General features: G+C 43.1%; 2 protein-coding genes and 1 pseudogene across 4 annotated transcripts in view; 2 read left to right on the top strand and 1 right to left on the bottom strand.

Annotated features, from left to right (window-relative positions):
* LOC147634359 (Aldolase-type TIM barrel family protein) overlaps nucleotides 1-8,415 on the top strand; it is a 39,633-nt gene extending 31,218 nt beyond the window's left edge. The window contains exon 6 of the mRNA XM_086805501.1: nucleotides 7,919-8,415. Within this exon, the coding sequence (XP_086661627.1) occupies nucleotides 7,919-8,149 (231 nt within the window). The 3' untranslated portion in view covers nucleotides 8,150-8,415. The remainder of the gene's footprint in view (nucleotides 1-7,918) is intronic.
* A 26,778-nt stretch (nucleotides 8,416-35,193) lies between these two features.
* Nucleotides 35,194-57,289, top strand: LOC147634358 (uncharacterized). Its single transcript, XM_086805500.1, has 4 exons — nucleotides 35,194-35,385; nucleotides 56,150-56,272; nucleotides 56,473-56,592; nucleotides 56,714-57,289. Exons 1-4 carry the CDS (start codon nucleotides 35,349-35,351, stop codon nucleotides 56,776-56,778), a joined length of 345 nt encoding a protein of 114 aa, XP_086661626.1. The 5' UTR covers nucleotides 35,194-35,348; the 3' UTR covers nucleotides 56,779-57,289.
* A 12,195-nt stretch (nucleotides 57,290-69,484) lies between these two features.
* On the bottom strand, nucleotides 69,485-72,025 carry LOC147634357 (putative clathrin assembly protein At2g25430 pseudogene; annotated as a pseudogene). 2 transcript variants are annotated; one of them, XR_015267005.1, is made up of 2 exons: nucleotides 71,616-72,025; nucleotides 69,485-71,516 (listed from the first exon to the last, which is right to left on the bottom strand). The product of XR_015267005.1 is annotated as a putative clathrin assembly protein At2g25430 pseudogene, transcript variant X1 (transcript). The 2 variants fall into 2 exon arrangements; XR_015267006.1 differs by having other exon boundaries at nucleotides 69,485-71,493.
* Between the last annotated feature and the right edge of the window lie 64 nt (nucleotides 72,026-72,089).

Raw genomic sequence — 72,089 nt, 5'->3', positions numbered from 1 at the left:
CAGAACAAAAAGGAAAACGACACGTGTTGGCCCAAAAGCTTGGTGCCCCTTTCGGTATTTCTTTATTCACATTCAATGGAAAGTTTAACTGAGTACAACAAAGCCAGTCAAGGAAAGTAAACCTGTATGTCCAATCTGGCAGCCCTCAAGACCTCTTAGCATAGAGGATTCACATACAGATTTGTTTCCCACAAAAGCAACACACTGTGGTCTCCTCTAATCAACCAAGACAATACAACAGGGCAGCCTTGAGCACACATCTGGCTGTTCCATGTTCATGGCTTCAAACTCAGCCCTCTCTGAAATTTCAGAATTTCACAATGAATTTGGTGCAAAAATTAATAGAGAGAGAGAGAGAGAGAAAGAAAGAAAGCTGTATTAACGTCTACTAGAGGCCGAACTCGACCAATGAGACAAATCAATGTACAACTGTCAATGTCTTCCGGATGTCTAGAAAAAAAAAAGAGACAAAATGAACATGAAATAAACTATGAAAGTACTGAGCTAGTGGGGGGGTGTAATGGATGGAGCACTACAGCTAGAGGCTCAGTATGCAACCTATATGCGTAGGGTATACAAGAATGCAATGCAGATCTGTCTAGCTCAACCAGTACCATAATGGGGGTGTAATATGTGATACATAGGCGATTGCGAGGCAAAAATACCTCGGAGCATGATCTTTGGGTGTGCGTGTAAGTGAGCTAGCCGCTCTGGGAAATGGTGCTAATGTCAAGCCCGTATCTCTGTGATCTCCCTCTGATGTAGTCTGGGAGTCTGGTAGCCTGGTGCTCTCGGTCTCCGTCTGGCTCGGAGGTCCACAGCGCACTGAAGTGTAACCCCCTCTTGTGTCAGGTTAGGCACTGGGATAGATCTTTGGAAGAAATCAGTGAGCTGGAGCTGTCGCCCACCTCTCCTTGTGGTATGAGTCCGTAGCAGTCTCTCTCTGTGGCGTTGTGTCTCTAGCAAGAATTGGCCAAATCTTCACTGGTTTGTGAACTGCATGATTTGGCGGAGAAAGAAAGAAAGAAAGAAAGAAAGAAAGCTGTATTAACGTCTACTAGAGGCCGAACTTGACCTAGAGAGAGAGAGAGAGAGAGAGAGAGAGAGAGAGAGAGAGAGAGAGAGAGAGAGAGAGAGAGAGAGAAATGAAATGATATATTAACGTCTTCAGAAGGCCAAAATGACCTATGAGACCAAAAAGGTTACAACAATTGGTGGATCTGATACAATGTCTGTGTAAGAAAAGCTAAAAACAACTAAACAACTAACTAAAACTGAAACAACTATGAGGAAAAGTACGGTACTAGGAGCTCCTAATGGATAACATCTGGGAAACTCCAGCAACAAAGGTAAGCATCATACACATCACTATCCAAAGATGTCTCTCATCGGTCGATGGCGGATAACCTCAATGTCCTCCATGGTGAGTACTCTGACTGGACGTCTCCCATGCCGTGCTAGTATGGGAGACGTCCAGTCAGAGAGAGAGAGAGAGAGAGAGTGACGTCTGCGAAAGGCCAAAGTTGCCTATGAGACCAAAACATAGTACACAGCTCATGGTGTCTCATCAAAAGAGAGAGAGAGAGAGAGAAAGAAAGAAAGAAAGATATATTAAGCGGCTACTAAAGACCCAATGGGCCTATGAGACCAAAGTGGTACAATAATGTCCATGGCATATCTCATCATGGAATGGAAAATAAAACAGAATGAAAACATAAATATAGCTATCTCACTGGGGTGATACAAAAATGTCCATGGAAACTCGTCATGGAATACTAAGAACATAAACACATGGGAGCAACATTAGCTCTGAGTAGATGGCATACCACTCTCCAAAATGTCGAGCATGGGGTTGACGAGTATGGTCGAGAGGTCTCCCTCAGCTTTGTCATGTGGAAAGGTAGCTTGATGGCGGTGGAGCATGTCTTGGAGCTGATGAGCTGATGAGCTGATGAGAGAGAAATGAAATGAAATGAAATAATATATTAACGTCCTCAAAAGGCCAAAATGACCTATGAGACCAAAAAGGTTACAACAATTGGTGGATCTGATACAATGTCTGTGTAAGAAAAGCTAAAACAACTAAACAACAAACTGAAACTGAAACAATAACTATGAGGAAAAGTGAGTGAGAAAGAAAGAAAGAAAGATATATTAATGAAACGGATCCCGTCAAGTGGGAAGACTCCGTTGGACACCGACATGCTTAATAGCACAACTTTAAAACCACAATTTGAAATGGACAACTTAATACAACTTGAAAATTGAAATGAAATGAAATGGAAAGATGGACACCAGCACTGGGACCGGAACGGGCCGACCCCCCCCTCAATATATGATATATTTATTGGGAGTATTTAACAAAAACAATGCTCCATGGGTTCCAAGAACCAGATGATGTCCATGTTTTATGAATACAGTACTAAACAAATAGACTCGAAGTCGAAATTCGATGTCGATACTCGAAGCAGAACGACCACTAGCGTGGTCCAGTCTCTACGGTCCTGTGCTTTCACTGGACTCCGCGGAGAGCGCCTCATTGGTGTTCCGAGACCACGCACAAACAGGCGCTCTCGTACTAACGCCTGGCTCTCCCGATCTCAACACCTTTGGACCGAGGTTCGCCAATAGAGCTTGGACTACCCGGCACCGAACAGGTGTTGGCCGTATAGGGAATCGGGAATCCCTTATCAGATTTAACACAAAATACTTTACTGAAATCTGAAATTCACTTACTTGTGGATGGCAAAAGGAAATCCAATACCCATGTGTGCAGTTACTTGAGAGAAACACTAGTTGTAGCCACTTGAAGACGGAAGACGCCGCCTATGCCAATAAGGAAGATGGAGGAGCCACCTTAGTAGAGGTAAAGTCTTGTTGTAGGAACACAGCTACCAACAGAAGGAATAGCACCCATACATGTAGGGTACAGTCGCCTCAGGGAGAAGAAGTAATGTCTCGCTGACTGGCTGCTGTGCACAGCCACTTGTGTGCAGCCACCTACTGTGCTGTGGGCAACCTGGCGCAGTCTGCTGAAGAAAGGATGCGATGCTAGCTGGAGGTGGCCCACGATGGCCTGCAAGAGGAACAGGCAGTGCAGCCAGCGGGTATACTGTCGCCTGTAGGAGCACAGGCAGCACGCTGAAGTTAGGAGCAGCGGCCTCTGTGCTGCTGTAGTGGCCTGGCTGCAGTGTACAGCCGCCTGGCTGTGACCGGAAGAGGAGATGGCCTAGCAGCCGGCTGTAGCAGAGCTGAAGCGTAGGTGGCAGCCGCCTCTGTGTAAGTAGAGTAGCCTGAAGCGTGTACAGCCGTCAGCAATGATGGAGGGGATGGCCCCACTTGAGAGCATGCGCCGGCTGTATGCAGTAGCACAGCCCCCTTTGAACAAGGTTCAGCTGTCAACGGCAAGCGATGGAGTGTAGGGTGATGGAGGTGCACAAAATCCTTCTTCTTAAGGTGATCGTGAAGCTTTTCTTATTAAGGATGGAGAGGGAGTAAACAATAAGTGCTGGCTGGCTCCCCACGCTTGCATGTGGGCGGCCAGCTCTAAGGGGGTGTGGGTAGGTGACCATGCACCCACCCCCACACTCACTTAAGTGGGGCTCCCCACCTTGGCCCCTAAGTGGGTGCCCACTTTTAAGTGTGTGAACATTTAACCTTATAAAACAAAGGGTTAGAATATGAAACATTAAAACAACATGTGCAATATACTTAAGTGGGGCTTCCCACCTTGGCCCCTAAGTGGGTGCCCAAAGGGGGTGCCCACTTTTAAGTGTGAACATTTAACCTTATAAAACAAAGGGTTAGAATATGAAACATTAAAACAACATGTGCAATATACTTACCACCTGTTCACATGCACCAAAACTCGTCAGAATACAGAGCAGACTTCACGACTCACTGGCAGGCGTCCCCGCTCAGTAAGTAACACGTCAAGCAGGCAAACACAAAAATACATGTCATGCGAAAACAGTTTCAAACATGCAAAACATGTGTGCATGTGCAAATAGTAACATGGACATATCTCCCGTTCATGGAACAAGTACTAAATATCTGTCGGCACAAAACTGGCACGACGTAAAACATAAAAACCTGGTCTTCCTATGGAGTGACAGTCCCATAGGTAAGACACAGTTCCAGGCACGAGTCTCCCTATGGTGTGACAGTCCCATAGGCAAAACATGGCGTGACAATCCCATGGGTCGAACACAGTCCAGGTCATACACGGGTGGCACCAATCTGGTTCCCGTCCATACGACACCATCCTGCTAACACACGGGTGCCACCAGTCTGGCTCCCGTCCATGTCAGCAAAATACTGGCCTCTTCACATGAGACACTGGCCTGGCCTCAAGTTAACGAGACACAAAAACTGGAGATGGACCAAATGGTCGGCCAATTGGTGACATTAACATCTACGAGAGGCCAAAGTCGGCCTATGAGACAAAAAGTAATACAACTGTGTTCTTCCGGTCATCGGAAGAAAAGAAAGAAAAGAAAAGTGTGCATGTGTCTAGATACAACTGTGAATCATCATGGATCGGTGGAGCCCATATACAAACAATATAAAGGGGGGGTGGGGATGTGGATGGAGTGCTAAGGCAAGATGCATCTCTATATGTTGAAGGGGTAGTACAAGCATGCTATGCAGATCTATGTCTAACTCCATCCAGTGCCATAAGAGGGATATAAGATATCATACATCCCCGATGCTGAGGCTGTGAATGACGTGAACATGTCTCCTGAGTCTGAAGGGGTAGTACAAGCATGCTATGCAGATCTATGTCTAACTCCATCCAGTGCCATAAGAGGGATATAAGATATCATACATCGCCGATGCTGAGGCTGTGAATGACGTGAACATGTCTCCTGAGTCTGAATGAAAGCGAGCTAGCCTCTCCTGTGTCTCCATCTGGTGTCTCATCCGGATAGCTGCCATCTCTCGGTGATGGAGTCGGGGTGCTCTATGTCCAGTCTGTCTAGGTCTCCGCCTGGCTCTCAATTCCTCTGCTCTCTGTGTGGTCACCCCACGTGGTACATCAGCTGGCATTGGCATAGCTCTCTGGAAGAAATCTGTGAGCTGGGACTGTCTCCCACCCCTAGTGGGAGCGTGTGTCTGGAGGAGTCTCTCTCGAGAACTATGAAGCTCTAGTAGTAGTCGGCCAAGCTGTCGTTGGTTTGAGGCCTCCATCAACTGATGTAGTGAAGAGTGCTCCTCAAACAATCCTGCATATCTATCTCTGACCCCCTGGTGGGCTCTACATCTACATACAAAGTGATCCTCAGTCTCCACCTCCTCGCGGCACAATCTGCATATCCGCTCGGCTCTAGAAACCCGTGCCGCTCTCCCAGCCTCTATCTCTAGTTGATGTGATGAGACTCGTAGCTGTCCAATAGCAACGCGAGAGCTGTGTGGCATGCATACACCCATATACCGCGATCGCTGTATAAATCCATCCCCTGAGATGCTCATAAAGTGGTCTCTGTAATACAGCATCTTCGGTGGTAGTGGGCTCTCTCGTGCTGTCCATGTCTCCTGTATTTAGCGCTGCCATATGTCCTGTCTCATCACTCTGTTCCTCTCATTGAGAGAGAGGTAACGGGTGAGGTGTGGAAGATCATAACCTTGGTTTTCCCAAGGTTCACTTTGAGACCCTGCTGTGTGCAGAAGTCATCAAGAGACACAAGGTGTCTGAAGCCCAACCTGCGTGTCGGATACCAAGACGATGTCATCAGCATAAAGCATAACATGGACAGTAATACCTGATAGCTCAACCCCAGAGCCTCCTCCCTGTGTGATGTAATCGACCACCTCATCAATATAGAGCCCAAAGAGCGTGGGGGAGAGCGGGCATCCCTGCTTCACACCAATGGTGCTAGCAACTGTGTCGGACAAGCCTCCTGGGCATCGGACTCTCCCAAAGACCTGCTCATATAGACTGTATATGCCCCACATCATGTCTGAGGGTATGCCTAGTGTTTGTAGTCGCCGAAAGAGGCGCTCTCTGGGCACAGTATGAAATGCCTTGCGGAAATCTACAAAGCAACAATAGAGCCATTGCCTCCGTGCCTTGGCCTGATCAATCAGGCACCTTAATGTAAAAATGTGGTCGATGTGTGCCATGTCTGTGAGTGTGCAATGGGTGTCGGTGTTCGGGGCTCTCTGAAGTGACGCCATGAGATAGGGATACTCTACTCATGAAGAAATGGAAGATCTCTAGCTCCTGTATCTCTGCGAAGCCCCGCCTTTTGCGGCTAATAGGTCTCCTCATCTCTCTCCTCGACTCGTGCTTTGTGATGGCTCCCAAGGCTCTCTGTATGCGGAGCTGTGAGTATAGGGCTCTGCAGCGTCCTCATACCATCTGTTCTGGGGCATAGTCCCAGATCTCGCAGGCTCTCCTGAGTGGACACGATGTGGGAAGCTGTGTAATGCAGCCGTGTGTAGGAGTGATGCCAGCTGGGCTCTGATGGTATCCATAGGTGCCAGGGGATCCATGAGTAGGAGCCCATCCTCTCCTTTGCCAGTGTATATGTCTGCCATGTCATGTGTGAAGTAGATGGTAGTGTGTGGCGTCGGTATGTGGGGGGCTGGTGATACCGGTGATCCGGCTAGTGAAAATGCCAAGTATGTATGATCTGCCCCAATAGGACGAGGTGGGATGGAGAATGAGGTGACAAGCTGTGATGCCTCCAAAGACCCCATAATGTAGTCTACCACTGTGCCTCTGGTCCGTGTATGACCCCCATGTGGGAAGCATGTCAGCCCTCATGATCCCGGCCAATGTAGCATCGTGTTATAAATAACGAGATGATGCCTGGCTCCCAACTCTAGTAAGTGGTCCCCATAATGTCCTGTGTCTGGTCGAGTGTGCTTTGATGCCTGACTAGCCCCTATCTCCTCTGGATCCACAGGGTGGAGGATCTCCATGTCATCTTAGTCATACACCTCACACTGCCTGCTCTGTGTGTGGGCATTGAAGTCACCCGTAAGAAATACTTCCCCTAGTGTAGAATAATGCATAATCTCCTCTGACAGACAAGTGTATGGCGAGGCTCCTGTCTCCTCCTCTTGTGGCATGTCCTCTGTAATGACATAGGAGGATCCTGATGGAGGAAAGTTACATAGGGCTATGTATATAACCGTGTCCTGTGAGAGCTGTAAGGTGATCCACATGTATCTAGCCTCTGGATCCTGTGCTACCACTCTCAGTCTCCCTTGTAGCTCCCGTCTGAATAGAACTGCTACTCCCCCCGACCCTCTCGAGGTACCCTGGCGTGTGGTCCTCCTGTATGCTGACTCCCACTGGAATCCCTCTGCTCGAGGTAGCCCTCTCTCTGGGCTCTGATGTGTCTCTGTCAGAAGTATGATGTCTCTCCTCACCATAACATGCTCCAGTAGTCCAGGCTGCACCCATAGTGAACCATTACAGTTCCATACTGCCATGTGTATCTCTGTCAGTGGCATGGTCTGTGTCCCATAGGCCCCAAACTGCTAATCCATGGGCCGGCCATCAATGATGACCCGACCATCTCCATAGAAGGCCTTATTGCCTTCTCTCCTCGCGTGTAAGACTCGTGGCATGCAAGCTCTCCTATGCTCTGGCTGCATCCTCGTGAGATCATCATCCAAGAAAATAGGAGCTCCCTCTAAGCCTCGTAGTATGACCCTCTTCCTCATGAAGGTGACCCTCTCCGTCTCTCCAGCAAACTGTAGGATGAGGGCTCGCTTGCGTGTTGAGTCTTTCCCGGCTCTCCATGCTTTGGTGAAGGGGAGAGGGTCCTCTTCCCTGTAGCCTAGCTTCATGCATAGAAGCTGTCCATCTTGAGAGAGAGAGAGAGAGAGAGAGAGAGGATCTTTTCTGGCTCATCATGCCTTTCATTTTATGTTCTTTTTATTTATTTTTTGGCTTTTTGGCCAGGAGAAAGTGATATCACGTTTCTCAGGCATTGCTCCAAACTACACAGTGAGAGGTGATGTTGAGAGTATGGTGATGTATGCTGGTGAAGGAGTGGGACTAATAAAGGACATTCAACCTGCTGCTTTGGTCGTCAAGGGCCTAGTGGAAGGTGCCCAACACATCATCGAGCAACGGCTGATGGGTATCATTCAAACTCCGACTAAGAAGCTGGGTACATGGACTATGGTGTAAGACACGGGAGTTTGTGCTAGTATAGCTCTGAGGTGTGAGAGTGTGTATGAGTGTGTGTGATCCACTTGCCTTCTTGCCCTTCTTTGGCTTGTGTACGAGTGGATGTGTGAGTGTGCAGGACAAGATGGGTGCGTACTTGCATGGTGGCTTTTGAATGGTAAGTTGTGTAAAAATAAAAAGATGATTTATTAGTAAGGTCTTGTTGTATATGAACCATGATATTTTCAAAAAATAAGAAGGCACCTTCACTTGCGCTTAGCCATAAACATACTGCCTATAACCACACTCTGGCCCTCTCAGCCATGGCAAATGCATGGATGGGCAATCTTGGCTTTCCAAGCCCTTGTGCATAAAGGTGGATGTGTTAAGGGATTCAAATGAGTAAGGAGCATGAGGGTGTGCACTTAGGTTCAAGGTTGCACGGATAAGACAGCGAGCCTAGTTTTAGGCGGTGTTCTTGTTTGAACTTTCTCCAAACCATAGCCCTAGGAAAGCAACGGAAAGTACTTGGAGAGACAATACACCAAAAGGTGTATTAATGTAGTGAATCAAGATACATTCACTTTTTAGATTTTAAAGATCAAAGAAATTGTGCAGCGAGGGGAACAACCCTGCAAGGAAGCCTTGCATGCAAAAAGAGAAGGCTTCACAGGAAGGCCTGAGAACACAGCACATCTTGTGTTTTGTTATGTTGTAGATTCTGGTCTTTGCAGAAAAGGTGAGTTTTGTCAGCAGCTCCAAATCATCTCTATCCTTATGGCCAGAATGACAATAATTGGCTTGAAAAGTAATTGTTGTGTCACATTTAGTCTTAGCATATAACCCTTCCTGTGGCTCTTTCAGCAAAGCAATCAGCGTAAACTCCTTAGTTGTCAGGTGCCTCCCTCACTTGGGCACCAAGTGGCATGCTAATAAGCATGATATGACAATTTTGGGTTAGTGATGAGCACCTTGCCTTGTTGTGAGCCCTAGTCCGGGGGCATATTAGGCCTGTCACACCATCAAGGCAGGCTTGAGTAAGTCCAACTAGTCTTCCTTGTGTGAACCTCTCACAGTATTGTAACACTCTTGGGACTGTTGTCACATGCACCCACTGCACTAGCGTGCCTCGTGGCCATACTTAAAAAGAGTGCACAGAACATTTACCTTTTGGATGAGCATTGAGCATGATGCAAGTCCTTGTTCAGCGACAAGTTGCCAGTTGCCATCAGGATAGGTCATAAGCATTACAGTTAAGTGTGTTGTCTGGCGCATAGATGCAATCCTCCACCTGGTTATCAATTTGTTTGGACCCTTTACTCCCCTCAATCATCATCTCTCAGATATGGAAATACTAGCAGTAGTGGTTTTCTGCTGAAGGAGAGATCACCAGTAGGAGTGTCTGCAGCCTGCTCATTTTTGTCATTTATTGTAGTTGGGTAATACAAGCAAATACATCGCTAGGTGGGAGCCCCTGCTTGCTAGGACTTAATCTGGTGTCTTGTGTCTCGTCTTTTTTATTTAAAGTTGATTGTGTTTAGTGTACCAAATTGAACAGCCTTAAACAATATGTTTCGGCTGCCCTTGTAACAATTGATGTATGTACATATATCTGTCTTGTAGCATATTAGGCCATGTGCAAGGCACCAGACATCAGCAAGGTCAGGTCAAATCACGTAAAAACATGCAAGATGCAACTGTTCTAGGCAGTTTTTTGGGCACATACAAGAAAGGCAGATAGCACGGGAAGGTTTGGGTTGTGGGCAAGTTGTGCAGCCCATAAGCAGGTTAGAGAGCATTAATTGCTAGTTGTGGTTTGGTTGAGCAGGCCAACAGCTCTAAGGGACAGATTTAGCCCTAGGTCCGTATGTAAAGGTCAAGTCACTTCCTCATCACCCATCTTATCTCCTAGCTGTGGGGGGGGGGGGGGGGGGGGGGGGGGGGGGGTATCCAAGGCACACCAGGAGCATCTAGGACCATGACAACAGTACTACAGTTCACAGAAGGCAAAGGCAAAAGAGATTCGACTCTCGAGAGAGTACTAAGAGCCAGGTTGTTTCTATGAGGATACAATTGGAGCAGCAAGATTGACAAATAGATAGTCTGGAAACCACATATCCAGGTCAACAGAGAAGGAGAAATGCCAAGGTCGGTGTCAAGGAAATGTTGTACTTATCTCAAATCCAGCAAATATATTGAATAATGGAGGCTCTTTAGTGGGTTTTGGGACCCAATCATGTGTCTCTTCCACCACAAGAATTGCACAATTAATCTAGTAATTAAGGTTGAGATCTTGTGCGAAGAGAGATGGAGATGGATGTTCAAGCCATGGAGATGATGCTCAGAGAGTATAAGAGGAGGAGAGAGGGATTCAATATCACACACAAAAGAGAGTTGTTGCACATGACAAGAATGATTATATTATAATAATACTTTCACCATGTACAATGCTTTATATAGGCACCAAGGTCCTATCTTATGCTCTCTTAATAAGAGCATATTCACACCTTAAAATGTTTACACACTGCTAGACACTTACTAGACTTCTAAATATCCAGCAAACCTAAACCTTGAATTTCTCATGTCAAGCTTGATACAAGAGCTTGACCATACATAATGCCTACATCAGTATATCCATAGAGAAACCCCCTAGCTCTAAGTAGGGAAAGTAAGATAAAAAAGGAGCCAAGCCTTTTATAGATACAAGGCTTGCAAGAAAGACATCCAAATATTTAGATTTTGGGGTGCTTCTTCGGCAGAGAACCCATGACTTATACATAACTAGAAGATGATTTTGGAAGTTTGAAAAACTCCCCAATGCTTTGGTGATGAAGATTTGGCCTTTTTCATCGGCATTGCCAAAATCGATGGACACGGGCTATCAGTGTAGGGTCAGGGGCCAAGGCAGAGCACCAGGATTTACTCAAATTGAAAGCTGTAAAGAAAAAAGCCCAAATTTTTGTTGATGTAGCGGCTTTAATTTGATGCATGAGGCTCAATTTTGAGGAAGCCCTAAAAATTTATGGGTGTTGGATCTCCAATTTGAAGAAATTCTCCATACTTGAGAAAAGCCCTAAATTTGCAAGTAGCAGAAGCTTCAATTTTTCACTCTCTGTAGAATCCCCATTTTTTTGCAAAAGCCCTAATTTTTGATGAATGAGAAAATTGTAATTAGTTAATTTTTACCTTACATGTGAAATGCCTCAATTTTGATGGTGACACGGGACGCGGAAGTGGTGGTCATAGGCACAACGATGTGCAAGGAGTAGACTGCAGTTAGCTCCGGACTGTTGTGGGCTGAATTGGACCTCAAGTTTTTTGGCTCAATCTGGCTCCTCCTTGGGCTACGTTTGCTGCGCCTATGTGCTGGCCTGATCGTTGCCCTGATATTGAATAAGTTTTAGGTTGTGCTAGATGCCCTGGGGCTGAGCGTTATGCTCCGCGAAGGCTGCTTGAAGATGATGACCTGGTCCCTCTCTATTTGCAGTGGGTTAAGGTCTCTTTGGTCGCCCTTGCTTGGAAGTACTACTCCCTTGGTTGCTCTGCTTGCTTGTAGGATGAGAAAAACAAACTGCTCAGGAAAAAAACACAAGACAAACGTGAAGAGCTCATATGAGAAAAAAACATAGGGAAGGCTGGGCAGTAGAAAAAAAGCCACGTGTGATGGTGGGTTCATCCATGCTCTGATATAACGTTGGTATTCACAGGTTGAGCTCATGCTATGGTGTGTGGAAGATATCCATGTAGGAGCAAATCTTGTGTAAAGAGAGATGGAGATGGATGTTCAAGCCATGGAGATGGTGCTGAGAGAGAGAGAGAGAGAGAGAGAGAGAGAGGGAGAGAGAGAAAGAAACTTTTATTAACGTCTTCAAAAGACCACTAAAAAGGTGTTACAAAGTATCCAAGTTTTACACGGATCGTGGTAAAACAGAAAAATAAAACATTGGAAAAAGACTACTAGCTACAAATACAAGTAGCATCCTCAGGAATACAATAGCATGATGACCCAAGGTCCAAGGAACATCAAGCTAGGGTGGCTAGTGGAGAGGTCTCATCATCATCCTCAGGAACTGTGTAAAGGGCATCAATGTCCACTTGTCTTGTGTGGGCATCTCTGTATCGCCACAGCATCTCCTCGGCCCGAAGGGTCGATGAGACCAAAATGAGAGAGATGTGATAACACACATAATAGAGACAGAGTTGTTGCATGTCACAAGAATGATTGTATTATCATAATATTTCCACCATGTACATTGCTTTATATAGGCACCTTATGTTCTCTTAAGAAGAGGGTGTTCATAAGTGTTTATACACCAGTTACTAGACTCTGAAATATGCAACGCTAACCAATGTTAAAGGATTGGCTAGTGTTGTTCACACACCGCTTACTAGATTCTGAAAAATCCAACAACAACCATTGTTAAAGGATTTGCTTAGGCACATATTTTAGCTTGCTTTGATGCTACTTGGTTTTGTGTACCCATCATAGTAACCTTGGGCAATAAGCAGGTTCCTTGTCATTCACGACCATTGATTTCCTTGGCAATGGTATGAAGTTGGGGTGCTCCTCAATAGATGGGAACGTGCATGTTTAGTTACTCTTTGGATGTGAGGTGATGGATTTATCTATTAAGACACACACAGGTGCATGGGGTGTAGAAACTTCCTTACCAACGGAAACTACTGGTTACGAGGATGGGTCTTCAAGGTGGAGAGCAATTGGTAAAGAGAGTTTCGAAGCTTGTTCTACTTTTATCACACCATCACTCCACTCTCTGCCAAGGATCACCAGACCTTGGAGTGCACACCTGTATCAATTACATGCAATCTACTCTCCATTGGGTTATTATCAATATGGACTTTCTAATTACATGCAATCTACACTGCATTGGGTTATTATCAATATGGACTTTCTAATCAAAGAATCCAACACTTTTTATTTGCATTTCATTAGACATATCAATGTTGGGGCCCCCTTGTGGATGTATGTGGGCTTGCTATCGTTGCAGGTTGTCATAGGCTAGGAAGCTAAACCAGTCTTGCAGGTGTGATGCCTTGGGGGACATTTTTTGACATTGAAGGTGGTAGAGGGCTTACCAGCTCTTCAAATTGAGACCATACGTGTAGCTGAAGAGGTTGTAAGTATTGGCGTTGTCATGGTCTCTCCCCTTCCCCAAGAAGCAATATTACCTTGTTTAGGGGTGGTTGTAGGTTGTGTTGCGTGAGTTGATTGTGAATTCAGCTTTGCTCACCTAGCTTCCTCCAAGGATGAGTTCCTCTTTGATCACAACTATAGGGACTACTTACAAACCAAGGAGCTAGTTGCAGTGTAAACAGTTGCATGAAACACCCTAAGCTTTAAACTTTTGGCTTATGGGCCACTCGGACATTGGTGTTTTTAATACCAAGAGAGGATTGGCGTAGGTACACCCTTGTTTTGCATGACAAGTGGTTGTGTCTAGCTTTTGAGCTAAGCAAGGCTTGCCTTCTTTGCATGTCTGTCTGAAATGGAAAGTCTAGTCACACTTTGATAGGCGGGGTTTCAATCCAGGTGTCATTAGGTGTCACAAGGTGTTGAGTGACATATGTGGATAGTATTTGTTGTGGCTTGAATCCATGTATTGAGTGCCTATGGTAGAGGGGACAAGGAGCACTAATTGTTTCTAGGATTTTTATCCAATCATTGGCAACATCTTAGGTTATAATTTGAAGACTTCTGTTTGCACCATTTCAGAGCTAACATATCTTTGTCTTGCTCATCCTTTAGGTGTTGGTTGCAACTTTAACATATATTACTAGTTGAAGTCCTTGCAATCATGATAGACTCATTGGGTCGAAAATGTCTACCCATGGGCTAGGTTTTCTATGTGCAAAGACTGTCCTTTAACACTTTGTTCTTGTTTTGAATGTGGATGTGGTTAGAGTCCCAATTCGTGAATTAGTTAAGACTTTGGCATGTAGGGATGCCCTAAGATATAGACTCAATGTTTGATAAAGTTAATTGATAATACAGGTTTGATGGAAACTTAATCCAAGGTTCTAATTTTGAGGTGTTAAACGATATTCAAGGGTTTTGTGGTTGTTCCATTTGCTAGTTTTATTATGAGAGTGGTCTTGTCCAAGGGTGCCATGGTCTGATTGGTCGCAACAATTCTTAGTTAGGATGTTAACCCTGGCATCGCCATCCAAGAAAGGTGGCTGGTATTCTTGTCCTTTACAAACTACGGATAAAATTGCATTTGTGTCATCACCTTCGAAAAAGTACCTTGTTTTCTTAATTGGTACTTTGTATACTTTTGTTTTCTTAATGCTTGATGCAACACATTGTAGGTTTTCTTCTTTATATGGTGTGGATTCTACTAGTTCTTTAACATTTTCCTAGAGTCTTCCTTCCATTCAATCATAAGATCCATCCAGTTGATATTGTGCTGATTCTTTCTATCTTTAGCGGTGCATTTGCCCTATCAACCACTTATTTGCTATACTAATTCTTTCTATTTGTTACTTCCCTTAGTGCTAGGCTTCATTATGGCTGAGTTTGCCCTGCATCTCTGGAGGTTGACAGAAAGTCAGTACGAAGGGCTTTGTGTGAATATATGCTCTTATGCGTGTGTGTGTGTGTGTGTGTGAGAGAGAGCATATCTTGATACAAAGTTCTACACCCACTATTGGGCACTGATGACGTTAGTGGGGATGTCGTAGTATCTAGTCCATACGATGGATAATGGAGTTGACTACCATGAGTATATAACATGCACGCTCCTGAAAGGTGAATTTGGGCATGTTCTTGGATTCATCTAGGTATATATATAAGATCCTTCCATAGGTTCGGTTTATGGCATAGTAGTGTGTCAATGAATATCTAATTTCAGCGAATGGGAAAGGTGAGAGATTGGCTGTAAAATAAACTGTTCCGAACAACATGGCCTTGCTTATCCTAGTCTTGTAAGCACTTCACCAGCTTACCTTTTTTGTACTGGAAACTTATCTTTCTATGACTTTGTGTATATAATTTCTTGAGGCTAGACATAGTGACCATGTACTATTTTTAAGTCATGGCTTGCTAAGTGTAAGGCCATTTGTATATAAGGTAATTTTGACATTAATAGGTGGCCGACTCTACTGCATCTTGTTGAACCCACTTAAATGCCAATTTTAGGTTATGCATGGAGTCATCCTTGGGTATATCGTTTCCAAGAATGACTTTTTCACATATGAGAATAAGATCACTGTGATCTTGGAATTGCCACCACCCACTAACTACAAGAGGATCCTTAGATTTATGGGCGATCATGTAGAGTATTATAGACGATTCATCTTCTTATACATGCCATATATGACATACCTACGTAGTGGTTGTTAATCGTCTTCGAGTGCACAGACTAATGCGAATAGATATAAAAAAATCTAAAGAAGCATCCATTTTAACTGAGATATATGAGTTTCCATGTGCATATTTCGATGCATCACATTTTTTATTGGATGTGTGTTAGCACAAGCGAACATGGACTTTCGTGAGCCATCCACGGTGTACACCATAAAGTACATACATACATTATCTCTTGATTATTAAATTACCAAATTTGTTTTCTTTATCGATCATGAATGTATTTCGTGAATAAGCCATGGTGCATCGCTATTCTTTTGGAATTGATTTCATCATCATAGTGAGAAAGGGGTCCGTTCATGCTCATGCTGAATCACCTTTCCAAAATTCCAAATGTAGAAAAAATTCCAAATGTAACCCTATCTTGGAGTAAACGATGATTTTCTCGACACTCCTTGTTTCACATTGACTACATATTGAAATGGAGTGAAGACGTTGCCCACTTGTTATCGATATATTGTCTTGTCGAAAAGGCCGAGCCAAATGCCTCATTAAGAAAGTTTCCCTTTATCAATAGATAGTGGAAATGCTTTACAAGAAGGGCCAAGTTGACATTTTCTCTATCAATTGGTAGCAAAAATGCATAATGCACATGCACGCATTTTTGCTTGCTTGAAACTGATTTTGTGTGACTTGTTTTCTTGTGACTGTTGCTTGTGATGTGTCTTGTTCACACGGAGGGGACGCCCACCCGTGGACCGTGTGAATGCCCTATCTTCTGATTGAGTTTGTGGTATGTGAAGAGGTGGTAAGTATCATTTCTAGCCTTTATTTATATTTGCAAAGGTTTTATAACCTTAGGAGTTAACACTCACTTTAAATATTGGCCCGCCCGTTGGCCAGTCCTCGGGGCTTAGTTCCGTAATTGTTGTCTAGCCAGTCTAGTGGCCACCCTCACTTCCTTTCTCATCCATGTGAGGCCATTTAATTGCTTGGATAGTTCCCACCCTATACTTAAGGGCACTGCCATGTGGCAACAGGGGATTGGACCCCTTCCACCTACTCTCCACCAACTCTGCTTCACGACTCTCTCTCTCTCTCTCCCCCGAATGCTATCACATTTGGTAGCTGGCGCATCCCTCCCTTGCTCATAGGCCTCTCGTAGATGTTAATATATCTTTCTTTCTTTCTTTCTTCTCTCTCTCTCTCTCTCTCTCTCTCTCTCTCTCTCCCCCCGAATGCTATCACATTTGGCAGTTGGTGCATCCCTCCCTTGCTCTCTATCTGCAAATCAACTAGCTTCAGTGTGTACGTATTGTAGTTGCCTTCTACACCTGCTATGTAGTTGCCTACTACACCTCTGCTATGCTTATTGTGTACCTATTGTAGTAGCTACCTTTTGTACCTGTTGTGTACTTACTCTAGTCGCCTTTTGTACATCTTGTATTTTGTACATCCTGTACCTGTTGTGTACATGTTGTAGTCGCCTACTACTAAACTAAAACCTTAATTGTACTTGTAAGTATATGCTAATACCTTAATTGTACCTATAAGTACAAGGTGAAATCTTAACTGCACTTGTGAGTACAAGTTGAAATCCTAATTGTACTTGTAAGTACATGTTAAAATCCTAACTATACCTATAAGTACAAGCTAAAAATCCTATTACATGTTGAATGTCATCCTACATCTATCGTGCTAGTAGATGTAGTTGTTATGAACTGGCACTACGTGTACCGTGAGGATCCGTGAACCCTCAGGTGTCTGGATCTATCCAACTCGATAGCTCTCTCAACTAGAGTCCCACGGGGTGCCTGTTGGGCTGTCGGCTGTGTGTCCTCCAGGGTAGTCCCTCTAAAGAAGTTAGTAATCTGTCTCTGTGTGGACTCCCTGCCAGTCGGGCGTCTGCTCCTGATAATGGACTCTCTGAGCTTGCGGATCTCCAGGAGATAAAAAACCCAAGCATCTCTGATCACAATAGTCCACGACTCTAGCCAATGGTCCAAATCCCTCTTTGAAAAGGCAATGGTACCGCCCTCGAATCTCATAATATGCTACGCAGCAACATATGTAGTGCTCCTCCGTCTCTGGCTCTATCCAACAAATCTGACAAATCCTGTCCCTTGGAGGTATGCCTCTAAATCTGCCTCTCTCTATCTCTAACTGATGTGAAGAGGTGCGGATCTACCCAATGGCGCACCTCAATCCATGAGACAAATGGGTATCCATGTAGCTCGGTGCCATCCTCAGTGGTGCGGAGAAGATGGTCTCTATAGAAAGCCATCTTCGTCCCCAACTCTTGTGACGGCTCTAGCCATGTCCTCCTAGTGTCCAACTGAATGAGGTCTAGATTGATGACTCTACTAATCTCAGAATCAGTCAAGGTGAGAGAGGGTGCCTCCAAAAAGTATTGGAAGGGTGGAAGTCTATCTAAATTGAACCCATGGAGCTAGAGAGACCCAACCTCTATCTAGAAACTCTAATATTGTATCTGTGTTATATCAAGCTGGCACAAGAACATGGCATTTCTTGAGCGCTCCATAGGGAAAGTCACTCTTCCCTTGCTGGAGGCCCTAGTTCCAGCTCTACTACACTGCTCACTCCAACCCTTCCCACCAAGCCTTGTCCTCACAAGAATTCCAATGCCCTAAACAAGACTAATCAAAAGATCATGGCGTTGCCAAAATAGGAAGTCTCTAGCACAAAACCATTGATGTTCCCACAAATAAGGTGTAAACTCTCATTTGAATGGTTGTGTCCATGTTCCTCTTTGAACCCCCAACTTCCTCTTCTCTTCTACATCTAACTAGCCTTAGTCTCCCATGAACCCTCCACCCCAAAATCAATTTAACAACTTGGTACTGATTATAATAAATGGGTGTTGAGCCTCAAAAAAGAATAAAATAAAATATCAATGCTCAAGGACTGATTACATAAAGAAAGCAATTACAATAATGTATTAGAGTTGCCTCCCCTTAGGATTGTTGTCCCCACTCCATTCTAATTCTAATAATTATTACTAACTAGTGTTGCCTCTCCTTAGGACTAATGTCCCCACTCCATTCTAACTTTAATCATTACTAACTAGCCTTCCTCATCCTTCTAGATGAACTAGCAACCTTCAACAAAAAATGTTTTCTTCCATGTGCCATAATGATAAATACAACATTTCAATGATAATCTTCATCAACATTTGGGACACTACTCTTGTACCACATCTTCATGCACATCATGAGGGCATGATCTTAATAAGAAAGAGGAGTATGTTATCGACTCAAATGTCAAAATATTTTTGGCCCATTTGCACATCAAACGACAAGTATCGTAGGTGCCCGTCCTATAGTGTGCCCTTCAAATCCATAAGTGACCAATCCTCCCATATGAAGTTGTAGGCGAATCCCAAGCAATGAGCTTCAAGCATTATATTCAACAACGTCACAATGCATTAATCAGGTACTTTGGACGCTCATCCTTCACATCCATAAGAGATCCATAAGTGACCACGCCACCCCATGTAGCTATAGGAGAATGCTTATTTGTAAGTGTTTGAGGCCAATTAGCAGCCAATGTCTAGTCTTGGCACCTCCAGATAAGTGAAGTTTGAAAACCCATGAAATGTATAAATATCAAATTTTCTCTTAATGTAAAACAAACTCTCCCATTAGTGAATTTGCTCTTGTGTAAGATTAGTGGCTCTCTTCTTTCCCTCTTGCATACTTGTGCTAATGAGTGTGTGTGTGTGTGTGTGTGTGTGTGTGAGTGGTGATTCTAGCATTGAGAATAGCGTGAGGAGTAGTGTGAGTGGCGATTCTAGCATTGAGAGTAGTGTGAGTGGTGATTCTAGCATTGAGAGTAGTGTGAGGAGTGATTCTAGCATTCAGAGTAGTGTGAGAAGTGTTGAGAGAGAGAGAGAGAGAGAGAGAGAGAGAGAGAGAGAGAGTATGCCACACTAGCAACTTTGTCAAGGAGCGGCTTGTGGAGTACCAATGCACATTGAAGATCTTCTAGCTTGATAACGTAGAAGGAGGGAGGAGGAAAGCTTTCCCACAAGAGGAGGTTGCTTTCACCGGGTCACATTCAACCACCCACGCAACAAGCAATTAAAAAATTAATTCAAAAGTAAGAGTCTAAATTGCTTGACATATATTAAAAATTTGAAGTTATTTTTTGATTAATTGAAAAAAAAACATTTAAACATTACGGCAACCCACCAAGTGATTTGGCTTCACTGAAAAAATATCCCATATTTTTTTTACTGTCATTTTCATGATGGGCCATTGGCGACAATTGCCGATTTTAAATATAGCAACTCACTTGCACGAAGGGCCATGTGGCTATTATTACCACAAGGTCGATTCAAACTTGATGGAAATCCGAATCAACCATGCTATAATTTATACTAGCTCAATGGACTTTGCATATCCACATTGTAGGTAGTTGGGCTTCATGAAAAGTCATTGTTTGTATATGTATTTTATTGCATTCATTTTGTGTTTCAAACAGCCTCATTTGGCTTCTAAACTTTTACTATTTCTTTCTCTCTTATTGTCATGGATTCATTCAACTTCTCCCAAACCATGCCACTAAACTCCCCCCCTTGTGACCTTACACAACATCACTCCTCCCCTCCTCTTGACCTCATACAATACAAACACTCCCTTCCTCTTGACCTCATGCAATACAAATCCTCCCTAGATCCTCCTCAACCTTGTGCCTTCCAACTCAACTTCTCTACTAGCACATCCAAAACTCTAGAATTTAACAAGTAATCTATTGCAATGAGTAGAGTAGATGTGAAAGAGGGTACTCTAGTCTAAGGGAATATCAAAGATTTTATCCATAAAAACATGCTTGAGAATGTGCTACTAATCCCTATGCACAAATAAAAAAAGATGGTGGAGTTAAGAAATCAAGCTTGCTAGTAGAAGTTCAGGTTATGTTAAGGAATTTCTTTCTGCACTCGTGTAGTATTGCAAAATAAAGGCACAAGTTCAAGCTGCATCAGACCTAATTCAAGGTCATCATATCCATTGTCTCATCCATTTTCATGTGTAAAATAGTTGCTAAGTTGGTCCAACCAACATGATGAGTGCACGAGGGAAATTTTGGTTTATCTCCCCAATCAATGAGCATTTCTATGCACTTATTAAACACTACCCTTTAAGCAAGTAGAGATGGGGAAAGAAGATAAGGATGTTGGAGGGGGAAGGCCAATAATGTGTGCATACGAGTGTGTGTGTGCATGTGCACACACACGTGTGTGAGAGAGTATGTGTGTGTGTGTGTGTGTGTGTGTGTGAGAGAGAGAGAGAGAGAGAGAGAGAGAGAGAGAGAGAGAATGATTGCACACAAGCATAGCATAACTTCAATGATACACCCATCTTTCATATATGAATGGACCTTAGGCATTAATAATATGTATTATAGACCATAAGTAAACATCTCATGCTTGTATCCCTTTGGTCCTTCATGCATACACGCCACTTGTAATAGTTCATGACCTAAGCTTCCTTTTAGAAGCTTTCCTTAGACTATTTGCCACAATTAGAAGTTATAAGTGGGGGTGTGTTTCATGACACAATGTGTATTGCTATGCTTTGGATTTCTCCTCAAGCAGTATTGCTTTATCTTTCACCCTTGATCTAGTGATCCTACCTAAAGTTTTAATCTATTGGCCTTGATAGACTCCATATTTGCAAATGTATTAGTCCATTAGCTGTTTTGTGAAAGTGATTATTTGGAAAATCACCCTCAAGTTTGTGCAACTTCTAATAGGTGAGTCATGAGTGCTTATGAATGCGGATATGAGTATCAAAGTTCAACATTATGGGAGACGCTTTAAGTTGGGAAAGTCATCCTCAAGTTTGTGCAACTTCTAATAGGTGTATATAATGAGTGCTCTTACATGGAGATATGAGTGCTCTTACATGGAGATATGAGTACCAAAGTCCTTTTGAAACCAAGAGTTGTCCACCATGAATGCGGATATGAGTATCAAAGTTTAACATTGTGGGAGACACTTTGAGTAAGTTGGGAAAGTCATCCTCGAGTTTGTGCAACTTCTAATAGGTGTATATAATGAGTGCTCCTGCATGTGGATATGAGTACCAAAGTCCTTTTGAAACCAAGAGTTGTCCATGAATGCAAATATGAGTATCAAAGTTCAACATTGTGGGAGACACTTCTAATAACAGGTGAGTCATGAGTGCTCTCATGAATACAGATATGAGTATTAAAGTTCAACATTATGGGAGACACTTTGAGTAATTTGGAAAGTCATCCTCAAGTTTGTGCAACTTCTAATAGGTGTATATCATGAGTGCTCCTGCATGTGGATATGAGTACCAAAGTTTTTTTGAAACCAAGAGTTTCCACGCTGCCCACTATGTGAAATGGTTTTCACATCAAGACCAGAAAACAGCTGGCCCAGCATATGTGCCTAGCATGACTTCTAGAGCCACTTACACCTTTGGAGTCACACACATCTACATGGGCCTACAAGGTCTCTAGTATGCTAAGGTAGTTCCCCACTCTACCTAACTAGCCCTCAAATCTTTCACAAAAGACAACCTTGTAAGAGTTGACAATAGGCGGGGTCCATTTGGACTTTATCTACCCTTTCACCTTCCACACTCTCTTTGCATGTGGGATTACTTGGCATCCATTTTCCCATCATGCAATCCCCACTACCCATGCGAGATTTGCACTCCCAACTGGTCCTTAGCAGCACAGGATCACATTCAAGGAGGTGGCATCACATTTTAAAGAGATCTGTCATTATTGCATTGTGATTGTGATGACTGAAGGGTCACCTTGTGGTATCTAGTTACTCTTCCCATGAGCAAATCAAAACTATGTCTCAACAAGAGTGCATCAAGGGTAACCAAGTGTGAGTAGCCATCAACTAGGCTTGGCATGTGAAGGCACAGATCTTTGTTATCATTCTCTGTGAGTAGCTTGACCCACAAAAGTTTAGTTAAGATCAATGGGAGATATTCCTCACTTTGAGATCACTCACCACATTACAAAGAACCTGAAGGTTACATGAGATCATTTGCAAGTAACAAAGGTAACACTCTAGACACTTAACCCTTGAATAGGAAAGGTGGGAACTAATAACTATGAAAATCAAGCTAACAAACGTTCTTTAAAAAACAACGGCCAATTATCCTTAGGTGTATTCTTTACCGATTGTAAAAGAGTACTTCTTCACACAAATGCAAAATCACGTAGAAGAGGTCCAACAATAGTTAGTGCCTCATTTGTTCTACATTAACCAATTCTTGCAAGAAGAACTTCACGAGCAGCACCTATTTTTTGCAATACCTATGGCATCATCTACATGTAGCTGCAAAGCAATGAGGTGGCAACAACATGACACTCTTGCTTGACTTCCTAGAGGTATGCAATGCTTCACTCGCAAGAACAAGAGGAGGAGTGCAAGAAGCAATGTCCCAACCACTAAGTTCTATAGGCCATCTTGAGGAGGAGGATGCCTCATTGCCTAACACACTTTTTCGTAATTGGCCATCAACCTCAAATCATGCAAGATGACATGTTGGTAGTAATTGTTTGTCCTTCTTTCCCTAGTAGGCATGGACTCTTTGCCCAAACCTTCATATTATTGTTTGTGCAAGATCATGAAAAGGATATATATATATTTTTAATGCCAGATTTTTATTTGTACCAAGCAGTGTCCTTACGGATTTTTATAAGCAGTGTCCTTACGGATTTTTATTTGTTTGTGCAAGATCATGAAAAGGATATTAATATGCAAACTCATAAAGAGGAATTCCTTAATATTTGAGGAATATTTCTAATCCACCCCTATGGCGAAGATTCAGAATATGGTTCTCCTCGGTGGTGGTGATGCCATTTTGCTAGAATCAATGGGTGATAAGCAGGCCTTGCAGTGGTCATGAGGGAGTTGCAACGATCCGATGCTTTCAGAGTGCTGCACCTGAGCACGTCCGTTGCCCGTTATCCAGATCCGACAACAACTCTGACATGGTTTCTAATATTTCAGATCGACGGTGTTGACGTTGTCTGCTTGGTAGCTACCATCAGCCTGAGTGGAAGAAGGGTCTGCCGTGTTGATGATGTCATCAGCCTGAGTCGGAGCCATAAGCAGATCACCAGTAAGTAGGTTAAGCCGACTTGGTCGTCACTGGAGCCTGTTGAAGCCGCTGCATGGTCCGCTGCACGACAAGCTATTCATGATGTCATCCGTTGGGCCAAAATCATCCATGTTTTTTTGCAGGTCCGCATGCTGTGGCAACAAGACCAGTCAGATGACATTAGTGCATTCTCTGATTTCTGCTGAGTTTTGTTGCCTATGACGGGTAATAAGACGTGTAGATCTTTATGCAAATTTTTATATGCTCTTTCATATGATGCATGTTGAGGCATATGCTTATGGATTATATGTTGTCGCACAGGAGAGTATGGATTTTACTATGCTGTTGGTATGTAAATACTATATATTTATGGTTCTATGTGTTTATATTCTTTGATACTAATATGGGGGATATATTTCTATGTGCTATGGAGCGTATGGGGAGGAAGGAACATATTTATTTTATCACCTTGATTGATGACACACATCTATTTATGTGGATCATAGTCATGATGATCATGACGATTATTCTTTTGATGATAATATCTTTTATGATGCTATGTTTGAGTTAGAGTATTATGATACTCTAGAGGATATTCTAATGGAGGAGCATACTCTTTCTCTAGTACCTATGGAAGATCATGATGATTTGATGGTATTCTCTTTAGAGGATGATCCGACCATCCATGCTTTCTTGATGTAGTTGCTGAGATTCTATTTGGCATGGTTTTATGATGATGATTTTTCACCATGTGCTTCATTGATATACCTTGGTGTTATGCCATCTTGGACACATATCCCAGCTATTTTTGGAGGTTCGACATTGATACATGTTCCTGATGCTAGAGGATCTACAACAACATATCTTTTTGGTGATGGCTATTTTCAACCTATGATGCATATGCTAGTGCTTCATGTATATTTTTATGTTTCACTCCATGTCTTTGGAGTATGGATCTTTTCATTAATGCATGGTTTCATATATTCATATTGTATGATATAGCATGTTATCACATGCACATGTTATGTGCATAACCATGGCATGACTCTATCATGTTCTTGTGTGGATTCGAGTCGTTGGATTTTCTATCTAACCCACCGGGTGTGGCATGTGTTAGCATGTGAGCCCACCCTTAGGCTTTAGGACCTGTTATATGCATACCTTTATATCCTATCTTTCACATACGTGCATGAGGGTACAACTACCTCCTCCTTCCTTTGTATTCGACACACAACAATCTAATGAATGACTGAAGTTCCAATAGCAATTAATCTTTGTCTTTATTTGTTTATGACAATTTTTGCAACGAACAACAAATCCATCTTTTTAGATCTAGCTCTAATCAAGTCTGAGGAGTAGTGGCAAGGGTTCTTTTGAGTGTCTTGCTAGGAATCCATCAAAAGTGGCTTTCCATAATAATTTTCCTTTGTGGAAAATATGCAAGACAGCTACCCTAGTAAAATAATATTCCCAAATTGCATGTCATAGCTACGACTAAAATTAGTCAAGTTCTCCATCATACCAAGGTTCTAATAGTTCTTGAGTCCTTTTAAGTTCTTTTGTCATATGATCTTATATCAAATCATTGTACAAAGAGCTATTAAGTCAAACATACTTTATATGTTGTCACTATTTCCTTTTAAGTGTTGTACTTTCAAACTATTAGTACAAGATGGAGTTCTTTCTTATTTTGCTTCATGGTGTACCTTGAGTAAGCGGGTGAGATCTAGTGAGCAAGAGTGAGAATGTCAATGACACCAAGCATCATGAGACCAAGTAAGCCTAGGCTTGGAAACTTACATGGAAGTCTAGGATTGGCAACTTAGATGGAAGCCACAAGTCATCTAGCAATCCTGACCCAAGTCCCTATCTTGTTATCGAGATCCTCTCAGGCATAAGTAGGAAGGTAGAATTATAACTTCCATGTTCTACCAAATGTGTACTCTTCTGAGAGAGAGACATAATGGGCATACACGACATATGTGTGTGATAGGTAATGGCAACTATTAGGACCCTCCTTGCTACAATCCCTTGAAGTTGATAGATGTAAATTGTATTCTATGGATGGAGTTGGCCAATGCATGGAAGTACACGTTGTCACAACCTATCAAGATTGCAATTGAATAGATGTAGTAACAACCACGAGTGGAAGCTTCCTTCTTTCCTTTTAAAAAAATGCTACTTTAGCAACCATCTACAACTATTTATGCAAGATTCTCAAAATCTCCCTCGACATGAAGTAGGCACATACATCTATCGAACCTATATTAGTTCAATGCAAACAATAAGGATTCATGTCTAAGCACTTGAAAGTTTCTCATTCTTGTCAAAGGTTACATAAGTGGGGGAGATGATGGTTGCCAGGAGGACCATTCTTGCCAGTCAGGCAACAGTCGGGTGCCTACAGTAGGTGCTATTGAGACACGATATAGATCGGGAGAGCACAGAATCATGATGGACTCCTCACCGACCATTTCTCTCATGCTAGGGACATGCTAGCCCCTTTACTGGTTCACATGTTTAACAGGGCTCTATGTGAGGGCTTCCCCACCAATTGGTCATCGAATACTATTGTACCTATCTTGAAAGCAGGTGACTCCATGGACCCCAGAAACTACATGACTATCATGATTGGTCACACCTTGCCCAAGATTTATGGTTTGATTTTGGAGCATGAGCTTAGTAGATGGTCCAAGGAGCAGAGACTCAGAGCACTAGGGCAAGCAGGATTCAGGAGAGGGCACTCCACACTAGATCATATCTTTACACTATGCGGGATCATTTAGGAGGGGAGAGCTCACGGGCATCGGATATACTACTGCTTTGTGGATTTCCACAAGGCTTTTGATACCGTCCCATAGGCCAGAATGATGACGAGATTGCATGATATGGGATTTCCAGTAGAGATGCTTTGGGGGATCATTATACTCTATGAGTCAATTATCACAGGCAGAGTACGGGCTCCAAGAGGCGACTTAAAGATCATACACATCACTATCGGGGTGAAGCAGGGATGCCCCTTGTCTCCTACTTTATTTGGTCTATGCATTGACAAGATCTCGGATTACATAGAAAGACAAGGAGGACCAGGAGCACATGTAGCAGGAGCCCTGATACCGATCCTCTTATATACAGATGATATTGTTCTTATTTTTCATTCATTAATCACTAGAGGGGGTGTAGAGGTATTTGGATACATTACAGGCCTTTTGCGAGGACTGGGACCTCATTGTGAACCTTGGAAAGAACAAGATCATGATCTTTAACACCTCCCCACAGTGGATAGGTAGATCTGTAATACAATTTACATATAGTGGAGAGCCTATGGAGTATGTTATCTCATATGTATACCTTGGGATCACTTTTGTTGGACCTTAGTTCTTGATGCGGAAGGTGACGAAGCTAGATTGATGTCGGGATATGCAACCATTGGCTTGCTGGAGAGGCAAGGCTCACAGATATAGTTTTAGGAGTCGAGGACGAAGCTTTGTCTATTTGATACTCTAGTTACACCTGCATTGTTGCATGGTGCTCGCATCTGGGGTCCCAACTTATACCACATGAGCAGACAGAGGAGAGAGCCGGCCGAGACAGATACAGAGGAGGTATATGATGGGTGGAAACCAATGGAGAGGCCCCTAGTGGCAATGATCTCGCGCATGATTAGGAGTAAGCCATCAGTGCCACATGTGATTGTGGAGGCAGAGATGGAGGCTACATTGATCATGACAAAGGCTCTATTCCAGATAGTGACATACTCGCACAAGCTATGGGAGCTTCCACTAGATAGATACCCCGGCTAGCCCTGGAGTCCTCGAGACAGCTGACACTTGAGGGAGATACAAAGTGCTGGTATGCATAGGTAGGCACTTGGTTTGGCATGCACGGCATGCAGATGGAGGCACTCCCCTCGTTCCAGTACAACATAGAGGCCCCGTCTTTTGCTCTCAGCCGTCGCACATAGCGAAACATGGTTATCAGGAAGGACATTGTCAGACTGGATACTCAGCAGAGGACATGGAGTTCACCTAGTCGTCCCCACTGGGGGGACGAAGATGGCCTTCTACAGAGATCACCTCCTATGCCTGACAGAGGATGGCTTCATCATCTGCCCATGCTACATGGACACACACCTATCTTTTGGGGTGAGATGTGCGATTGGCTAGATTTGCACCTCGTTCCACCAGCTGAGAGTGGAGATTGCCAGATATGGGCCCAGAGTGGCTGCATCAAAGGACAGGGTATTCCAGCTCTGTCACATAGAGCCCGAGACAGAGCATATGCCGATGCACTCTAAACTATGAGATTCGGGGGTGGGTCCACTGCCTCTTTCGAGCTGGGTTCAGACCACTTTCTAGGATCATGGACTTCTCGGATCAGAGATGCCTATGACTTTTTCTTCTAGAGCTCCGCAGACATAGGGAGTCCTTAGTGAGATCCAGATTCGTTGTACTTGCTCAAGAACCAACACTTGTTGTACTTGCTCAAGAACTAGCACAGAGAGCTCTCACCGACTTCTTTCACACCAGCGCTCCGAGGGCCAATCCACCCACCATACTTGGCCACAGGCTAGTATAGGAGCTTAGCTGAGAGGTGTGACACTCAACAGAGCCACTGAGTTATGCAGAGCTCGACGCCCTAGACCCCATGGCAAACCCACGGCCACGCCACCACAGGATGATCCGGGCCATCATCTCTCGTCATCATAGGACCTTCTCACGTTGGCTTAGTTTTACCACCTTAAGCACCATGTCACAGCGGCCCATGAGGGATTTATTAGGGTGATATGAGAGCTCTTTGCTTGTATACCTAGATTAGATTTTATAGTTCTAGATTTTTGTTATCTTTCTTTATTACTATTTTGTACCTAGGATGATGTACCTTGTGGATATGATGTAACCTTTTGGTCTCATAGGTCATTTTGGCCTTTTGAAGACGTTAATATAACTCTCTCTCTCTCTCTCTCTCTCTCTCTCTCTCTCTCTCTCTCTCGGGGCTTTTGCCCGATTGAAAAAGGTGATGCAAGCTCCTTTTTAAACCTGGCGGTGTAGAAGCTTCGAGAGGCTTACATGTCGGTGATAAAGCACCGAGAGTGAGAAGCATCCAGAAGAAGAAAAAATAAAAAATAGCCTTTAGATCCCACGAAATAAAAAAACCCATTACACGTGTCAGCATAGAATGCCTTTCCCCAACCTTTGGGGCCATTTAATTAAGCTAAGGTTAAGGTGGTCCTTAACTAATTAATTAATGCGAAAGAAAATTTGGTACCCATATTAGCCTATAATGTTTATTCAGACAAATACATTAATTAAATGCCACTAGCGTGGCATTTAATTAATACAAACCTCCTACGGCCACCCCCTCCCTCTCCTCCTTCTCTCCCTCTCTCTCTCCCTCCCTTTACTCGTCATATGAGGCGTTTATAGCCTTTTATAGAGAATTGTGAGACCTTAAATAGAAAGGGTATGGGTGAATGCATCGAAATAGAAAGCATAAAGAAAAGTGAGGATACAAAGCCCCCATGAGGAAGGTCCATGGGGAGACACTGCAAACTGATAAACCCTGAAGATTATGGGAATAACACTGAACACTCTAAGACATGCGCAGCAGAATTGAAACAGTATACATAATCAAAATTGGATGAGCCGGTTCGTGAAACCAAACTTAATAGACAGCCTGATGAACTCGGCTTAAGCCAACAAGACCTAGAAGAAGCTTGTCTGGCTGATATCCAGTGAAAGGGGCTGAGAAAACATCATGAACAGAAGACTGAGTCCGGGAGGGTTTAAGGGATCCCTCGGGAGCTTTCCGATGCCTGGATGTAATAATCAGAGTGCTGAAGTAATCTTTGACATTCGTGAACCAATCCTTGTTGCATGGATTCCTTTAATTTGTAGTGAGAGGAGCCGTGATACTTTCTCCATTTCCTCCATGGTAGGTCCTGCCAACGATCCACCTCCATAGGTACACCACTAGGCTGAAGCTGATTGGTAAGCTTGAGAACACTGTCAAGGAAGAGATAAAAGTGGTGATTAGATTTAATTTCATACAAAGCTTCATTCCATTGATTCCATACATGCCATAGAAGCAGAATCCTGACGGAGTGCCATGTTAAGGGGTCCAGCGTGTGACATTCTCCTAGGAGGACTTCTTTCCAACTGAGGGGTGTTCCTAATTTTCATAACAGCCTTGTTGAGAACACTCAAGAATTGCCTAGTGTCTGGGCAAGAGAAAAATAGATGGGGGACAGTTTCTATCCTGGTTTTGCAGTGGGGACACAACCCATTCCCATGACCAATTTTCATAGCCTTCTCAAGGGTCCAGGTAGCTTTGTGAATGACCAGCCAGGCCAAAATGGTGTGTTTCCTTTCTTGAGCGAAGGCCCATATTAACTTGAAGCGGAAGGCCCATTGATGTTTGTTCCAGGACAGGGACCATCTATTGTTAAGCTTGAGAACTAGGTTACCTGCATGAAACACGTTAGGCAACTTGACAAGGTTACTGGAGAGACCCCACCGAACGGCTTTTGAGAAGGTTTTGTAATCACAGATCAGCCCCGGGGGGATGGAAACCTTAAGAGAATTACACCTTTGCATCACAAGCTCCACTCCTCCCCGAGGTAAAATGAACTTATTACTGATTTGTTCCCTGTTTAACATACCATTTGCGTCACATAAGTCACTCCAAACCTTTATACCAGCTTTGAAACAAGATAGGCTAATCTGGACCTGATCATTGGAGATCGGAAACACAAGGTGTCGAAACCAGACAGAATCTGCAGCATAAGCATACCGACCTCTCTTAGTATAAGTTTGAAAGCAAAAGAGCTTTTTATAGTTCATCCAAGACTCCCACATCCTGCAGCAAAGTTTGCTGCCTATTGGGGAGAGATCGGCCTTAGAGAACAGCACTTCATTGAGCGAGAAACCCTTCCAAGATCTTTTATCTTTGAGCCAAAATTTACCAACATCCCTTTTAATCAGGTCTGCCCAAACATCATTTGACAAGATGGCCCTTTGCACCCATTTGGCTGCTAGCTTCTCAGCCAACAAACCAATATTAATAATGCCAAGACCCCCCTGCTCTTTATCCAAACAACAAACCTGAAAAGCAACTTTGCTAATCCTCTTTCTGTCCAGTGACCCCCCCACAGATAATTGCCCATGATAGAGTAAAGGGATTGAAGTTGGGTCTCGGAGGGCTTCCAACAGGCCAGGAAGTAAACTATGGAGGGGATGATGAAGTGATTGAGGACAAAGGCTCGTGAGGCAACCCCGGTGTTAATGTGACTCCATTTCTTGACTTGATTCTTAAGTTTATTTAACACATAGTCCCATCTTTGTTTAGCAGAGATGTTAAAGCCCATGGGGATGCCTAGCAGCCTGAAAACAACACCTTCAGGGATAATCTTACAACCTGCGGACAAAATCGAAGGAGGGGACCCACCTTCGAAAACTCTGAAGTTGGTTTTTGAGTGGTTTATTTGAGAACCACTAGCAAGGCAGAAAGTTTGAAGGCAGGTCATGAAGTGGGCCGCAGTTTGAACTTCATTCCGAAGCAGCACGTTAGTGTCATCAGCAAAGAGCTGAAGGCATAAAGGGTCAGCCCTGTTAGGGATCTCAATACCCTTGATATTGTTGTTGGCTAGTTCATTGTTAACCAGCCATCCCAGGGCATCCGCAACAATAGCAAAAAGAAGGGGAGAGAGGGGACAGCCTTGCCTTATAGATTTCCTCAGAGGAAAGGCTTCAGTGAGAGCCCCATTAACAGCAACCTTGGAAGACGCATTCCCCAGTAAGGTTTGGACATACTTTATGAACTTCCTGTTGAGGCCAATATCTTGAAGGGATTGGAAGAGGAAGGACCAATCAATTCTATCATAGGCTTTATCAAAATCTATTTTGAGGAAGATGTAATTCTGGCCAGAGTTTTCAGCATGCTCCATACCCTCCCAAAGGCTAATGATAGCATCAAGAATATACCTACCCCTAATGAAGCCCTTTTGCTCTTTGAGGATCCACTCATCCATGTAGGGGTTGATTCTGCTAGTCAGGATATGCGCAAAAACTTTGTAGAGGGAAGAGAGACAAGTTATGGGTCTCCAGTTTCCAAGATCTTCTTTCTCATCTTTTTTGTGAATCAGTTTGATAACCCCCATATTGGTTCTTTCAGCCAAACCCCCCTTCTTCATGGCTTCTTTCCAGATGTTAAGGATGTGTGGGGTCAGATCGTCTTTGAATGTATGAAAGAATTCATTTGGAATTCCATCTTCACCCGGAGATTTCCTCTTTTTGAGATGAGAGATAGCCTCCTTGACCTCCTTTTCAGAGAAGGGGGAGTCCAGCTTAAGAGCTAAAGAGGGGTTAACAACCTTTTTCCTAATGAGAGCAATCTTAGCCCTAGCAGCAGTAACTTCCTGGGAGGGAGGAAGGGCTGTGGAGAACAAGTTAGAAAAGTGATCCTTGATAACCTGCAAGTTTTCCACCATAGGAATAAGGTCCCTAACTTTTTTCCTTTTGAGGAGGGCAAACATCTTAGGGTTAGGAGTGTCAATTTTCCCAGCCCAAACCTCTCTGTACCACAATCTTGTGGCCTTAGCAGCCAACAACTCCTCTAGTCTGAGTTGATTCTTTAGCTCAATCAAAGAGTGGTCTGAAACACCATTTTTAGACAGATAAATGGCCTAGATCTGGTTCCTGATCTGAACTCTACGATTCAGGCGAATCGTAGAAGCTTTAAGCTTATACTCCTTGCAGATAGAATGGACCTTATTGACCAGACGTTCCCATCCCTTGGAGGGGGATGAGAAATGACTGAAGGCCTCATTGATGGAGACTTTAATCATCTGTTAGATACACGGAAGATGAAAGAGGGAGGGGTCAAGATGGGGCCATCCAGCCCTTCCTTTGGCCTAGCCTAAAGACAGATTACAGATCAGAGGAAGGTGATCAGAAATGGTTAGGGAGGAGTCAGTGTAACAATTGATCTTTAAGAACATATCAATCAGGCTGCCCGAGGCGTAAAGTCTGTCCAATCTAGCTGCTCTATGATAGCAACCGGTTTGATTATTAGACCAAGAGAAACCAGTTTTCATTGAAAGGTCAGAGAGATCCTTATCCACCTTTAGCAACTCCCATGTAACCTTTTCATGACCACTAATGGTTCTACCCAGATATCTATTTCTGTCCCCCTGGGACTCAACCATGTTAAAGTCACCAACAAGCATGATGGGACCCACAATCTGCATCATAGAATGCCAGGTTGCAGCTCTCAAGCTGGCCAAGCAGGGGGCATAAACAGAAACCAAAGTGAAGTTGAAAGGGTTGCCAAGCCTAACCGCAGTCCAGCAGTGGTTATCATCAGACCAAGCATCTAAAATTGCATGTTCCCACTTCATGTGAATGCCGATTTGCGGCCCCACCTTTCCCTGAGTGGTGGTTGGTAAAAAACCACCAAACATTTCTGGAGATTCTTTGAAGGTTCATCAGAAGCTGAGGGCCCCCGATTTTGAGCTCTTGCAAACTGAGCATGTCAAAGTCTAAAGCTAAGTCACTTAACCACCTATTGATGGCCACAGCCCTATTCGGGTTCGTGAGCCCCTTGCAGTTAAAGGAGAGCAGTTTACTCGAAATCATTTTTTACTGGTTTTGAAAGGTTTCCCCGCGGGACACGGAGGTTCTTAGGGCTTCTTGACTTTTATCCTTTTTCCTCTTCATTTTTGAACCCAAAAGGAGGGGGGAGAAGTCACCCTCCTCGTGATGTTTCATAGGTGAGAGGGACATCCTCCTCATCAAAGATTCATCTTCTTCATCTAGTTGGGCTTTGAAAACTTCATCGTTTCGTTGAGTTTTATCAATGAAATCCTCATCTGATTCCATCGGGGAATCAAGATCTTGACTGGAAATCACTCGGTCCTTGTTATGGACCATACCCAGGGAGGGATGTTCAACACCTATAGGGGCTGAATTAAGAGTCTCTTTGACCTGAAGCTGCATGCCTAGGCCATCTTGCACCTTCGCAAGGAGGGGGGCAAATCTGTTGGCTGGGATATGCCAATTAGCTTTATTGTTTTTAAACTTGGACACATGTTTTTTTTGGGGCAGAACGAAGGACTCATCTTTGGCTGGGGTTTTATCACTAACAGCTGGTTGCTGGAGATCAGGGTAGTCCCTGATCAAATGCCCTTGCTTATTACAGTTAAAGCAGGCGTTCGGAAGGTTCTTATATGTCAGAGCTTGTTCATAAATAATCTGGCCCTCTCTGTTTTTCAGGGGGACTTTCTCTTTAAGGGGTTTGGCGGTGTCTACTTCAATTAGCATTTGATGCGCCCATTGAGGATTGACGACTTGGAAGGGTTTTTGCCCTAGAACTTTCCCTACAGAACCCCCAATCCTCTTAGCCCATATGGAATACTTAGTAGGCATATCGGTTAATTCAACCCAGACAGGGATTTTGGTGGGTTTGGGGCCTTTGGGATCAAAGGAGTCATACCATCTGAAGAAGGAAAGGGGGGTGTTTCTGATTATCCGCTGGCCGCCGCTGTTGATAACAGAAGAAGCACTTACCGAGTCTACAAAGTGAAACATGTAGTAAGCATTTGGAAGATGTTGAACAGAAGCAACTTTAATCCCCTTCTGTTCCCAGTTAGATTTAATCCAGAATTTCAGAGTATCAACTGGGGGCCTTGCCCCATGACAGAGCCCTATCAAAGAGTGGGATGACAGGTGGTCCTGCCATGCAGCCAACTCGTCGTCATCACATATTACAGTGCCATCAGCATCAACATCAAAATCACCAGTTTTTTCTTCAAATGTCGGGTTCTGCGAGCAGATTAATAAGAGGGTTTTCAGCAGACCTGGGGGGAGAGTTGATTGAACATGACCTGATAACGCCCGTGAGCCTGTAGGGAGGCGGACCGCTTCAGCGAACGACGTCGGGAGACCAGTGTTAGCAGGACCAAGAAGTCCTTGAGGGGGGCCATCAAGATGAGGCCCCCGAACTCCTTCAGAATCACGCAGGCCTCCAGAGCCGGTATGATGACGGAGGAGAGGAGCAGACGCCTTGGGTGTGGGTAGCGAACCCCCAAGAGATCTCATTGGCGCTTGATGGAGTACCAGAGATGACGGACCAGCCCCTTCGCGTATGGCGTGAGTGTTCGAAGCAGCACCAGAGATGACGATGTCCTGAAGCGACATCGCAGCACAGAGTTCCCCCCTTTCGGGGGGGAGGTTTAACAAAAAAAAAGAAAAAAAAGAAATAGAAAGCATATGGGGGGTCATCATTTCATTGCCTTAAATAGAGAGGACATGGAGGAGTGAATGCATGCAAATAGCAAGGATATAGAGGGTCATCATTCATTGGCTTTTTCAAGCCATACTAAAATGGAACCTTCTAAAAACACTCTTATTCTTGAAAATCTCACATAATATATTCAATGGAAATGCAAAAAACATTTTGGTACCATATTAAATTGGAAGCTTTCATTAAAGGGTGGTTAACCATTAATGGGACGTGTAAATGTCCACATGAGGGGGTGGTTGTTGTCACGATAATGAGGTGACTTTTAGGAAATTGGAGGGCGTAGGGTTAATTTCCCTCCATAACGGGCATAAACTATGGTCTTAGTATCATCACTTATGCAAGCCAGCTGGGTTAGCAACAATTTGTATTGATTTGCTTTTTTGGGCAAAGTAGTTGACAACAGGCTTTGCTTCATTTCGAAGGCTCTCACCATAGTTAAGGCAGGATGTGAAGAGAGAGGGCGGAGCTGCAAGCGATGGGGTGCGCTGGGTCAACCGAGAAAGCTTTTGAAGGTTAGAGAGCTCCTCTCACTTTGCTTTGTTGTCTTTTCTCCCGCTCATTAGTCCTTAGATATGCACTATTCGAGATATAAATTTAGCGTCAGGTGGTTGCTTCTGTCTAACTCAACACACCAAGCAACTGTCTGCCTATTGCTATGGCTTCTATGTCTATCGCTGTGCAGGTATGGTTCCTGCTAGGGATTGTTATATAGGATTTTCTTAGGATGCCCCTCATATAAAGTGCTGTGCATGGAGATCTCACGACCAGCCATGGATATCCACCGCATGCTCACGAAGGCCTGCCCTCTGTTTGTTTGTGTGTGGTTAGTGTCTATATAGGCTAGTTGTCATTGTGATTCCGATCATGCACGAGCCAATTTTATTGCTCTTGCAAGTCTGCCCTACCTTGTCGGCGTCTGTAAACCTTGTGGTCACCTTGCCACGATTGTAAGCCTGTTGAGTAAATCCTGAGGTTATCACATGATTGGTCCACTTGTTGCTTGTATGTATAGCTTCCATACCTAAGCGTTAGGAGCATGAGATTAATAGCACTTCCCAATTTCTAACGCCCATGTTAAGTCAACGAAATCTAGTCTTGGCCACACTTTTAGCTACCGTGGCTGTGCTTCTCAGACATGATATCTGCAGGACTTTTACTGATAGGCAACTGATGTTATCTTTATTTCACTTCTCTCTGCATTTTAATTGATTTTCTTTAATTTTTTCTTGTAGAGTTTGCTTTTGTAGACGTTTTTGGAAAGTAGCTTCTGGGTATGTATATAATTCACCAATGGAGCTTGGGATGGTGTATCAAGCGTGCAAGAGTTATTGCAGCTTGTAAATTTGAGGTAGAAAGGGTGGCCTAGCTCTTAGCATGAAGCTATAGTTGTCGCATGCTTGCATGCCCACATTTGTGATGCGGCATGAAGGATATGAGTTATGAGGTGTTGACTGGATGCACGGATAATGGTCAACCCCAGGGGTTTTTTGTTGGTCTCTAGAGCAGACCTGGCTGTGTTTGCATTGTACAGGGCCACTCTTGGTAGCTATAAAGATATATGGGTGTAATACATGCAGATTACAGAGCTCCATTTGCAATTAAAAGCAGACTGGCTGGGGCCTGTTGATGTTGTTAAAGTGTGAATAATCTAGTGACATCATTGTGACCAAGCACTGCAATAAACAACAGGCATACGTAGAGAGTAGGGTCGAGAAATATATGCAGGCAATAGCTTTCCCCTCCCTTCTGCTCACTTCAGGTGCTTGCAGAGTGTGTTTATGTTTGCTTGATTCAATTAGCGCCTAATCAGAGATTCAAAACTGTGCAAAAAACTGCAAATAGAAAGAATTAGTACATCAAATAAGAGAGAGAACATTACGTAGCAGCAGTACAACCAGCCTTGCAAGAGGATGCAACTGTACGGCCAATGCTGAATAGAGAGAGAGAGTTCCCAACTGCTGCCCCTTTTTACGAATTCAGCCCATCCTCCCTTTTGTTGGAGTCAGCCAGCTCTTTTTAGCCCTTTATCCTTCAAGAATAGCAGACGCAATGCCAATCCATAATATTTTAGCCATAAATTTAGATCCACAATCCGAAGTCAAATACGGACACAAGAGCGAACCGTATCTAGAAACAAACTGTATCCATATCTTGAGTCAACAACTCTGATAATAACCAGACACAGGCATAAGAGCCAACAGTGTCCCAAATATCCATAAACCGAGTCAGTAACTCTGATATTATTCAGACACAAGCAGAAGAGCCAACTGTGTCCCAAATATCCATAAATCCAAAAGTAGCTTTAAGTACCTGCAAAAACAAAGCAGCAGCATACATAGCCACAAAACATCTTGCCATGCCATTGGACTCCATAAGGACACCACCCCTATGATCCATACGCATACTCAAGCCAAACATGCTTCACATGTTTATATGGTTCACCAAGGCAACAACCCATCCATGAAACCATACATGCTTGCCAGGGTTTCCCCTTTCACGAGACTTCACTCACCAGAGTCACCAACCCTTCCATGAGTCTAGATATTAACTCACTAGAGTCACCAACTCTTACATGGGTTCACGGGGTCACCAACCCGAAGTCACTCACTAGGGTCGCGAAACCTCCATGAGTTCATGAAATACTCACTAGACAGATTCACCACTCTTCCATGATCCCATGAGTTTAGATAGTGAGAAATCCATAGAGAAGCCTTTTCCACAATCAAAACGTTTCCAAGGAAAACGCCTTTTAGAAAAAAAAAAAAAAAACTTTCCTGAAACACATCTCAAGATAGACATGAGTAACACTCTCCACTTACGTCAACAAGGGAGTTCAACATGTACAAAATTCCAAATATTGGCAAAAAGCATCAACTTGGTAAAACTCAAAGTATACTTAGCTTTTCTTTGCCAAGTTTGTCATGAAGCCAAAAGAAATCTCTCATCAGCATATGCATAAGATATCTTGAGAGATAGCTCCATATAGCTTGTCTGTAAACTTCATTATCGAATCCACAATACTCCATATGAAAAGAGTGCTGAACACAGGCACATAAAACCAACTCCATATTTCGAGGATAAATTCTGTGAATCCATAAATCCTTAGTCCAAGCTGTCTACTGCTTCCACAAGCTCAATAGCATAACTGTTGGTCAGTGTAGTCCCCACTTCTGATCTTTTCTCTTTCTCATTGTTGGAAGGAAGCCTCTGAGAAAGCCTTTGCTCTGACACCAATGTCACAAGGTGGCAACGTGGAACAATAAAAGACCAATACTTCAAATATCAGACAGAGCATGGAAACACGCTGGAAGAACCATAAATAATACAAAATACAATAACACCGCACTGAGCCGGAACGGCCGCCCCCCTGTAGGAACTTCTTTATTCACACTGAAGCTTTTACAAGATACCAAGGTGCGGGTGCATACAGCACCGGATTTTCCACAAAGCAACAACAATATTCAAACCAAGCTCTCTTCCAGAGACGACAAAACAGTCCCAAAACTATCTCCAAATCAGCCCCAAAACAACCCATAGTTTTCTGCTTGTACTGCGGGCAAATGTAACTCGCAGTGCCCGGGGGACCAGGGCCTTTGACACACTTGTTGATACCATCAATGCATATTAAAACATTTAAACATGGCCACGTCCTTAACACATATTCATCATCACTTTGCATAAAACATAAAAGCTAGACAAAACATCCACAAATGCTGAAAATGGATCTTGCACATGTGACACCACATAGAGGCCGGAATGCGTCGACACACCCCCCCTCCCTTTATTACCCAAGGAGAAAATATCATGTACAAGCTTTGAGGGCCTTACTCTCCTCACAAGAGATGCCGGATTATCCATATACAAATGCCATAACACAGCCCAACATGAGACAACCATAAAATTCAGTCGACACATAGCTGTAGAAATGCCGAGCCAACAATATAAACCATATACCTTTGTGTGGGTGCTGATTCTTCCCCAAAAAACCACGGGCCTTCATGCAATAGAGTTGGTACAGCAGGTACAACTCTCCATTCAGCATGTACAAGTGCAATTGCTGGTACAAGTACAATGGTTGGGACATCAAGTACAAGGGTTGGTACAATAGGTACAATGGCTGGTACAACCGGTACAACGATAGATACACCAGGTACAAGGACTGGTATAGTGACTCGTACAACCGGTACAATGTGAAAAGATGTAAGGGAGAAGAGAGCTTAAGCTCTTGCAAGCATAGACACACTCACACAAACCTTAGAAGAGAGCGCACAAGGTGAGGCTGAAAATTCTTCTTCTTCTTTATAACAAAAGAGATCTACAAAGAAGATAAAGTGACTAACACACATAACAGAGTATGTACAAGCGGTCCATAATGTGAACACGCTAAGAGGAGTGGGTAGATGTGGACTAGTCAGTGTAGTCCAACCGTAGAATCTCTGGCGAAGATACGTCGGTGCCAGCTATCAAACCCGCTAGTGATATAAATGTCAAACGGTCATGCAGGCGCCTCGTGAGTGTCAGCGTCCTGTTCATGATATAAACTGCTGTAGACACAGCTTAGTCCAATAGCTATGTGGCATATTCTTCTCAGCCATCAATGCTCATGCTATCTTTGCAATGTGCCTGTTTTTCCGCTCAGTAACTCCATTTTGCTGTGGAGTGTATCTACATGTAAATTGTCTCTGAATGCCATTCTTTCGTAAGAATTAGAGAACTCATTGGAGAAGTATTCTCCCTCTCCATCTAACCTTAGGCACTTTACATGCTTTCTTGTCTGTTTTTCAGCCATAACTCTGAAATTCTAAAAATGAGAACACTTCACTCTTCTCCTTCATGAAGTACACCCACACTTTCCTCATGTGGTCATCAATGAATGTTACGTAGTACCTGCAGCCATCCATAGACAGAGTCTTCGCAGGACCCCATACATCTAAATGCACAACAACTAGTACATTCCTGCTCACATTTCTATCATGTGAAAATACATGTTTTGTTTGCTTTCCAAATTGACATACTTCACAAACTTTTTGCATACCTTCAACTTTAAACTTAGGCAACCCTGTCACAATTTATTTAGACTGCATAGACTTCGTTCTTTGCACATTGACATACTCAATTCTCTTATGCGAAATGTTTGTATTTGCAACAACTCCTGAACCATTTGCAAACATTGCAGCACTCACTTCAGGCATATTCACATTCAATGTAAACATTTTGCCCACTCTATTGCCTTTTGCAACCAACCTGAACTTATCTTTGAAGTCTTCTACATAACAACCATCAAGGTTAAACCGAACCTGTAAACCCTAGAAACCAGATTCTTTGTAATGTTCGAAACATGAAGTACATTTGGAAGGTACTTCACTTTACCATCCTGCATAAACAATGGCACATCTCCAACATGGACAATCAGATGAGCAGTGCCATCCCCGGTTTCAACAAAACCTGGTCTTTCAAAACTCATCATTTCCTTGAACCACTCACCATGACTTGTCATGTGGTTCAAAGCACCTGAATCAACATACTATACATCATCCTTACATGTTGCTACATTATTTACAGACACAGTATTAACGACATGTTGTATAACAAACAACCTCTCATTATCCTCATTATTTCTCCTAGAGAATGCATAGTGGTTTTGTTGCACTTTTCCATTTCGCATGTCACTCTGCTTCTTATAGTAATCTACCTGCACATGCCCAAGCTTATCACAGTAAAAACAGCCTCGTGTATCATTATGCTGCCTTTGCCAATTACCACGACCTCGTTGACTCCCCTTGCCTCTAAACTGGCCTTTTCCACCTCTATGTTGTTGTTGTGAATCCTGGGACTGTTGCTGTTGCTGACCATAATTCTGATTACATGTTCGGCCACCACCTTGGCCACGTCCACAACCTCTACCTCATCCTCTACCTGCACTTATGTAGAAGGCCTGCTGCTCTGAACTGTTTCTATTTTGTTAAGACTGTTGATCTTCACCCAAGTTCTTCTCTTCAATGATCAGCATTGACACCAAATCTGTGAAGTTGGGAATATGGTCCCGAGTCTGAATAGACATCTTGAACACCTTATATTGTGGCCCGAGACCACGCAGACACACTTCCACCTTATTATCATCATCATCCACAGAAACACCAATTGATGCAAGGGATTCCACAATTCCCTTGATCTTCAAAGCATAATCATTCACGGACATATTCTTCTTCTCCATAGTATGAAGCTCATTCTTCAACTGAATTTTTCGTACCTTGGTGTTGGTTTCATACAGCTTCACCAAGGTGTCCCAAGCCTCCTTAGGTGACTTGGCATCCTGTATATGCCCAATCATAGTGTCATGTATGCTGATAGAAAGCCAATACATGACTTTCCTTGCTCCTTGATTTCAATCCTTGAACTCTTTTATATCTGCAGCAGTTGGATTAATCTCCGGTATCTCCGGTGCCTCCTCATGTTCATCTTCAATGTAATCCCAGTAACCTTTTTCCATCATGAAATTTGTCAATCTAAATTTCCAAGCATGGAAGTTGTTCTTGTCAAGCTTCTTTGCAACAATCTAGTTTATTCCATCATTTGACATCTTTTTTGTAACACAAATTTACCAGCAACAGCACTCTTGCTTGACCTACACAAATTGTTGTATTCTCTGCAGCGGTACTACACTGCATTCAAATTGTCACAACCAGTGACCTTACTTTGCATACATACACCCAATGGCAACTTTGAGACCTTTTTGCAGAACACAGTGTCTGCACAACCAATCGCCCTTCTTGCAGTTTCAAAAATAGAGTTCTGCACAAAATCGAAAACTTACCCGCAGTGCTTGTGAACGCCTGCGAACTGAGAAACGGAGGTCTAGACGTGCCCGAAACGCGTTTTCGGCTCGAAAAAATCTGTCCGATAGGACGCAATAGTTGCGCTATAGCTTTCCTCCCGCGAATAAAGCTCCTCAATCGGAGTTCGTTTGCCGGTGTCTCCCGAAGAGCTCCCAACAAGGGTGTGGTAGACAACACATAGAGGGAAGAGTAGATGAAGCTCTTACCCTCGTACCACTTCCTGTGCTTCCCTTGCTTGCCGCTCAGCGCTTAGCATGAACCAGACTCTGATACGATGAAAAGATGCAGGGGAGAATAGAGCTTGAGCTCTTGCAAGCACACATACACTCACACAAATCTTAGAAGAGAGCACACAAGGTGAGAGGCTGAAAATTCTTCTTCTTTACAACAAAAGAGGTCTACAAAGAAGATAAAGTGACTAACACACATAATAGAGTATGTACAAGCGGTCCATAATGTGAATACGCTAAGTGGGGTAGGTAGATGTGGACTAGTCGGAGTAGTCCAGCTGTAGAATCTGTGGCGAAGATATGTCCAAAACAGTCCCCAAGTCGGTATTCTTCATAGGCAACCTTCAAGAGAGAGAGAAAGAGAGTAGCCATTATTAGGGCAGCCTGTAACGGTGGTAGAGGCTAGTGTGCAGCAAGAGAGCCTCTTTTAATGAAGAGAGAGGGCTCCAATTTATAGATTTGGACCTCCCATGAGTGAAAATGGAAAGAGAAGGCTATGATGACAAGTGGAGAGCCACATAAAAGCTCAAGTGACAAGTGTGAGGCCACTTGTCTCACTTTGGTCCACTTTCTAACAAGTGTCAAGCCACTTAACTCACTTTGGTCCACTTTCTTGCCACATGTCCCAATCTAAGAGATAGGTCCTTCCATAAACTTCTCTAAAAATATCCCAACTGGTGGACATTCTGTCATACGCACTTTGCCAACTCTTGGTATCTGCTCAATTCCAAATGTAATGACGCGAACAAAATTTCCATGAGAGTCATAACCCTCGTAGATTCTAGGAGTGTGATCCATTGTATTCCAAGATAATCCCCCATTTCCAAGGCTTGTACTTTCCAAAAGTTTAGACATCCTGGAGTCCAGTAGACCCCTTTCATACTGAGAAATGTACAAGCTCGTACAGAAGAGGAGATAGACTTTGTATTTTGCCTATACTGTCCACCAAAGAAACCGCCCTTCCTCCTGAGAAGTGAGAACGGCCACTTTTGCCAAAAGTGGCCTTAGCTACCAAAAATAACAACTTTTAAGCTTTTTCCTAAACTTGCTCCCCAAGGTGGAGCTAGGCGCCTTCTTTTGTCCATATATACCTGTCCAATAATAATAATATGTCCAGCCCTTTGTTAATAATGTGTGAAACACTAACTTATCATTTTAATGATGAAAATCCCACGCTACTTTTGTCCAGATGCCATCTTTCAAGCCAAAACTTTTCCAGTTCATGCTCCCACTTTCTTTTGTGGAAAAATCCCCATTCACACCTTGGTTCCACCCAAGGTGTGAAACACTAGTCAAGACGGGTGAAGGGACCAAATGGTGACAGCACCGCAAGAGACAAGAAAGGTAAAAACTTCATGCCTAAGAAAACACCCAAGGAAAAGGCTAAGGAGGGCATCATGTAAGCCTAGCGTGGTGCGTGCCGTGATAGACTTAACCACGTATCCAAGAGAGGAAGATATAGAGAGGGGGAAGAAAGAAGAAAATAGGGATCTTGCACATACACCACATTGAGCGGGGAACAGGCCCCGCCCCCTTTCAGGAATAATCCACGAGCACACTGGCCAAGATCAATACAATCAATGAATACAAAACGAACTAATATGCCGATGTAGGACATCCAAGTCGATGTCGATGTCGAGACACAAGATCTCTGATGCCGAGCACACCACAGGAATGACCCACAAGTATCTCTCACCGAGGTAGTACCAAATCCAATATCCAAATCCAAATCCAATGAATCCAAGTCCAAATCAAAATCCAAAACCAAGTCCAGATCCATGTCCAAGCTATATGTCTAAGTTTCATGTTTATGTCCAAGTTCCATGCCCAAGCTGTATGTCCAAGTTCTCCATGTCCAAGCTCTATGTTCCATGTCCAAGCTCTATGTCCAAGTTCCCATGAGTAATCTCCACAACCTTGTCGATGAAGAAAACCATGGAAAAGCTCTTTCAAGCAAGAAAATTGATATAAAACCTGTTTTAATGGTTTTTGGGCAATAAAAACATACAAAAGCAGTTTTTAGGGTTTTTGGGACAGTTTAAAGGTTTCTGAAATTTATGTCTGTGGAGCTCCGTACACGCGTTCGTATCGCCCATGCACATGCCCGTACAAGTCTAGGGCTAACCATACATCTAAAAAGCAAGTTGGAGAAGATGTTAATGGTGAAGAAGAAGCTCTCCATGATCATAATGATACCCACACACACTCCAGGATCTCCTTTATGATGCTACAAGAGAGGTTCAAGCCTTTTTATACTTGAAAAGGGCTCTACATTTTGCCAAAAGCTTGTCCATGCTTTTGCTTTGCTTTTTTCTTTTTGCCTTTGCTTTTGCTCTTTTTACTTTTATTAATAAAATATTACTCAACTTTCGGTGCTTTGCTTTTCTGGCTTTCAGGCCTTAGAGTTGCTTTTTGAGAAAGCAACTTTTAGCTTTTTGGTCCGGCTCAATCTCCTCTTACCAATGGTGCCCTTGACTTGTGGTCAACCTTGTTTGACTTTTTGCTTTTTCTTGCTTTTTGACCAAGAATGGTGTTTTTTCTTAATCAAACCTTATGGACCCTGTCTCCATGTCTTCTTCCACCTGTCTTCTGTTCGGGCATCGGTTTCATTACGTGAAATAGAGCTAGGAGGGCCAAATAGTTACATTCCCTCCCTCTTATATCGCAGTTGTCCTCGACTGTAGACTGCAAGTGTTCCAAACACATCCATATGTTCCATGTATATCCATGTGTTCCAAGTACATGAAGTACTTCCATATGTTTGAAGGTACTAGCCCCATATGGTGAGGTTGTGTATCTGGTCTTTCCCCATATCCATAGTGTCATCTCCTCATTTGGCAACATCTCAATGCCTTTTCTTTGACCAATGTCCTTGTTCTTGATGGTACATCTTCATGGCATGTCATGTGTGTTAGATATAATTAATGCATATTTACCTCCTACAAAAACTAGACACAAGCTAGTCAACAAACAAGTATGCATCATTCGTGTCTACCACACTTATCACATGCCATAAATCCAAGCATTGTCCATACATCAACAAAAATAGCACACAAAGTCAAAGAAATTCAAACATACATCAATATGCAGTGCACAAGTAATGATCCTCTTGTTCATGGATTGTCCTGTCTGGTTTCATCGAAACCGTGCTGAACCATCTGGCCACTAGGACCGCTTAGACTATCCTCAAGGCCATCTGGTCACTAGGACCGCCCGAGAGTTTATCAATAGTCATCTCGGCCATCTAGTCGCATTGACCGCCCGACTGTGAAATCCAATAGTCATCTAGGCCATCTGGCTGCCGCAATGACCGCCCGACTGCGAAATCCAATACAGTCATCTGGGTCATCTGGTCGCAATGACCACCTGACTGCGAAATCCAATACAGTCATCTGGGCCATCTGGTCGCAATGACCGTCCGACTGCGAAATCCAATACAGTCATCTAGGCCATCTGGTCGCAATAACCGCCCGATTGCGAAATCCAATTCAGCCATCTAGGCCATCTGGTCGCAATGACTGCCGGACTACAAAATCCAATTTATCTGGCATTGTTGCTGTCCAATGGGTCATCTGGCATCATTGCCTCTCATATACAAATCTCGTTCTAGCATCATTGCCGTCCAATGGGTCATCTGGCATTGTTGTCTCCCATATACAAATCTTGCTCCTTGGGCTATCCGACATCGTTGCCACCCAACTAGAGCAAAATAACGGTCAGTTCTAGTCCAATATATATATATATATACAATGAAGACAGCTAGAGGCACAATCCCTCCCTCTTGAATCCGTCTTGATCGCCAGATGTCCATATATGTACTTCAAATACATCTGGACCAACCATTTCTTCATTAGCTCGAAGTATATCTACACAGTCGTGGAAGTACTTCTCTGGCATCCATTTCACATCCAATAGCAAATAATTCTCAAATTCCAAGAGAAACTTTCTGACCAGTGTCTTTAGAGACTTCTTCTTTCATACGTGGATGCCTAGTACTTCTGAAGGCCATATCCATTATTTTACAAGGTAAGTGGATTGAGATTTAAGCAAAGGTCTTTTGGTGTAAATCTTACAAGGGATACTCTCTGTTGCTAACACCCGTTCGGTGCCGGGTAGTCCAAGCTTCTGGAGAACCACGGTCCATGGGTGCCGAGATCGGGAGAGCTAGGCGTTAGTACGGGAGCGCCTGTTTGTGCGTGGTCCTGGAACACCAATGGGGCGCGCTCTGCGGATTCCAGTGAAGACACAGGACCGTAGAGATTAGACTTCTTCAAGTGGATCGCTCTCCTTCGAACGTCTACTTCGAGTCTCTGGTTTGGTAACTGTATTCATTCAGTTGTACATGGACATCATCTCGTTCATTGAACCCATGGAGCATTGTATCACTTAAATACTCGCAATAATATATTATATATTGAGGGGGGGGTTGGCCCGTTCCGGCCCCAGTGCTGGTGTCCATTGATCATCATTTCCTTTCATTTCAATTTTTCGGTTGTTATTGAGTTGTCCATTCATATTGTGATATTTAAGTTGTGCTATTACGCGTGTGGGTGTCCAACGGAGTCTATTCCCACTTGACGGGATCGGTTTCATTGGTATCAGAGCACGGTTTTTTCCCTCTTCTTAGTGGGGAAACGAACCTGTGTATTGGACACCCCGCTTCTAGCACACTTAACACAATGGATAGCCAAGGCAACCCTTTGGAAGTGCCTAATTCGAGGGGCCCATCAAGTGTCTCACGTGGTTCTGATGCTTGAATGGGAGATTAATTAGGGTTTCATGTGGGAGACATACACAGAGAGAAGGAGAGAGAGAGAGAGAGAGACATATGTGGGGATAAGTCAACTCAAGAGTATGAGTGTGTGACTCCCCTATCACACATGTATATTTGCACTAGTACACATAGTGCACTTAGTACATTAAAAGTACTAAGTGTACTATGTACTATAACTTATGGGCTAGTACACACACTGAGTGTGGGCATAATGCCTTTACTCCAACAACCCCCCACTTAAAGGCAAAGTGCCCTTAAATGAAGGAAAAGAAAAATCAGCATGTACATGATAATATACAAGGCCATATCAAGGCTGAAACTGGCCTCATCCAATGCCCATCAAGTGTCTGCAATGAGCAAACCGCTCCGGAGGCAAACTCTTTGTCAACAGATCAGCCGGGTTGTCATCCGTATGCTTTGCAGGGAAGGCACGAGCCCCTTGAGAGGGTGAATGATAGTGATTCGAGGGGCAACTGTCTCGTGGAGAGACAGTTATGCAAGAAGAAGAGTGTGATGCAATGAGGGCTGAATTGGAGCATATGAGAAAGCTTTTGCAGGCACAAGAGCAAGAGCTGAAATTTTTGCATGAAGATCCCCATGTGCAAAGTGCCATTGAAGCAAGGAAAGCCGATGCAATGGTGGACATGACTTTTGAGTCCATGGCACGAGAAGTGGGCAAGAAGCCTAGGGAGTTGACAATTTCTTACCTCCTTCGCAAAGGTGATATCAAAGAGGGGGAAGATGGAGAGCTGAAATTCAGAAATCCACCTCGCTTGAAGCATGGAGATCCCGCATCTCAAAGGTTGAGGTCATTTATGCAAAGGGAAGAGGTGACAGCCACCTCTCGTCATGCATCTTCTCCACAAGGCACAAAGGGTGACAGGTATATGTATGCTGGTGCTCATAGAGGGCATGATGGTCACATGTATTCAAGGCATGTATCCCATGGAGGAGGTGACAGATTTGCCACTAGAAGAGCTTTGCCTACTGAGTTGTCTCATGGAGAGACATTGCCTTATGCAGGAAAGTCACGTGCATCTGATTCTCAGGTTCGTGGAGCACATGCCACCGTGCTTCATGAAACTTCCATGATGGCCCATGGAGCCCATGCAGATAGGGCTACCCCGTTGGATAAGGGGAAAAGAAAAAAGAGAGGACCATGAGTCTCATCCCAGAAAGCTCAAGGAATTTAAAGCAGGTGACACGTCCGTTAAGTTTGATGTTTTTCATGGAGAGCATAATGCTTCCAAGGTGTTAGCATTTGTGGCACAGTTTGATATTACTTTTAGTGATGAGGACTTCACTGAGAAGTCTAAAGTACGCCATGCTAGCATGTTCTTAAAGGGGACCGCTGCTCATTGGTGGATCACTGAAAAGACCACCAAAGACCCCATTTGCACTTGGAAAGAGTTTAAGGACAGATTTTATGCCCAGTTCCTGCCACCTAATGCGGAGCAAACTCTCACCCAAAAGTGGGATAGACTTGAGCAAAGAGATAATGACAATATGTCAATAAGTTTTGGAAAGTGTTGCTTGAGGTAACTCCTTTTATGCAAATCACTGAGGATGAAAGAAAGAGGAAGTTTCGCTCCGGATTGCAACCAGCTTATCGTTCGGGCATTGAATTGCACCCGAAACACACTTTGCAACAGCTTATAGCCTCTGCTCTTGCTACGGAGCAATTGGTGCTCAAAATTAAGCAAGATTAAGGGGGTTCAAAGGGCAAAGATAAGGCTATCCCAAATCTACAAAAAGGTGAACAGCCACCTAAAAAGAGCTTCCGAGAGATCCAGAAGGGAGGTAAAGCTGAAAATACCTCATCTAAAGATCATGGGCCAAAGAAGAACAAATTTGGCTTGAACCCCAAGCAAAGGGAGCAATATGCCAAGGAGGGGAAATGTTTTTCTTGTGGCAGCAAAGAGCACATGTTTAGACAATGCCCTGACCGCAAACCAAAGCATGAGGACAAGCAAACCAAGGCTAATGTGCATGCAGTTCCCGAGTTCCCGATGTGCAGGGAAACACAAAACATGATGCAAAAGAGCGGATGGTATGCAAAGCATGGGGTCAAATCAAGGATCAGCCCGCCTTATTTATGTTTGATGATTGTGCAACTGATAACTTCATCTCTATTCAGATGCACTAAGGATCATGACAAATAGAAAGAATTATTACAACAAAAAGGTAGTTGATAGGGCACATGCACTACTAAAGAGAAAGAATTTACACAATATCAACTGGCCGCAACTTGGACGAAAACGTCACAATGTGAAATTTGCATGTTTGCTAAATTCTTTTTCTTTTTCTTTTTTTTTTTGGGATCAATAGTAAATATTTATATATATGTGCTAAGAAAAGTCAAGAACACTTTTAAGTAATACACAACTGAAATTTCCTCACTACAGACCTCTACTTTTCACACTTGACTTCATTTAAGAGTTTACATTGTACAAAACAAAACCAAGACCATCTCTCCTCTTCCAACAGAAGACTAGACTGCTCCCAAGAGATCTGATAGCCCAACATAATGCAAGTCTCCATCATTGCCTCAGTGGTGCAATCCCTTGGGGATTGTTTTTCCAATCTGCTCCCTTTCTTTGACCAGATTTTTATTGTAGGCCCGGTTCCCACTACCATGTCCGCTAAATTCTATATATATACCTAGATGAATCCAAGAACATGCCCAAATTCACCTTTTAGGAACGTGCATGTTATATACTCATGGTAGTCAACCCACAAGACTATATAACTATTCAGTCCATTACGCATAGTATGGACTAGATACTACGACATCCCCACTAGCGTCATCAGTGCCCAATAGTGGGTGCATACAACATAAAGATATACCTAGATGAATCCAAGAATATGCCCAAATTCACCGTACAAGAAAGTGCAAGGGAAGTTTCCCTAATTTTGGCCTTCTTGCCCTTTTCACACGCCCCAACCCCTGACCATGCCTTGGACACCTGCCTATGGGCATAAAACTTGCCTTAGAACTGCTTAAAACCTGAACATAGTATAGTTGTCCTGTAACACGCGGAAGCTCTGGGAGTCTTCTTTCAGCACTAAAAAGGTACTCTTTTACAGCCCTAGTCTGTCTTCATAAAAAAGGGTGATAAACACCAAAATTTTGGTCCCTACTTGGACCCCTAAAGATCCAATCCCTAGAGGATTGAATGAGTACAATGATGAGCTACCTTGCCTATTTATAGGCCTTTTAATTCCTTGGAGAACTGACCGACCAGCAGTCGGCCAGCAGTCTTGGCTTTCAATCAATAAAACGCAGCGCCGTCTCTGTTTTGGTCCAGCCGCCTCTGTTTGGTCCAGTCGCCCACCTTCTGTAAGCAGCCGACAACTCATGTGTTCCTTCCTGGTTCAGTCGACAGCGCATCATCCATGCCCTAGCTCCAAGTCCAAGATACTTCCTCATCTACACCCTGATACTCCTAAATTCTGGCTCATACTCTTTATCTGGCTGCCTCTTCTGGACCAGCACCTGAGAATGTCCATGGCATCTTTCATGCACATGACATCCCCCTTTGCTAAACTTGATGATGGGATTCCAAACTGTTCTTGGATGACTTTCATCATCCCAATCCTTTCCCGAAGTCCCTCTGTCATCCATCCATCCCTGGCAGCCCTTTTCTCTGAAAGCCCGGCCTAGTCTCCAAAACCATTGTCTCAAAATAAGATCTATGCATCTATTCCATCTAGTCCCCAATCCATTCCTGCCCTGACTCTGAACACTGTCTTGGTCTTCATTCTTGAGAAATGAGTTTGGCATTCTCACATCACCCCTTGGAGGGTAATCCTCCCTTAGGACCGTTGCCCGAGAACCTATCTGGCTCACAGGACTGCCGTCCTCTCTGGCTCTGTGGAACACCACCAACAAACCTCCCGGGAGCTCTTCTCGATTCTGTGTTCCTTGCCTTGGGCTTCGTATCCGTGTACTTTCCTGTACCTTGGACCTGTACACCATCATATGGGACTGATTCAGTGTTTAGCTTTGCTGAGCCTGATGCTCTGATACCAATGTAACACGCGGAAGCTCTGGGAGTCTTCTTTCAGCCCTAAACACTACTGGAAACCATCTGATGCAAAACGCCGATATGGAGAGAGAGGAGAGAGAGAGAGAGATAGGCTGGAAATTCAGTATATTGATATAGTACAAAAAGGTACTCTTCTATAGCCCTAGGGTGTCTTCATAAAAGGGTGATAAACACCAAAATCCTGGTCCCTACTTGGACCCCTAAAGACCCAATCCCTAGAGGATTGAATGAGTACAATGATGAGCACATGGTCCCTTTTATAGGACTTCTCTAAGGCTTGGCCAACTGGCCGACTGCTGGTCGGCCAAGTCCACCTTCCATAAATCCCCTTCAGCGTTGCCACACCTGAATATTACCCTTGCCCATGATGCGCAGGCTGCTGCCTTGTCCTCTGGTTCAGCCGACCAGTCATCCTTGCTTCTAACGCACTGTCAAGAAGCCCTCCAGGCCTTGCTCTGAGTCCACTCTTGTCCTCTTGTGCTCGAATCCTAACTCTATCTGGTTCATTCTCTTTATCTGGCTGCCTTTTCTGGACCAGCACCTGAGAATGTCCATGGCATCTTTGATGCACATGATATGTCCATGCTGAAGTCTTGCCCCTTTACTGCTGTCTGAGAATATCCATGGCATTTTTGATGCACATGACATGTCGTCTTGCCCCTTCACTGCTGTCCAATCATTGCTCGGAAAGATTTAAAGAAGTGTGAAAGCTTTGATAGGAAGGAAGTAAGGAATTGAGAGTGTAGTGGTGACTAGCTTTTTGTCTCCTACTGTCACATGCACTTTGCACTCAGTGCATGGTGACAAAATGACTCATCATCAGAAGTGCAACAGCTGTATAGTTTTAGAACCCAATAGGATGATATTTGTCGTACGCCGTGACCCCATTGTACATCCTCAGTCCAGGATAAGTCAGGCACGAGCTACGTAGGTCATTCCTCAGCCTTAGTGGGTCAGTCAGTCAGTCAAGTCCCTTAACCCACTTGGAGAGAATCATTCATGCATGTAGAGTCAGTAGAAGCCTTAGGATTTGCATCAGAAAGCACTCTGCATCCTGCATAATATGCATTCATAGGCTTGTGCATCATTTAGAACATCCCCGAAGCCTTAGGGAATTTATTGGGATTTATCTGGTATTTTTTCCATATTTATCAGTATTTATTTAGCATTATTTGCATTATTGGGCATTTATAAATATAAAACTTTATTAAATGACCAACCTCCAGTTAGTATAAATAGGCTTGCCTAGAGCCTATTCTCTCATTCAGTCTTCATTGTGCTAAGAGCTCTCCTCCTCAGCCCTAGGAGCACCCTTGCTTTCAGCGCTAGACTAATCCAGCCCTAGAGCCCATAAGCTTGCTTCTCCAGCCCCTTGAGAAACCATAGCTTCAGTCAGCCCTAGGCGCCTGCCTTCAGCATCCATTCAGCCCTGATTCAGCATCAATTCAGGCCCAGATTCAGCATCCAAACTAGCCCAGTTCAACGCCAGCAAACAGTACAGCAGTCCTGCGTTTTCTGTCCAGCCGTACAGCAGCAGTCTGCAGCCTCTGTTTCTCATGCGTTTCAGTCCAACAGCCCCTCTACAGGATTGTGTTTCTGTCCACAGCAGTTTCCAGCCCTGAAGATTCAGTCTACAACAGTTTCCAGCCCTGAATCTGCTGTTTGCATCAGTGTCTAGCCTTCTATGCATCATCCACACATGCAGCAGTCATCTGGTGAAGGTAACATGTTTTCAGCATTCTAACATAGTGTAGAACAGTCCACCTTCTCCTTTCTCAGCCTCAGGTGTGCAGCCCTTACTCATGCCCTTGGGAAGAGTGCATAGGCTCGAGATCAAGTCATCGAGGTGTTTCTACAGCAGTGTACAAATCAGCCACTCTCCGATCCTCCGAGATCTTGCGGTTGGCTTATCTACAGTCCACAATCATTCTCTCAAAAGAAATAAAGCAAATACTATCTCGTTATCGGGATAGGGGGCCCTTCAGTGGGTAATTCGGGACCCAATCTGGGGTACAGTTCTCATATCTCTCTCTCTCATCTCTTTAAAGTTTGAAGTATTGAAATGGATTGCTAAACTCACGAAACTCAGGATACAGAAGACGGTGTGAGCATTTGTGTGACAGGATCTTCCAATACAAAGACTTTCGGTGCATATCACACCTACTGTCTCATTGATGTTCAGCAATTGTTCTTTCAAGTCCTTTACCTTGGTTAGATGCTCTGCCATAGAATCTCCTTGCATATCAAGGTTGTCCAACTCCCACATCAATGTCACATGCGCAAAAACTCTGTGTGCCTTCTTTCAGCCCTAAGCAACTAAATAGGAACCTTATGCAAGTCACCAACAACGACAGAGAGAAAGAGCGCTATATTTTTAGTATATTATATAATACAAAAACTGTATAAATCTATGGGTTTTAGATTATGGTAGAAGTTTGATCCTATTGATTGACTACAAGATGGAACGTTGATCTTTCACCTTATCAAGCACAGCCTTTGGCCTTCCAAAAAAGGGAACATAAAGACCCTATCTATGACCTTTGACCTGCCCCAAAGGAGGGAGATAGTGAGACTAAATCTAGACCAACCTTTATATAGGCCCACAACATGCTGGTCGGTTAGCCCTTCAGGCCGTCAGCCTGCTCCACAAGCTGCATATCCAATCAATACTAAGGCACTTTCACACGTGAGAGTATTCCCATCTGGCCAACTGCTCCTCATGCTGGCCGACAAGGTCATGGGGCCTGTTCCTTGGGCTGCCACCGCTAATCCTACTGTTTTATCCGTTGCCCGATCAAGATTTAGCCTGGCAATCTGCCATGTTCTGGTGTGCACATGACAATCAGACTAATGACTCTAGCTTCACTGTGGGTTTGGAACATGGCTTCAAGGACTTGCCATGCAGCCCTAGCAGAGCTGCAAGATCGGATGTGAGGTATGATAGATTGCTTCACAGAAAGAGCGATCATGGACATGGCTTGGGCATCCTTGGAGTTGTTCATTAGGAGTAGTAACCTCTGAGACTCCAACTACCACCTGAGAAACTGTACAAGCTTGTGCAGAGCAGATGTTGCTAGAGGAGGATGAGGTTCCTCCCCAATGAGACAAATTGATGGATTGCAATTAGTGCGTGATCAAAGACTTTATTGAAGTTTAACCCATGTTCAAACTGTTGCTTCTTCATGCTCAATACGCAGGAGAGAGAGACGACCTAATCTACTATGTATTACTAACATGAAATGTTTACAATGCTGAATAGAGATACTCAATGGTAGCACTGCTCCTGAGTTCTCAATGATAATCAATGAATGAATATGACTAAATCCTAGACTCCTATTTATAATGTCTAATGTTGCTGAGTTTGCTGCCAACTTTACCAACCCTAATAATAATGTCCAACTTAACGTTTGTTCACACAATAACCCAATAACTAGGTGCACACTAGGCTGCTCATTGGGTGCCTCGACAATATTACAAAGATTTGGCACAATAGTCCTTACAAACACATAAATCCAGCCACGTACTCGACCTCTGAGCTAGCCAATGGATTAAGGCATGTCCACGTCACACTCGGGAGAGTGTGCACGTGGCATCCCCTTATGCTTAACTTGGAGTAAGGGTGCAACTGATGCTCCACCGCTTCACCCCAGTACGGATATTCTGGCAAACTCGCGCTCTGTTCCACACCGGTCCAAATAGCATAGCTACTAGACCTGTTGTCTCCAATGATGTCTCTACCATTGCCTCCTTGGGAACTGTGGGCACTGGAACTAGCCCCTCTGCCTCTGGATGTTCAGCTACCATGGTGGACACCATTGCGGAATCGATCATCTCATCCTTCTCCTTGATGGATTTGGAGAGAGAAATCTGAAGTTCGCTTACTTTGTCCTCGGAAATAGAAATGGACTCTGGGATAGAATGTTCTCCATCTATCTGGATTACCTCCAAGCCTGGTAGTGTCTGCTCCTTGGGCTCATTCTCCAGAATCTGCTCCTTGCTTGGGGACTCTTATCACCAATACCACTTCCTCTCTTGAGAGCTTTCCGACATCCTCAGACACTCCTATTATGAACATGAAATGTTCACAATGCTGAATAGAGATACTCAATGGTAGCACTGCTCTTGAGTTCTCAACGACTCAATGATCATCAATGAATGAATATGGCTAAAGCCTAGATGTGGTGGGCACTCAAAGGGCACATCTGAGAGAGCATAAGGGCGGACAGATTCGGCAAAAACACAGCCCTATTCAGGCTGCAGGACAGCACACAATAGGCGGGCCTCCACAGCAATAAAACGCATCATCAGGACAACTCCAAGGGGGGTGCTACAAGCGGGCTAGTTCGTGGACTGGGGGGGCAGCCAAGGCAACATTTACTAACATAGTTCCTGCTCAAGCAGCAGATTTTGGAGGATGAACCCAAGAAGCAAACACTACCAAGCTTGGAGGTGATCAAGACAGATGGAAGACAACCCAACCCGAAGTCCATTCTGGTTTCCGAGGACAGGGAGGAGTCACAACGTGAATTTCATACTTTTCTCTTGAGGAGGATGAGATAAGCGACTCCGCAGTGATGTCTGCCATGCTAGCCGAGCATCCAAAGGCAGAGGAGCTAGTTCCAATGCCTGCAATTCTCGAGGAGGTAGTGGTAGTGACGACACTGGAGACAAGTCCAATAGTCGCTGTGAGGTCAAACTCCAATGTTTTTAGTCTCTGGAAGTTTCTATTTTTTTTTCATGCAGATGTACGTGTGCAAGATGTTCTTGTCCGACATACAGTGTCAAATGTACAATTATAACAGTATGCGTACCGTTGGAACGGTTCGACGTACTACGCATTCGTTCTGTTGCAATTGTACGTGTACAATTCTTTACGTTAGAATTGTACATGTACAAGTAGAATCGTATAACGTACAATTGCAATTGTCCAGGCTGAAATTTCTCCGCGTATCATTTGAAATTTTACGATGGATATTAGGAAGCATACGCATACCAGTAGCAATTTGTTCGGCAGACAATTGTAATTGTCCACGTACCATTATATGTGTACAGTGTATTGTTTCAGTTGTCTCTGCGTGTCATTACATTGTACGATTATAACAGTACATACAAGTAGAATTGTACGACGTACAATTGCAATTGTCTGGGCTGGAATTTATCTGCAGATCAGATGAAATTATACGAGACAATTAGGAAGCATCCACATACCAGTAGCAATTTGTTCGGCAGACAATTGTAATTGTCCACTTACTGTTATATTTGTACAGTGTACTGTTTCAATCGTCTGCATGCCATTGTACGGATATGTGCTGCTGGCATTGCAGCATATTTAGACAGAAAACTTGTGATTGGTGATTTTAATGGAGATGAGTTAAATTTTGTACTAGGTCCTGCAAAAAAGTTGAAGATGCCAAAGCCATGGAAACATTCTGAGTCAATCACTCAATCACAATTGAAGCAGATGCGTGATGAGTTTTGGGACACGGCTCCCCATTATGGAGGAAAGAAAGGTAAGGTGTGTGGTGTCCACATATAATCCATCCTCTGGCAGTTGAGGGCTACATCGAAAACTTTTTAGCAAATTATCTCTGCAATCTACTCCTCGGAACTATTCCGATGTTTGGTTGGTTGCCAAGGTGTTCTTAAAAGTTTATGGAACTTTTTTCAAGTGTTTGGTGGAGATGCTACTGAATTGTGCGCTTTGTTTTAGAAATCTGGGATGCACTTCATGCAGCGGCAGAAGCCGAATTAAGTCTCGCTCAGGCTATTATAGATAGCGCAGGCATCATTGTCACCTCCGAGGACATGTCCATATGCTATGATGAACAAGGTAAAGTGATCAACTCACTTAATCAGAAGCAATCCTGCTGTGTTTTCGAACCAAAACGGTTACCTGCACATCTTCCTTACTTTGCTCTGAGTAAGTTATGAACCCTGATCTCATTTCGCAGGTGCTAAGTATGACTTACCGAAGTATGTGTTCAGCGAGCCTGTCAATATCATCGAAGATGATTGAATGTCAGCATGCTACATTGGAATACTGAAATCAAACATCTGGTGCTTCTTGGAAGACCAAAGGGTTTAGATGGTGGCTTTAATATAAGCAAGAATATTCTGCTAAAATGTATCATTTTTTTCTATAGATGTTACTGTAGTCCATTCTATATGGTTGAGTTGGAAGCTCAAAGCCAGCATTTTAATGTAAGGGGATTCCCTTGTGCAGTTTGCTGGTTTTTGGTTCAAGAGTTGTTGCCACAAACAGCATCAGTTAAAAGAGTTGTTTTGATGCAAAAGCCATAATTGCATACTTCATCATAAACCTACATGCTCACATCAGGAGTGAACTAATGTATGATAATCTTTACAGAGGAGTATTGTTTATTCTTTTGCTCTTGTTGAGTACCTTTTTCCACTTAAAGGTTGAAGGATTAATTTAAATTTTGTTAACTTGGCACAAATTTCTTTATAAGAAGGTACAGCCTTCTGTTGTATTATGAACGTTCTTGCAGTGATATGAACTTTAATTCTATGCTTTGCTAACGTGTCAAATTTTTATCAGTGGTTTCGTTCTTCAAATTCTTTGGTGCTAAGATGTCTTCCGCTGGTTATTTTTTTGTATCGACTTGTCAAATATTTTTTTTTTGGGATTAATGTAGGCAGTTGACTGCTGAATGTGATGTTCAGAAGCATTCTCTGTTGGTATTTGGGCAGAAAATGTGTAATGCAAAACTGTTTCACATTTTTGGTGTTTGTATTGCATGATGATATAATCAATTTGTATTATATACTTTTTTCTCTAGCGGGAGTCTGTCCACGCTGATAGTTGGAGGGCATGCATCATGCATGTACTGTGGTGAGTTGTCATGCAGAGCTGTTTTTTGTAACGCCATCCCTTCAAATTGGGCTGATGCCTATGTTTTGGATGCCAAGCTGGTCCGCACGGTGGCCCAGATGCTACTAATCTCTTTGATCAGTCCTCTTGTACTCCTTTTTCCTACTCCTCACCTAATCTAGTGGAATGACCTAGTTTACATGTCTAAGTCTTAAGAATTTCCCAAGAAGAGCTTGCTCAAGGGTAGAACTCTTGCAACAATGCACACATCTTTGCATGCTTGAAACTTTTTTCCGTGTGATTGCTTGTAATGAATATCCAGTTTACGGGGTTGGGATGCCTACTTGTAAATTGTGTGAATGCCATGTATTCTAATGTGTTTTGTGGAATGTGAACGAGTGGTAAGTGCACTCGAAACCTCAGCTTTAATATATTAAAATGCTTTGTAATGTTTATAACCTTTGCAAGTTCACACAATAAAAAATGGGTAGGCACTTTATTAAAGTGCTCGGGGTCCCTATTTGCCAAGCTATTTGGCTTGGACACCCCATAACCACGTATGTGGCAAGCTATTTGGCTTGGACACCCCATAACCACGTATGTGGCAAAGGGTGATGTGGCCATTGAAATCCATATACGACAACTCCTTGCAAGCTTAATTGTCATTTTTCTTGCACGCAAGCTCTCCATCGTTTTTGCTCACACAGGGAGCTACACTCACCCAATTCCAATTCTGATTGTATATCTATAATCCTGATCTGAAGGGTGCCTCTCTCCATGTGTTGGTTGCTGTCCATTCTGTTGCCTAGTTAAACCACCTATACAAGCGGCATGTCATCGGACCATGTGCCTTATTTTGTGCGAGTCCCTATTGATGGGTGACTTTTTGGAGAGTCCCCTTGGTTGCGTTTTGTTGTTTGGAGCTGTTTTAAGTCCTTCTACGGGCTTGTTTGTACTCGTAGGCGGTGCTCGTGATGCACTGGTTGCGTCTTATGCACTCTACTTCATCGAATACTTTGATGCTGCTTGGATTTGTGCTTGGGAGTGTCCTCCAATTTTAGTTTTCCATTTTCAGCATACACATCGAGGTGGAACCTCGATGCTAGTACGGGCACACCAGTGTCGTGGGTGGACCTAGAACACTAGTTTCGTGGTTGCTTCGCTCCAGTGAGAGGTGGGGATTGCTTGAAAGCCTTTACATTGACGAAACATTTCTCTGACAATTGGTACATGTATTCAATTTTTTTGTTCATGGCAAATTTGTCTTAAAGAGCCCGTGGAACATTGTACAAAATAAAATACTCCACTAGTATGCATGGTATTGAGAGGGGGGAGGGTCAACCCCCGTGTGGTATCATTGTAGTTGTTCATTTTCAAAATTGTCCTTGTCTTGTGCTATTTCCACTTCTAAATGTTTAAGTGTTAATTATTTACGAGATGGTGTCGAATAGTGCTCATATATGACTGGGTGAATTATATTGGTATCAGAGCACGAGTGTTTCCCTCTCCTTAGTGGGGAAATGATTTTGTGGGCTTGGACCATGTACATATTACACTTGGTATTATGAATAGCCGCAAGGAGTGGTGAAGCGTCGAATTCAAGAGGGAATTCAAGTGATACACATGCCTTGGAATCTATGCATGATTCATATGCAGCTACATCACATGCTTTTGATTATGTAAGGGTTGGAAAGTTGCCCAAAGGCAAAGAGGTCATGCAGGAAGATGTGCCTATTGCATTCAAGGCTAAAACTTAGCATGTTAGAAGGCAACTGCTGTTGCTGTAGGCAAAGGAAGTGGAATTAAGGCTTTTACACAAGAACCCACAAGTTTAAAAGTTCATAGAAGCCACAAAAGCTGAATCTCTGGTGGACTCCATGGCAAAGGAGTTTGGTGTGCCAAGGAAGCTAGCTCTTACATATCTCATCCGTAATGGAGATGTGTCAAAGGGAAAGCAAGTGAGCTGAAATTCAATAATCGCCTCACAGAGAGTCGGATGGTGCTATTTCTTGCAAGATTAAGTCTTTTGTCAATAGAGAGGAGCCTTCGGTGACTTCTCATCATGCCTCTTCACCTCATAGATCAAAGGATGAAAGATATGCATTTTCCAAACAGGGTGGACAATTTGATGATCATGCATAAAAAGGTTAGGCCTTTCATGGTGAAACACGGTTGTCGTGTAGGACGTGGGACTTTGCCTATTGAATTGGCTCGTTGGGAAGACCATACATGGGCTGAAATTTTCTCATTATGCAAGTGACACACATGACGAGCATGCAACCATGATACCCATGCCTTAGAGTATTCTCATGAGTAAGGAGATGTAAGAAGGGATGTACCCATGCATGCAAGAAGCTCGTCGTTGCCAAGGCCACCTACTTGGAGAGCATATGCATCATTTCATGCGGATGATGAGCCCAATGTTGTAAGGGTTGCTTCATTGGAAAGGGGAAATCAAAAACATGAAAGGGAAGAGCATTATGCCAAAAAGCAAAAGAAGTTTGAGGCCCCAGTGATAAGTTGTCAAATTTGAAACATACCATGGTGAGTATGATACAAACAAGGCATTAGCTTTTATTGCACAATTTGATATTGCTATTAGTGATGAAGACTTCATGGAAAAGTCTAAGATTGGCCATGCAAGTATGTTTCTAAAAGGGTCAGCTGCACATTGGTGGATTACGGAGAAGCTCTCCTCTTATCCCATTAGCTCTTGGAAAGAGTTTTTAAAAAAATAATGCAACCCATCCACCAATTGGGTGTAGATATGTAGAAAAGCCAAATTTTACAAGAGCTTATTGTTGCAGTCCTTGCCCCACTGAGTAATTTGAGCAAAAATTATAGCCGTTTGGCAAGGATGAACATGCTAAAAAGGGAAAAGAAAGGGCTATCCAAAACATGCAAAAAGGTGAACAACCACAAAGAAAAGACTTTAAAGATGCCAAAGGAGGTGTGAAAGCTGAAAATACTTCATCCAAAGAAAACTCCAACAAAAGGCACAAGTTTGGTCTCACCCTGGAACAAAGACCACATGTTTTGCTAAAGAGGGAAAGTGCTTTGCACGCGGAAGCAAAGACCACATGTTTTGGGAATGCTAACAATGCAAAAAGAATGAGAATGCATGCTAATACAAGTCATACGATAATGAAAGAGTGGTATGCAAAGCTTGGGGATAGATTAAAGATCACTGCTCTTTTCATGTTTGATGAGTGTGCAATAGATAACTTCATCTTCATGCAAATGATCGTTGCTTTGGGCATTGAGCTAGGGGACTTTGGACCCCAAATCGAACCGGAAGCCGCTTTTGTGGACAAAGAGGTGCAACTTATGCCTATCATAGGCAATCTGCATATGCATCATGAAAACTTTTTGGCTGTCCCTCTCAATGGTTGTGATGTATTGCTAGGCAAGCCGTGGCGCCATCGTCTTGATCCTCGCAAAGATTACAAGACAAAAAGAATCACTTTTATGCATAAGGGCCACATGCATGTTTTAAATGCCGATAAGGAGGGAGACTCTATTCCCATTGTGTCTCACATACAGATTAATTAATCAATGAAAAAGGGCCTTTTAGCGTAATTGGTTTTTGTTCATGATGACTTTGAACATTCTGATGTGCATGTGGGTACTCTTACTCAAGCTAGGTTGAATTTTCTTGTTGAATTTAATGATTGTTTTGTCGATTGCTACCTCCTTCAAGACCGGAGGATGTCATTCACCACATAATAGACGTGCATATAATACCACGAGTGCGCAAAAAGAAGAGATTATGAAACATGTAAATGAGCTTTTAGAGCAGGGTTTGGTTCAACCAAGCTCTTCGCTATTTTCTCCCCCGTACTCCTCGTACAAAGAAGAACACGTCATTCAGTATGTGTGTTGACTACCCGGCATTGAACAAGCTTACTATCAAGAATTGTTTTCCGATTCCATGCATAGATGACATTGTTGATGGGCCGGCATGCTTTAGCTGCATAGATTTGAAAAGTGGGTATCACGAGGTGCGTGTGGTACCATAGGACATACATAAGATGGGATTTGAAAAAACATTGTCTTTATGAGCATTTGGTTATGTCGTTTGGTCTCACAAATGTCCTGACAACATTCAATAGAATGATAGGTTGCATTTTTTGAGAATACCATAAATTCATGTGTGTTCTTTGATGATATATTGGTTTTCTCCAAGAATAAACATGAACATAAGGCTCATTTGGCCATAGTTTTTAGAGAGCTTCGCAAGCATAAGCTCTTTATAAATGTCAAAAAGAGTGAGTTGTTTCTTTCGAAGAGACACTATTTTGGTCACATTGCATCTAAAGATGGCATGAGAATGGATAAATCCCGCAAAGATAGATGCCATTCATAATTGGCCGCATTTAACATTCGTACATGAAGTACGAAGCTTTCTTGGTCTATGCTCATTCTACTAGCATTTCGCAAGGCATTTTTCTTGGATTGCCTCACCATGGCATGAGCAAACAAAGAAGAAAACAATGTTTAAATGGACAGTGGATGCATTCTTCCATCTCAAGGAAAAGCTATTAATAAGTGGACCGGTATTGATAGCATTAGGGCCAAAAACGTCTCAAAATGGGCTGTGTAAGGAATTTCGCTAACTTGCTAATTAGTAGAATGTTGACGGTCAAAACGGCTCCAAATTTAGCCGTTTTGGGTATTTAAAGCGTATCTATCTGACTGAATACGTATCTAAGTGCATATTTTAAAATCTTAAAAAATAGATCGTTTTCATGCTACTCTTTAATGGCTCGTCTCGAAATTTGTCCTCTTTTAGTGACTACGTGGCAAAATGACCATTCTCTCCAAACGCGCTCTTATCCATTCTCCAAAAAAATTTCACTCCTCTGCTTCTCTAAAAATTTCACAAGCTACATCTCATTCTCATTCTTCTGTGTCTCTCATGATCTAATAGCTCTGCTTATACTTTTTGCTCGGTTAGTAATGAGTGATACATCTAATCGAAAGTTTCATTTGAACATCAAGCTCAACCAAGAGTATGCAACTACACGGAGTGTCTATCAAAGATCCCTATCATGTGCAAATGAAGCTCAACATCTTCGCAACGAAGGAAAGAAGCATATTGACCTATGGACAGATGGAAGTCTATATCCACCGGATCCCAAAACAGGAAGGTATCCTTCTTTTCACACACCACATGATTTGATTAGATTTGTTGGTGATGGGGAGGATGGCTTACTTGGTTATAGTTCAAGACTATCTCAATCACATATTAATTATGCAGAATATACTACATATCTTCAAAATACTTCATCTTTGAATGCAACAAAAATTTTAGAACTTGAAAACGAAATAGTGTCTTTGAAACAAGAAAATGATCAATTGAAATCCTTAAAAGAAACTCCAATAGGATTAAGAGCACGAGTAAAACGAATGCGGGATGTAGTTAACTTAACAGAGAGATCTGGACAAAGAAAAAAAAGGTTAAAACTTGTAAGAGATCATGTTACTAACCTTCTAGGATTTGACATGTCTAATGCTCAGGAAAGGGTGAGATTTTTGAATGAGCTTATGAATAGGTCGGATATCTTGAAACTTTTAGAACTTCCTGAAAATCAAACTAAAAAAAAATTGGTCTTTCAACATCTATTAAAAGATATGGACTTATTAGTCCAGCCTTCCCAAATGCAAGAAGTTTGTGACACAGTGGGAGTGAGTAGAAAGGGATACAGAGCCATCTCTAAAACCTGGTTCAGGGTCCTTAAGTATTACAAAATCAAAGCTTTTGGGTTGCCTAGACCTCACAATGTTGGAAAATATAGAACTATGTTAAATGAGGAAATTTCTAAACATTTCGGAGAGTATTTCCATATTGAGGGAACAATGCCATATGAGAGACAAAAAAAAAAATCATCTTTTGAATACAACGTTTATAATAATATTTGGATGAACATTAGAAAAGTCCAATCTTTTATGGTGAGATATTACAACATAAGAGAAATAGATTGTGAAGGAAAACTTGTATTTGTTTTAAAATTAGATGAAGCTCAAATCCAAAAGTGTCAAAAAATGGAAAGAATATCTATATCCCTAATGAATAAAGCATTGGACTATAGTCAGGGTAAGCTTGATTCTCCATACCACAAAACTCAATCAGAAATGGAGCTATGGTGGATTGGATCAGCTCAGGTACCAGTAGAGAGTCATGAAACATTAAAGTGGCTCTTCTCAAAAACAGACATTCCTTCAGTTATTCAGAGCCAGAATACAGGTGAACACCTTCATGTTGATGACATAGGTGATTTCATTGTGGAATGGCATTTGAGTGCCGACCTCAAGGCGTTGAAGTGTATGTTTGGTGTATGTGGAGGAGCAAATACCAAATATCCATGTCTTTATTGCATGGCAAGCACAGGGACAAAAGAATGGCTTGCAGAAAATGAGATTGGAAAACCACCATCCAGAAATAATGTGAATATTGTCGATTATCCAACTTCTGTTAAAATATGGGATCCAATTCTACCAATACATTTGAAAAATGTGCATATATGTACACTGCATGCAGAGATAAGAATCTTGGACAAATTGCTCAGACTTCATCTGGACTATGCATATTCTATTAAGCCGACTAAACTTGCAGATGAGTGCATAGAAAAGTGCGAAGCCTTGCTCTCTCAAATGGGTTTTCATGGTGGGGAAGTGCATCTTAAAAAAGATCCTGTTCTTTCTGGAGGAACAGGTGATGTTCTGCAAGATGTTTCAATGGGAGGAGCAAAAGCGAGAAGATTTTTGAGCAACCATGACACCAAACAAGTCAACGCAATGTGGAACTGTTGGAAACAGCTGTGTGTCATCACCACAAATGTCAAAAGTAGACCAGATGTAGCCAACAAACGTATGGAAGTTTGGAAAAAACTCGACAATTTTTTCAAAGTCCTTAGACGACAAGTTGGTTCAAATACTTATGCAGATGATTTCAAAAACGCAATAAAGCTTTTGATCAAAGCTATCACAGATGCCTGGGGAGAAAAAGACATAACTTATTACTTGGTGAGAATTCAGACTTATCAAAACAGTTATATATTGGTGTGTCCAGACTTATTACTTGAAATTTCTTAAATGTACTAACAAAAATTTTCTTTGTAGCATATTCTTTACTTGCATGGACCATATTTTGCTACAGAAGGACCACTTGCAACATGGAATACACAAGGATTGGAAAAGTCTCATTATCAAGCGAGAACTTCCTTTTTTAGATGTACCCGAAGAGGAGGAGGTGGACAAAGAAGAAGCAATGCACTAAACGAATTATTCAATTGGTTCTACAGGAGGCAATTACAAAGGATGAGATCAAAGACCCAGCAATCTGAAACTACACCAACACCTCAAGAAAGAGACTAATGATTACTAACACATTTGTACCTCTAACAAAAAGTTTTGCTGAAATAAAGTTGGTCCTTGCAAAATATTGTGTACATTAGTATTTGATTCTCTTGGGACTTCTTGGCATGTCACCTCTGTATCTCAAAAATTTTCTCCTTCTATAACCTCCAAGGAGATTGATATCTGACACCTCAGCTGCAGCTGCATAGCTAGAGTAGCAAAGAAAGTATCCTGCTCTTGAGGCATTGAAACCTGCAGCATATCCAAAGATTCTAAGAGCAGCAGCTCTCTCTAGAAGCAAAACCTTGTTAGCATTTATTTGAAGGGGAGTATATCCCATAAACCTTGACAACACCTTGAAGGCAAATATTGGCAACTCAGCATCTTCAGAGAAGTTCATGTGGAATGCACAGAACACAGCCTTATCCAATGTAGGCAAGTAGTGCATGAGAGCAGATGAAGGCCTTCTTGACCTTGTTTCTGTAGATTTCACTCTGGTGCCTCTAGCTCTTGCCAGAAAATCATCCTTATCAAGCAATTCAATCTGCAAGACAAAAACCTCAATAAAAAAAAATTACAATCACAATAACATTTAACAAAGGATTAAATGGAAGCTACCTTCTGCAACTCATCCTCAATTACTACTTTGTCTTTCATCAAGTTGCAAGAGCCAACCCTTTCCACTTTATCAGAATCTGCCTGAAGCTTGAAATCTCTGCCAAAAGACTCAATACCTAACTCAATGAGCCTGTCCTCAAAATCCTCATCACTCAAGGAAGGTTTCCCCTCTTCCATTTTTTTAAGGCACAAGGCAAGTGCATCAGTAGCAGGGATAAATGAGTTGTCAGATGTTTGCAAATCAAGTGCCAAAAACTCTTCCTTTGGCTCTACTTCTGTATCAATAAAGTCTTTGGCCACTTCACAAGCTTCTGAAATTGCTGCAATACAATAGTCTTCTCTGATATTGAAGAGACTTTGAAGATAGGAAAGAGGAATAAAATCTTTCTCATTGATATAAAAGAAAGGAAGGTTTGGAAGAGTAACAGAGGATTCAGATATACTTGCTACCTCTGAAGGCTCCTCAGTAATAGTGGAAGCCCTGAATTCTGCAACATCAAGATTTGCACTTTCTCTCTCCTCAGCTTGAACATCAATTTCTTCCTCTTCTAAAATTTCACATTTCTCTAACTTTGAAACTGTGGTGACAATTAAGTTTTCTTCCTCATTCTCTGCATCAATTTCTGGTTGTTGCTCTTTATCCTGTATTTCTGCTTTCAAAAATAGGAAGAAAAGAAAGGAGACATCCTTGGGGACAAGGTTGCAATGTTTTTTATGGATAGGACAAGAAATGGATGAAGGGCATGTGAAAGAAGTTCTATTTGAAAATCTACTGAACCTCTTTGTTACTTTGGCTTTCTCCACAGATAGCTGTGTAAAATCTGTAAGGTGACAAAAATCATGGTCTCCGACACGAAAACAATGAGCTTGAATTGACATTTCAAATTGGTTGTACTCATCTTCAAGAATGTCCTTGAGCTTCAACAAAACATCTGAAAGAGAAAACCTTGGATTGAAAATCTCCACTGCATCAAAGTATACCTTCATATCATGACCATCTTGCAAAATAGCATTCAAGAGCTTCTCACTTGGGCTTTCTTCAACAAGCTCATGTCGACCCGCAACACCTTTACTCATTGAGAAATTTGACAAAAATGCCTGAAAAATTCTGATGTGCCAGAACCAAGCGAAAACGAAAGGTCCAAAAAAATTGGAATGACTCTATCGCTTGGTGCGGGATTTGACAATTCCAAGGTCTCCAAATTAATTCTGATTTTTGCAAAATAGGGTTTGGAAGAGAAAACGGTGCACAGCTTGATCTGACGCAAACGAGTGGTCCAAAAATGGGGAAAAATTTTAAAAGCGCGTGACTAAAAGACATTAAATAGTGACCGTTTACGCCACGTGGCAATAATGATTACATACCACGTGCACTCAACGGTACTTTGTACGACATATCCGAGGTATAAAAACTTAATATTGTTAAAAATATTCATTTTTTTCTCCGTCACTGTATCAAGCGAAACCAGGCTACCTTTTGTTTCTCAACCCCACTTTTCCCATATCAAGCGTTCTCAATTCCCTACCCGAATCAAGCGCTATCGAACATCCGAGATCCTCGCATTCTCCGCATCGCTTCGTTCCTGCCTGAATCAAGCGATTACTCACATCCGATCCACTAGGATTGCACACATCGCTTCGTTCGGGTCTTCATTTTTTTCTCCATCCCGCATCAAGCGATAACACAAATCCGAACATCCCGGATTTCCATCATCGCTTCGTTCGGGAATTTTCTTATTTTTTCTTCGTGCCCGAATCAAGCGATAATCACCATCCATAATCTTTGGAATCCCTTTATCGCTTCGTTCGGGCTACTTCCTTTTTTTGTCCTATCATACAAATTCCTTGATCTGGTCTCCTTTTCTAGCTTCAATGGCAAGGACGAAGCAGACTGCAAGGAAAGTTTACCCACCATTGGAGACTGCAAAAACTGAAGACAAGCCAGGTCCTTCCGAACAGGAAAAGCCCCTCCCAAAGCCTCGTGCGAGGGCGACAGCAAGAAAGAGATTGAATTATCAAGTGAAGTCCTTAAGAGAGATAAGAGCAGCACAGAAATCTACAAGTCTCCTCATCCCTCGACTGCCATTTACACGGGTTGTTAGGGACATATCAGAAAGGTTGGTTGGTAAAATGAGAAACACATATCTTCAGAAAGTTCGATGGGAAACCCAGGCCCTCATGTGTCTTCAAGAGGCTGCTGAAGATTTTTTAATCGACTTTATGAATGATGGCTACATTGCTGCTGCATTTGCTCATAGGATCACTCTTATGAGCAAAGATTTTGTGCTGGTGTCCAGACTTAGATATAAGTTTGACAAAGCTTTGGAGCCTATTCCAAGTCAAGACATGAGAGCTTTTGAAATTCTTAATATCCCTCCAGCAAGGCAACCCAAGCAGTCTGTTGTTATTGAAGATATTTCCCATCCTTATGATACAAGAAAAGCTCAGGATATCAAAGAAGAAGTTGAAAAAGAGAGAGAGCAAGAGAAAATTTCAGAGGATGCACTTCTTTCTCAGCAAGCTGAGATTCTCCATTCATCCAATTCAGAGCTTTATAAGAATGTGACAGGTCAGATGATAGTTGATGTGTCCATGCCTGGAGAGGATGAGGTGTATTGTGACATTGCCCCTGAGGATACAAGCATGCTTGTGAATCCTAATATTGAGATATCTGACACAGTCCTCTTCATCTGCCTGAGGTTTGTAGGGATTTGCTTTTGTTTTCTTGATGAATTTCCCAGGAACCATATTTTGTTGACATGTTTTGTTTGTGTATCCAGATGTCTAATGAGGGATCTTCATGAATCAATGGCTGTGCAAGTGACAATTCTTGATCCCCTTGTTACACAGTGCCTTTTCAATAGGCAAGGGGATCTTGCAAGTTTTCTCAAAAACTTTGATATGCTTACCTGCAATTACATTGTGTACCCTTATGTTGAAGTGTAAGACTCATTCTCAATTACCTTTTGCTTCTTATAGACATGACAGTATTCATTACTAATTTCAGTACTCATATTATCACAGAGGCCATTGGAGTCTTATTGTTATCAATCTATTGGATAGAGATGTGATATTTATGAACTCTTTGGCATCCATCCATGGGAGAAGTAAAATGTAAGAATCAATTTTACCGTGTGTTGACCCTCAAATTTCTTGCATGATTTCAATTATTTGGTTGACCCTCAAAATTTTATGTTTGCAGTGCTGCCAAACTTATCTTGAGTTTTCTAGCCTCTACCTATGTAGACTACAAACTTGAAGATTTTAAGTACATGCGCAACCAGGCTGGTCTCCACATGCTTAGGCTGTCTAAACTAGTCCAAAACAGCCATGTGGGCTGTTGTCCACCTCTTCCTGGGCAATAGATGTGTTGCCCAACTTGTCTGCTTTGATGTCCAATGCTTGATACTCTGCCCATAATAAAATTTGTCTACACCTCAATTCCAAGTGGGTTACAAAACACTCTGGCATTCATGGATAAAATACTGCCAACACCTACCCAAGCCTACTTTGATGGCAATTGGCCTGACATGTCGTGGACTAGGGCTCACAATGGGGCACAATGCACATCACTAACCCGAAACTGGATGATTAGTATGCCATGTTGCGCCCAACTGCTGGGTGCATGTGACACCCCAAGGGGGACTTGCTTGGCTGAATAAGCCCAATTTGGAGATACTACACCCCTCAGAAGCTAAATGCAAACAGCAAGAAGGAAATTGAGCTTGACCAACCTTGTTCCAGAACGCATACATCATAACAAAAGGGAGTCTGGTACAACGTGGCACAGCTTAGGATAGTTACGAAATAATCCCCATCTGTAGGGGGGTTGGGAGGACCAGATTGCCTGTCCATGCCTGATGGGAAGATTGGGCCACGAAAAAACAAAAACAAATGAGAGAACATAGTCTGAATAGTAAAATCACACCATTCTCAGAATTTACAAGATGCAAATGTCCATTGATTAGGGTTTCCCACAACAGGAACTTTCCTACATTCCAGGCTTCCGAAACCTCCACGTGGAGTGAGCTTGGAGTCATCCTACAACAGCTAGTAGTGGATTAGCATTCCCAACAGGCTATTTATATTGCAGTGCAAAATAAGGAGCAGAATGTACTGTCTGCAGTGCAGTGTTGAATCCATTATTGTATATCTTCACAAGGCCATTGCAACCCTGCATGCCATCTTTTTGATATTGATACCAAAGCTGCTGTTCCTGTAACAACAGCTCTTGCTTCTGCTTCATATCTGACATCTGCACGTAAGAGGGTGGTGGAATAGTCGAGGAAGCTGCAAAAGGGTCTTCTCCAGCCTGAGCCTCTGGTGCAGGCAATGCCAATAATGAAGATGCTGGGTTACCAGGCAATGCAGCACTGCCAGAAGGAATACCTACAGTCAACCTTTGCTGGTTGATTGCTTGCTCATACAAACTATCCACAAGAAGACGATCGAATCCTCCTGTTATTACATAGCTGTTGGGCTTTGAGACACTCCTGGGCGAAGCCAGTAGGGCGAGCTCCCAGCCAGCCGCTGATCTTTCTTCAGCCAATGTTCCGCCACCTTCTCCTCTGTCAAAAGCTTGCCAGTGTTTATCAGCAGAAGAGGCCTTGTCTGCAAAGAGAGCTAACGCAAGTCCACCTCCGTGCTCCTCAGCTGAAACTGTAGCATTGCTTACATCAAGCAAGTCTGGTTCCATCTGCGGCTCTTGAAGAATCGAATCCTGTGTAGTAGCTAAGACGGCTTCCTGCAATGGTGGTGCTAGGAGGGCCTTTATCCCATTCACTTCATAACTGTCATCACCTATTGTTTCTATATCCTTTTCTGCACTCCTACGCAATGAATCTGGACTTTTCTGTTGCTTATCTAGTGAGACTCTCTTGAAATGATCCCTGAGAAAATCTTCCATGGTCTCAAGAAGCTCCTCTGGAATTTTCTTAACAAATGGATACTCTGATGACCTGCACACTCCTATGTTCTTGCAGAAACTGTAAAAGGAATCCAATGCATCAACTTGCTTGGCTGCCATTGTCTGAATTTCAAAAGCTTTGACACAATCGGCATGCTCCATCTCGAAGAACGCATCCAAGATGATGGCCAGACCATCACAGACATTGGTGTAAAACTGAAAACTTTCCCTGACAACAGGGTAGAGGGCAATTTGAACCAACCGATTCATCCGGGCGTTGCCGGTAGGGCGACAAGCGAGTACACGTTCGAGCATGCGCTGCACAGACGGGATTTTCTCCAGTAGCTCGTGTGGTTTCATGTCCTTGAATGCTGTGATTGCAGGGTTTTGAGCAAAATGGCACCAACCAGGTCCATCATAGCCAGATCTTCTACCATTGCTGCCACCACCAGAGGGTCTGCCACCCTCGGGTGAGGGTGGTCGCTCACTGAAGTTGTAGTCAAGAAGCTCATCAAGGAAAAGGGCATAGGTTCGGATGAATGCGGAATAATCCCAGCTGTTGGAATGAGAATCATCTCTAAAACCGGAGAGGTTGAGAATCCACCCACCTGTTCTGGCTTCACAGAGAAGCTCCTTTTCAAAGGCAGGGTCACCTTCTCTAAGGAGGCGATGAATGAGCATGAGAGCCTTGAGGGCCACGATCCAGTTATGTGTCCGGCCAAGGCGCCTGGACAGGTGTGAAACGCAGGCAGTGACGTAAGCCCTTGAGGTGGTGGTGAAGTGAAGTACCTCCTGCACGTGCTTTTCTTCCGTAGGGGCTTCGTCATGGCTAGTAGCCTTCACTAGGGCAACCTCGAGATCAGGGGCCATAGCGCTGGCCACTTTGGCCAGCCCTATGGTGGTCTGGTCCTTCACAGACCCCAGGGCCCTTCGCAGCTTCAGCTGCCATGGCGACATGGCTACAGATTGACAATGGAGCTCGATCCGCAGACCTTCAAAGATCGGAGAGCATTTCTCTAGGGTTTACAAGCAGCTAAAGCTACATTTCAGACAAGTTATAATGAGGGCTGGAAGAAGGATATATTTGCACAGAAAATGAATGAATAACAGAGCTCCACATAACACTTCAAGTGCTTACCATGAAAAGCTTGAAGCAGCCCTCTGCGAGCGACAGCGGGAGTCTGTGCAGGGATTAGGGTTTACAAGGACCAATGCAGGGTTTGACAGTGCCTCGATGAGGCGGGACCTGCAGAGATTAATGGGGAAATCGATGTAGGGTTAGTCTAGAGCGGCATTGAGGTGAAAATTCTCGCAGGTGTAGCCGAAGTTAGGGTTTGGGGGACGGAGGAGGAGAGGACATGAAGCTTGTCCGCAAGTATGCAGTTTGGGGGAAAGCACAGGTGCTTCAACATGCTGGGAAGTGGTGGTGCAAAAGCCAGACGGAGATTGACAAGTGGAGATTCTCCTTCCTGGTTTTGCTACCAGGTTAACGTCATGATCATGAGGTCGCATCTCATCACCAGTGTGTTTGTTGTTGTTTCAACGAGCTCGAGCCTTCCAAGAGAGGATTCAAATTTCAACTTCCAAATAGGGAACATCTTCATTAAAAAAC

This window comes from Cibotium barometz, chromosome 11 (assembly GCF_041138505.1).
Source record: "Cibotium barometz isolate CiBa-2024 chromosome 11, ASM4113850v1, whole genome shotgun sequence".
Lineage (NCBI taxonomy): Eukaryota > Viridiplantae > Streptophyta > Polypodiopsida > Cyatheales > Cibotiaceae > Cibotium > Cibotium barometz.
The sequence above is the reverse complement of the archived record's forward strand: the minus strand, read 5'-3'. Positions and strand labels throughout refer to the sequence as shown.

Coding starts and splice junctions, on each gene's coding strand:
- LOC147634358 (XM_086805500.1), top strand. CDS start 35,349: ATGGGGTGCGCTGGGTCAACCGAGAAAGCTTTTGAAG. Junction 35,386..56,149: donor AACCGAGAAAGCTTTTGAAG/GTTAGAGAGCTC, acceptor ATTTTGTACTAG/GTCCTGCAAAAAAGTTGAAG. Junction 56,593..56,713: donor CATATGCTATGATGAACAAG/GTAAAGTGATCA, acceptor CTCATTTCGCAG/GTGCTAAGTATGACTTACCG.